This window comes from Brienomyrus brachyistius, chromosome 10 (genome assembly GCF_023856365.1).
Source record: "Brienomyrus brachyistius isolate T26 chromosome 10, BBRACH_0.4, whole genome shotgun sequence".
In the NCBI taxonomy this organism is placed as follows: domain Eukaryota; kingdom Metazoa; phylum Chordata; class Actinopteri; order Osteoglossiformes; family Mormyridae; genus Brienomyrus; species Brienomyrus brachyistius.
In genome coordinates this window covers 23,314,010-23,376,550 of record NC_064542.1, presented here as the reverse complement: position 1 = coordinate 23,376,550, position 62,541 = coordinate 23,314,010, and the positions used below count along the sequence as shown (strand labels likewise).

The 62,541-nt window shown below is 41.7% G+C and overlaps 2 protein-coding genes across 3 annotated transcripts; both read left to right on the top strand.

The window, feature by feature from the left end:
- The first annotated feature begins 1,862 nt into the window (after positions 1–1,862).
- Positions 1,863–21,976, top strand: LOC125750503 (potassium channel subfamily K member 4-like). 2 transcript variants are annotated; one of them, XM_049028383.1, is made up of 8 exons: positions 1,863–2,373; positions 9,200–9,320; positions 9,817–10,075; positions 12,424–12,541; positions 15,275–15,435; positions 16,270–16,456; positions 18,170–18,306; positions 19,016–21,976. In XM_049028383.1, the coding sequence occupies exons 1-8, from the start codon at positions 2,313–2,315 to the stop codon at positions 19,640–19,642; spliced, it is 1,671 nt and encodes a 556-aa protein (XP_048884340.1). In that variant the 5' UTR covers positions 1,863–2,312; the 3' UTR covers positions 19,643–21,976. The 2 variants fall into 2 exon arrangements, with proteins under 2 accessions (XP_048884340.1, XP_048884341.1); XM_049028384.1 differs by lacking the exon at positions 1,863–2,373 and adding an exon at positions 7,371–8,491.
- A 1,371-nt stretch (positions 21,977–23,347) lies between these two features.
- znf711 (zinc finger protein 711) lies at positions 23,348–30,332 on the top strand. Its single transcript, XM_049028382.1, has 9 exons — positions 23,348–23,732; positions 25,281–25,353; positions 25,628–25,726; positions 26,061–26,558; positions 26,739–26,894; positions 27,235–27,372; positions 27,658–27,795; positions 27,909–28,052; positions 28,167–30,332. Exons 3-9 carry the CDS (start codon positions 25,648–25,650, stop codon positions 29,342–29,344), a joined length of 2,331 nt encoding a protein of 776 aa, XP_048884339.1. The 5' UTR covers positions 23,348–23,732; positions 25,281–25,353; positions 25,628–25,647; the 3' UTR covers positions 29,345–30,332.
- The last annotated feature ends 32,209 nt before the right edge of the window (positions 30,333–62,541 follow it).

Genomic DNA, 62,541 nt, shown 5'->3' with positions numbered 1-62,541 from the left:
ACCTGAGAATTTTTTTCTTAGACTCTTAGATTTATATAATGTGGGTATTTGTAGGTTTACTGTGTTCAGCATCTGATTTAACAGATATACGATTTCAGGCTGTTCATAGAAAACCTCCATTATTTCCACAGCGGTGTGTATGTATCTACGTCTTATTACACATCCTTGCATTCTCACAGGCTTCGTTCCATCTATAGTTCCTGCTCCTCCATATTTAGCGTTTTAGTGAACGCCAATAGCACCGCCTACTTGCACACACCATTATTAAAGTTCTGTGGAAACAAACATGTGTTGACAAAAGGCTATGGTGTGAATACAGCATATGCAGGTTGTGAACGGTAATTCACTCAAGGCATAGCCTACTGTTGGAATCACATAAATACACTAAAGCATCTCTATTTTTGTTGTGTTTTGCTGATATCACATGCTTTGCAGTTTTCTTGTGTTATTTTCCTTATACTGTTCACTTGTCTTATTCTGTCTCTTAATATGTGGATATGATGAGCCTTGATTTCTCAGGCTTTGTCCTCCATCCTTTCCCTTTCAGTCCCTCTGCCTCTTTCCTCACTAATGTGTACACTTTGCACTTCTGAGCATCTCCAGGCTAATGGTGCTTGGGATGTATGTTGAAAATCCTTATTACTTTGGGCTGTAATTATTTGGGGTCAGATATCGCTTAAAAGTAGGCATGATAACTCAGCAGTAAACAGTCTATGTAACAAATCCCCTGTAAGAGAGGGAAGATATGTTATTTGGCCAAAAAATACATGGAGACTAGGTTTGCTAAGTAGTTTAATGGGCTTATAGCGGCTTTATTACTTGTCTCCATGGGGATCAGATGGCTGTCAGCTGACGTAAGCTATTGTTCCAACTGTGCAGTTGCCAACCATTCCATAAACTCTTAATTGTTTATTTGAACTTAAATCTGCACTTCTATGGTCCAGCACTGGCAGTGAAGAGCAACAATCCTTTTCAGTAGCAGACTGACACAGACATCACCACGCTAATGCTGTAGGAAATTAAAGTATAATTATATATGCTTTTTTTTTAATCTTCTCTGCATTTTCTAATGTGTTTAAACTACATATAAAGCATGACTTATTGGATGCACATGGGAAGTCCATCCATTTTAACAGCAGCTTTATCCCGTGCACGGCGTGAGCACTGGATTTTGTCCCAGAAAGCACAAGGCGTACCTGTCAGGGAACAATCCATCATGGGGCACACAGCTTGGAAATACGAATCTGCAAGGTACCCAGAGGAAACCCATGCAAACACTCCATAAACGCAATGCTGGAGGTGGAAGCAAGCACGACCCTGGATGTGTGAGGTCACAGCACTGGCACATGGGTGCTGACCCCAGCTGTGGCTGTAAACATCCAGTTATTTTGAGTCCGACTTGGATCCTTGAATAACCTGCAGTTTAATAGGTAAAGTTAACGTATGTGACTTCAATATAAGCCCAAATCCCTCTATCAAATTTATGACAATTTGGACTAATTGTTCTATATTTATCAAAAGAATAATAATAATTAAAAATGAAGGCTATGCCAGTTTTTATTTGTACAGTATTTTCTCCTTGTTAAACTGTTATTAAGCATTGGGGCAAAGATACAAAACTGGCAATATTCCAACATTCCTGTGGACTAGAACAGATGAATTAGCCCAAATAGTTTGTGATATTCAGGGTGGGATCATTAATCTCTGCACTCATCACTGTGGCATGTATTTTTCAGTTATTGCTATAATAGGAAACAAAATGGGAAACAGACATTATGGATGATGTCTCATTCAGATTTAAATGCCTTATCATCCAATTAAAAATGTAATGTTGTAATGCTCTTGTTTAAGGCTAACAGAGTTCTGCCAAACTTGTCTTTTATGGACTGTGTGTGGCAGTGTCTTTAGAGTTTTTTTTGTCCTGCATCATTGATGTGAGCTGTATTATCCTAGCTGTACTACCAGACCATCCGAAGCAGTGTACGAAGATACTTAAAAAATCAATTTCCTTCCTGAGAAATTCATGCATCATCAAAAAAGGTAGAATGGGGCCTTTCACAGGAAGGCTTTCACTGAAAAAAGTCTTGGTAAAAGATTAAATATTATCCCTTAATACGCTGACCCACCCACTCTCGCCTGTCTCTTAGACTATCCATTTCTTTCTTATTATATATCAGTCATTACTTGAAGTTCTGTCCATTCCAGGCCTCTATGTCAGTTATTCACCTCTCTTAGTTCTATGAAAAATACCTGTGCTTTGCCATTTCTCTTCACAGCGACAGTGAGCAACACTAAGAAGCAAAGGAGAAGGAATGAGGAAACCATCAAAGCATATCGTCTCACATTTAACTGATTGCTTTGAAGACAGAATAAGTGAGTACTTACTTTGTCTTATACCGTGCAAATTACATCAGTTTGTGCAGTGAGTTCTCCGAAGTCCATTTATATTTGAAGGAATATTTTTTAAATGTTTAATTTTTCCTCTTGGGGAACAAAGACATCTACTGATGGTGTTTATCATGGGCAGGTCAAAGATTTGAGTATTGTTGAGATTCACTGGGTGTGCAACTAGACTAATACTGAGTATAACCAACTTAGAATTAGGGTTAATGTTTCACTATTAACAATCCATTCATTGTAAAACTCCATATTCAGGTTGATGAAAAGTGGCTTTGATTAAAATCACAGCTCAAGAGGACATTTATATAGTTTTAATTGACCATTGTTAGCATATTAGAATGTTCTTTTTCCTATTTTTTATATTGAAACAGAATGTCTTTTAATAGTTTTAAAATGTTTCATTTTTACCATTAAATTGTGTTGATTATGCCAAGGAAATTAACACTGCTGATCTCTTTGAGGAGAATAAACAGTGGTCCTGTTAATATGTTGCATATTTATGGGGGAAAAAACCTTAAATTTAAATCCTCAGACTCTAAATACAAAAAAATTACATCCATATACCATCTTCCGTAATTTATTAGGAATGTTTAAAGATATGTATTAGCGTATTAGAAAATCACTTTCAAAACAATGCTCATTGGTCAGTTATTCATGTGAGTGAAAACTCAGTTTTGAGCGCTGAACGGCTATTCTTGAAACAGTACACATAAATGAAATATTTCCCCTCTTTTATAAATTTGCATTAAAATACATCTTCAAAATGAAGAAGGTTGGCTGCTCAGATGACTATTATTTCTAACTGACAGAATTGACTTGTACTCACCTGTGTTTTGTTGGGGCTTACAGTCTGCAAGCGGAGTGCTCTCTTCTGTCATCTCTGCTTTGGAATACTCACTCCAAGAGCACGCTTTGCAATCCACATTAGTCATTACACATTAGTCATTTTACAAGTGCAAAGGAATGTATTAATGGCACACATTATGCAATGATATGTTTCGCATCTAACAATTTAAATATACTATGGTTTTACTTTAAAACACAAGTGAGAAAAAAAGTAGTGGTTTCTCGTTTATAAGCATATCATCAGTTAGATTGAAACAGATCATTCAGACCACAGGCAACTAGACAAAGGACACGAGAAATGACAGATTATTTACATATTTAACAATGTTTGGAATGTAATAATGGATGGATGGATGGAGGGATGGATGGAATGTAATGAACCTTCATGCCTTAAAAAACTAATGTGTTAATTTTTCTAGTCCACATATTACACTCTTTCACCTTTCAGTTTCACCAAGAAATGGCCAGTAGACCAACTGGTAAAAGCTGCCTGGATACAATATGCAAATAAATATGTCACTATGAAGATGACTTTTAACTGATGGTTTGCACACAAGTGGCTATTCAGTCAGTGTCATCTTCATTGAAAACAAATAAAGAAATATATAATGAATATTGCACTAGCATTATATTTCACTGTATTTGTCTGTTGTATTACTTTTCAATTTGTCTTATCTCTCTTTCTTGGCATTGCTGAGGTACATACATCTTCTCTCGTAATTCCACCAGTCAGGCCTTTTATGTATTGATTGAGACGAGCACGAGGGCGGTAAGGAATAAAAAGCCCTGAGATGGAGAAGCGATGGGGGCAGAGGGGCTCCTATTTACAGCTGCTCATTGTCTCCAAAAACAGCAGCCGCTTCTCTTCTCCGCAGATTGTAATAGAACCAAAGGACAAACTCCTCCATTTATGGCACCATGTTTCACTGGATCTCTTTGCAGCTCAACTCCGCTCAAACATTCGCCACCTGAGTCACCTACACCGACACTTGGCACACTTCTTATTTATAATGATTTTCTTAAAATTTACTTTTATCATGCGATACCTTGCAAAAAAGTTTCCAAGTACTTAAGCTGTATACAGTAGAATTGTTCTATTGACAAGTTTGCTGTAGTTGGTTATACTCCTAAAAGTAACACTACTGCTTATACTTTAGTGAATAAAGACACTGGTATTTCCAGATAAAATATTATTTAAGAATGTCAATATTAGTATGTATAACGTATGGAAAATGTCTGTGAAATGAGCAGTTCAAATGAGCAGCTGTAAGATTAGTTTTAATGCTGGAAAATCTGTAAGCTTAAATTTGTGTTTTTAATATAAATATTGTTTTATATTATTGTCTTCATGATATATTTTGCACAAATATTAAAATGCATACAAACAGTATTATACAAACATTTTACATTAATACATATATATTGTATTTAACCTGCAGGGGGCAGTGTGTAGCTCAGCAGGTTATGGATCAGCTCCTGCGGCTGGTAATGGGTCAGAATCCTTTGGTTGACTAATCATATCCTCGTTGGGCCCTTGAGCAAAGCTCTAAACCACAACTTCCCGAGGGATGCTGGCTGACCCTGGGCTCTGACCCTAAATGCCCCCCCAGGGATGAGAAAAGTACCTCTATTCTATAAGCCACTTACATAATGTATGTAAAAATACGTAATATACCTTTTCAAGCAATGGACTCTTGCATTTGTATTAGTTGTGTGACATCCTTCCCTCATAAGCCCTTTAAAATTGAGGTTTTCTGTGTTAAAATAATGAGATTCATCTGCACCTACTTTTATTTGAGATTAACTGTACATGGTGAGAAGGGCAGTATTTGTCCCCTGAGATACGGGGCTCCTGGTTTGTGTGTTTGCAATAGTGCCTAATGGATGAAGTCAAGACAAACTCTTTTGTTCGGATCGCTCCGCCTCAGGTTATGCAAAAGGCTGAAAGCATGCGACGGTACCCATGGAACCATTATTAACGCTCGTCATTTCATTTAAAAATCAGTTGAATCAGTTTCTTCTTCTGTGGTTTGAGCTTGCAGGATTGTCAAGACATTCATAGATCCTTTTGCCTGGACCTTACACCTTCTCACCTATATTTAAAAACCGCTGCAACACAGAGTTTAACCAGTTCGCGAAGGTTGAGAAGCACACCTGAGGCCTGCAGCAAATTTTCCATTTAATATTTTCCCCTTAACCTCATTTAACTGTTTGACATCTAGTCAGAGTAAACATTACAGAATGTTCAATAATCAATAGACCAGGGGTCTCCAACTCCGATCCTGGAGAGCCACTGTCCAGTAGGTGTTCTATCCTACCCGGCTTCTGATGAGCCACACCTGCTCTCAGGTAAATACCAGGAACAGATGTGGCTCATCAGAAGCCAAAGTGGGACAGAAAACCTACTGGATAGTAGCTCTCCTAGACCGGAGTTGGAGACCCCTGCAATAGACTGTCTAATTTTAATGCACCAAAAAGTAGTTGGTTCTATGCATGTGTGGGTTTTGAAGAAGTGAATGCAGAAATTAAACTGTAAATGAGAAGTGTCATGCCCTGCTCGTCGGCTCCTCATGTGTGCCACGCCCCCCTGCTTGCCAACGTGTGTTTCCCTGATTGTTTCCACCTATGTCCGATTACTGTGATCAGTCCCGTGTATTTAAGTCTGAGTCTTGCCTCTGATCGTTGTCCGTCATTACGTGATCTGTGCACATGGTGTTGGTGGTCCCTCGCCTCCCGTGTCTCCTTGTCCCGAATAAACCCCGATTACCCCGATCCTGCTCGTCAGCCTGGTTTTCTGAACCACCGCCCGCACGATCGCCTGTCCACCCGAGCCTTCCCGTGACAAGAAGTAATAACTATATCATAGTGAGAGAACATCATTGTTGTTATTTCCGGTCTATTTACAGTGAATCATTAGTTACAGTGGGTGTAACATTAATCTACATCCAGCCCTGTAAGTAGGTCCTCCAACATACAGGGAATAACTTGAGGGTTGGTGGCAGGATTGGCTGGAAAAAACCTCCTGCTGGTCCATTTGGACTAGTGTGGTGCTGAGGTATCACCTGCCACATGGCTGCACTCAGGTACTCATCCCTGAGGTGGTTTGTTGTGTGGTGGGTGTGGCAATGCGCTGTAATCAGTGCATGCTCCATACCTCTACCTCCTCTCTTAATATTTTGTTATTAATCTCATGAACTTTGAGATACACTTCTCATAAGTATTATTTATATTAAGGAAAAAATGGAAAGTGTTGAGAGAGGAACAGGGGTCAAGAATATTGACCAGAAAAACAATTACTGTGGGAGCTGTGGAAAATGTTCATTTGAAAAGTTAATCATAAGAAAATATTAAATCAAGAGAGGGAGGGATCTGGGAAAGAAATTTGAGGTTAAAGAGAACAGACTTTCCACCCTGCTGATTGTTTTGTATAGTTGTAATTAACCACCAGTAATATAGATCTATTCTGCATGATGATGAGTCCGAGAGATGAAGAGATCAGTTGGGAGAGACGGACAGGCAGTAAGAGAGAGGTCAGATGGGAGTGAAATGTCAACATCCTGGGTTTTATCGTTTTACCTTGAGGTATAACATCATACCTCAATAAGAGGGTTAAAAGATTTTTCCTTCAACACTAAACACAATAGTCTTTTTCTCTCTGTGCATGAGGAATAATGTGAAAATTTAACAATTTTTCTACGTGTCTCTCGTGCTCATCCAGAGACTTAAGTCCTGCTTTTTCCAGAAATGGCTTCAGGTCACTGGTAGTCAAATTGGATGAGCATTTATTAAAATTGCATGGATGCATGTGTATATTACACATTCACATAAAGGCATTATTATTTGTAATGTTGTTATTTACATGCAAGCAATATAACAGCAATATGACACCTATACATTGAATATGACATTAGAAATATTTTATATGTCTACAGTGACTCAGCAGGCTTCTTGCAGATTTCATTTAAAAAGTTAGTAAACAGAAATAAGTTTTTGTTTGCTATATACCGTATAATATACTTGTGGTATATGTATATATTTGTACTTAAAAGCATAGAAACATGGATAAATGTAAACGTTATTACATGGTTTTCTAATTTTACAACAGCTTTAGTTTTAAACGCGCGTAAAGCCACAACAGTCACATAGCTGAGCTTGAGCACGTTTTTCAACTTCCATAAAAAGTGGCTTTATAAAGCAGCATTGCATTCACACCTCGGTGGAGCTGGCCCAAGCCTTCTCCAAAGCCAATTCGCACGGCAGCCGCACAGCAAACAGCCATCATACTCACCTTCCCTTTCTGATGTGGTGTTTGACTATCTGGACACAGTAGCTACTGAGTGCCCTCCAGATGGGCAGTGTTCACCTCTGACAAACTGATAAATGGCACTCATGGGGGAGGGCTGTTATTTTCCCACATATTTCCCATTTGCCCCTCTACACTTGGGCTTCTTTTTGACCTTTTTTAGACTGTGGAGTGTCACGGCCTTCTCCAAAGGCACTGACGTCATGCAGTTTGGCTTGGGGGTTATCAACTCTGAACATAATTAATCAACAATTGTAAGAGGCAATGGAATGAGTGACTGTGAGACGGCTGAAGCATGAGACGAAATGGAAGTGGCTGGCATATTGAGCCCAGCGGTGGGCATTAGCCTTGTCACAGACAGAAGCAGAACAGACACGTTGCAGACACACACAGTATAAACATCCCCGCTGATGATGACAGGCAATGGGTTGGGGCTGCACTAGCAGGCAGAGTATATTTTGGGTCATGGGATAAAATATTACGGATATGCGCCCAGAGCAACGGCTCAGACAAGGAAAACAAGGTAAAACTCCCAAGATTCCCATCTCGGCCTGAAGGGGGGAGGGATGATGTGGCCCAGGAGACAGATGTACTCTAGGAATAACAGAGGGAGCGAATAGAGAAGGCTGCGCCCTACCACAGTATTTGCATTGACCCTCCCTCTAGTTCTCTCTCTCCTGCACTTTCTCTCCGTATCTCCCCCCTCTCTTCTTTCCTCCCTTTGCTTTTTTTGCCTCCTTGTCTTGCCTCTCAGAGTCAGGTTGATGGGGGTATCTCTGTTGTCTCCTTCATGGGATAGCCTGCAAACACTGTGCTCACATACAGGGGCAAACACAGTTGTTCACTCACACACGTGCACTCTTATGAGCGGCTATCGGAGAACCAGGCGGCTCCACACCCGGATACGCTGACAGCAGGATTCTCCCCACCGTTAACGTCGAGGTAGGAGATAGCTGGGCAGCTGCTCTCCATACACTCTTTTCCAGTGTAGGACCATTATTTAAGCAGGAACATGTACTGTGCATGGTTGTCATGCATGTGTATTGTGACTTAAAAGAACCATTAGTTAAGTTGTGTGCCTGTTCTGTTTAGTTATTTTTGTATGTATTTTTACATTGACTGACACTCTGCCTATGACATAAAATATTCACTATTGATTTCCCTGACAAATTACGTAGCTAAATAAGACTATTTTATATGTAAATTTGTGTAATGTATATGTGTACTGTATGTACATATGCAGGGCCTCTGTTATAAGAGTGTAATGAGTTCTGGACGGTTAGCTATGCCACTTAACTCCAACAACAGGAGGTAGGTGGATAGTAGGGGGACCTACTAGCCAGTTTGATAGCTGAACAAACTCAGTGCCATGTTTTTGTTGAACTCTGCTGAAGGCCAGTGAATTGCCACATTCATGGATTCCCTAAGAAAACCAAAGAACCACTGGTCTGTCTCACAGTGCTGATGTCTGCTAATAATCTCTAATCTCTAATAATGCGCATCTGAACAACATCTAGAATGATGAAACCTGGCTTTTTGCACAGAAGTGCTGTTTCATTGTTGTTTGTTACAGGTTCACTCAAATGCCTTAAGTATTTGCTAGAGAAATGCTTAGAAAAAAAACAGATGGTTCATTTCCTCCTCTTCTAGTGACCATCAGCCAGAGTGGCGATGAAGAAGGTCCTGGTCCCACCTCTCCACAAAGGTACGGCTCCAGAGACTCAATCCTGAGCCACAGAGACAGAGAAAACTGGAAGAAGGAAAAAGAACGGTAGGCAACAAAGGGAGCACAGGGGCTGGAATTACAGTAACTCACTAGTGTTGCTCCAGACCATTTTCCAGACTGATTTGTCTTGACCAGTATTTTCCAACCCAGTCCTTGGTGACCCCCAGACAGTCCATGTTTTTGCTGTTTCCCAGCTCCCGGCGCAAAAATGTAGACCGTCTGGCAGAGAGTTTGAAAAGAGCAAAAATGTGGACTGTCTGGCAGGGAGCTCAGAGAGAGCAAAAACATGGACCGACTGCAGGTCCCTGAGGACTGGATTGGCAAGGACTGGTCTAGACTTATATCCACCATTTGTTCTAGTTTGCAGATTTGTGAATATTTGGGAATGTGGGAAGAATGGGGGTCTTTAAGGTGGGGAATTTGTTTTGGACTGATTTTTACGAGTCAGTGTTGGGTACTGGGGCTCGGGACTCCAAGTTTATGTCTGAGTTCCCGACACTGTGAGTTACACTATAATACGCCACTCCTGTTTCTTCTCAAGTCTTGGATCAGAGCTTGCAAGCAGCAACAACAGCAGGAGTGTGACTTTGGGCCTGAACCAGGGTGGGGCCATGCGTTGCTCCACTCTCATGGCCATCCTGGCGGGGGTGCTATTGTACTTGGGACTGGGAGCTCTGGTTTTCCGCACCCTAGAGGCACCACTCGAGAGCACACAGCACAAGAAGCTGCATGACGTCCGCAAAGCCTTTCTGCAGAACAACTCGTGCGTCAGCCCTGATGGCCTGCATGCTCTCATACAGGTAAACACCTGTGTCATCGTGCAGGACTGAACAATACGGGATGTTCAGTCCTCCTCATCCATGGATGACAGCTAATAAAACTGTAGATTATCAACATTTAGAAGTCATTTCCTAAGTTAAACCTTTGGGAAAGGATAATGTTGAATGTTGCTACTATATTACAACAGTACAGATAATTGTTTAATTTTTCACTACAAGTGCTCCTCGCCTTAAGATGGGGTTACATTCAGATGAACTCATCATAAGTGGAAAAATTTTAAGTTGAATAAGACATGGTAAATAAGTAAATAAACTTAAATAAATAAACTCCTGTCACTGAATAAATAAATTAATTAATTACTATAGCTAACTAGATACCAATAATTAAAAAGTAAATAAATGAATACAAGTTTATTTGGTTAATAACATAAAAAACATTTAAAAATGAATACATTTATTAACAAAAACAGTGTTCAACACATTGTTAAACACTGTATTAGATGTTTACATTTGTGATCTCCACAGAGACTGGATCGTAGTCATCGCCCAGCATCAGTAGAAAGTATCGGATGGCGTATATCATTAGCCCGGGAATAGATTGATGACTACTGAATGTACATCACTGTCGCACCATTGTAAAGTCTAAATTTCAAAAGTCAAATCATCGTAAAGCAAGGAGCACCTGTATTAGGGGTGAGTGATAAGGCAAAAATATATCGGCATCTTTTTCATGTTTATTTTTGCATGTTTTTACTACTAAACTAATTCCCCTATTTTAAAATGTAGCTCTGTAAGGTAACAAAACCTAAAAGAAAAACAAAGTTAAGTAAGTAAGTAAATTTTATTTATAAACCACATTTCAAGAACACTTCATGTTCACTAAAGTGCTGCACAATTTATACCATCAAAAGAAAGACATAAAATAAATAAATAAAAAAATACAACAAGTGCTAAATAAAACATTAATATGGAGCCCCAGAAGGGACCTGTGAAAAAAATCTAAATTATATTACTTTTGCATGCACAAGATAAGATAAGAGCATTTTATTCTTCCGGTCCCTTCAGGAGCTCCATAGATAAATACCCCAAAAGGAACAAGTGTAAGAATTCCAGCTGAACATACCCAGCAAAATCTTGCAGGTGTTTTCTTTTGAGGTAGTTAAAAAGGTTTGTTGTGTCGCTGTCTGACTTCCAAACCTTATCTTAGCAGATTTTGAAAATAACTGTTGTTTGTGCTATGTTTACTTTGGAAAATCTGAACAAGTTACTTATTACTGAGGTTAAATTCTTTTTAGGGACCAACTCCTGAGCCATTGAACAGCAACCGATAGAATGTGTACTGTATCATGATAATGATCTCTCCATAAAGGGAGAAAGTGGAGACATTTTAATCATTCTTGATATAATATCGTCAAATCGCACACTATCTACAATAAATCATTCAACATCAACTATGACAGTCGCTATGGCCAAATTGAAGCACACTCAGGACCTCAGTTAAAAGGGTGCTGGCAGAGAATGCTGTACTCTGAAGGGAAAATGGAGGTGACAGGTTTCACCACAGGCCTGCCTGAAAACTTTACAATGCAACAGCATCAGTGAAACATAGTGTTTCTCAACTCGGTCCTTGAATACACCCATCTGGTCCATGTTTTTGCTCTCTCCCAGCTCCCTGCCAGACAGTCCACATTTTTGCTCCGAAGAGCTGGCAGGGAGCAAAAACATGGAATGTCTGGATGCCTATAAGGACCAGTTTGAGAAACACTGATGTAATAGTAGGTGTCTGCAGAGTGTGAACTGTCAAGCAGGCCACAGGGGGTCAGCTCAATACTGCCAGTGTCCTCTGTTCAGCCTCACCAAGGTCAGCGATGAGCCACAAACGCACTAACCAAAACACCTGCAACCACGGGTGATGTCATGTAGTAGAAGTGTCCTAAGTTGCGTCCATGGAAACGAGAGAAGTCCACACCCTCCCTCATGCAACAAATGATAAAGAGGCCAAATTTTTAATTTTTACACTTGTAAGAAATGCAAGAAGTTTGAGAACTGAAAGAATTCTAATAAGTACCAGCCATCACTGAGCAGATGCCTTTTAGCAAATCACAAATAATGTTAATGTTACTATGCAGCCATGGCCATAGCCAGGATTTTTATAATGCCGAGATCAAAAGTGTCAGCCCTTCCTATGTGTGTCCAGCAATGGATTGTGATTATTACAGAAAAAAATACTGAGGACTTGCCCTCTGTTTCCTCAACGATAGGTACGGGCAGCTATGAAGCAGTGTTATCATCCAGAGTGTTTTGCTGAGGGATTATGCTGAAGTATGCGTGATGAGCCCCTGTCTTTCTTAAATGTCTGTCTCTCCCAGCATGTGGTAATTGCTTTAGGAGCAGGGGTAGATGCCACCAGCAACTCATCTGACTTCACCAGTCGATGGGACCTGGCCAGCGCCTTTTTCTTTTGTGGAACCATCATCACGACTATTGGTATGATGCCATAATGTAATAATAACCAATAATAAAAGAATTATGCATCAAAATATGTCAGAAACTGCCATGGCAATTGAGTGATTTATTAACTTAAAATTACTCTAATGAGGGTTAGAACACCCACAGATATTTTTATTCTACCAGAACTTAAGATGGGAAACATTTACATAACAGTATTTACATTATTTTATAGAAGCCTTACTACCTTAAGCATAGCCCTTCACAAAGCTCTAAAATGGAGCAAAGCTATCAATGTCTTTCTCTGGCTACAGCAGCTGTCTGATATATGCTTAATAATTCCCGACTAAACCAGTCTGTACCTTGTTTATGCATGTAAAATCTTTGACAAATACATTAATGTTAATCTATCCAACTTCCAACCAATTAACCTGGTCAGGGTTGTTTGGGTCCTGGAATATTATACCTGGACAAGACGCCAGTCCATTGCAGAGTACTGAAAAACAAAAACTCAATATATAATTGTATTTTCCGAGCCGAGAATACATACAGTACTGTGCAAAAGTCTTAGGCAGCCAAAAAAAAATTATGTTTAAATAACTGTCATGTTGGTGTAAAACTATGCTGTTACGCCTGGCAAAGTCTGTCAGCTTCGCCATTTCAAAACTAAATATAAAATAACCTAAAATAACCCTGTTATTTCCAGCAACCATACAACACACCCGTGTATTTTTTGACCTGACCACTAGCCCACCTCATATATCTATTCAATATCTCGTTTACTTTTTAAACTAATTAAGTTAATTAATTAAGCGAGTGGGGCGGCATGGTGGTGCAGTGGTTAGCACTGTTGCCTCACACCTCTGGGACCCGGGTTTGAGTCTCCGCCTGGGTCACATGTGTGTGGAGTTTGCATGTTCTCCCCATGTCGTGGGGTTTCCTCCTGGTACTCCGGTTTCCCCCCACAGTCCAAAAACATGCTGAGGCTAATTGGAGTTACTAAATTGCCCATAGGTGTGCATGTGTGAGTGAATGGTGTGTGAGTGAATGGTGTGTGAGTGTGCCCTGCAGTGGGCTGGCCCTCCATCCTGGGTTGTTCCCTGCCTCGTGCCCATTGCATCCGAGATAGGCTCCGAACCCCCCGCGACCCAGAAGGATAAGCGGGTTTGGAAAATGGATGGATGGATGGAATTAAGCGAGCTGGTAGTGAAATTTAATAAATACATGGAATGGTTCGAGTTCCACTGAGGAGAAGTTTGGGAACTGAAGTGGTGTTCATCTAGCTATCCAAGTAGATATCAGTAACTTTTTGGAGAACAGAAGACATTTTTACTAGTTTTTATTGTGTTACTTGTAATTTTCATATGTTTTTATGTTAAATTATATTTTTTTGTTCTAAGAAAATGTGCACTTACTACCCAGATAAATAGCTTTAAACATTTATTTTGAGTGCCTAAGACTTTTGCACAGTACTGTATAATTTTGGATCTTCCATTTTGTTAGCATAATAACTCCAAAAGTATTTGAGGGATCTTAAAACTTAGTAGACACGCTGTATGGGTGAAGATCTGGAAATGCTCATATTTTGGGACAAATTGCACCAAAATTGATGCAACGCTGCCACATGACAATAAATGGAAGGGTTTCTGCAGTAGACTCATGACCATGTGAACGAGTAACTCAAAAAGTATTTGGTTTTTATTACTTCACAAACATATGGATGGTAATCTACACCTGATCCCTATAGACACAGCTCTGGTATACCTTATTTCATAAGTCACACCAAGTTGGGCTTTAAATAAAGATATTTTTTATAGAGGTGGAGAGAGTGTGTAGGGGGCTAGTAACCTTGCGTGGGAGGTGTACGGATTAGAAGGGATGGGGGGGCAGGTGTGGCAGGGCCATCCAGGGAATATTTTGATATCTTAAATGGTGTTTTTGTTCTGAGCAGCAGAACTGCAGGCCTATACATTCACTTTTGAACAGCATTCCAAACTGTGTGTAGGGTATGATCATGTGTATTTGCTGTGTTATGGACAGGCATCTCCTTTAGTGTTTTCCCCAGCATTGTGCTCCCTGGAGACCCTGAACAGAATAAGCTGGTTGACAATGGAAGGATGTATGGATTTCTGCTATACTAAATAATCTACTTAGAGATGAATGTTATTTCAGGTATGGTGAGTTGGTCAGTTTAGGGTGAGCTCCTTCTTGGCTAAATAAATATTACAATGATGTATGGTTCTTACAGCACTTTACTGTATTGAACTCACCACATCCCTTCCAGTGTGCTCAAAAGGCATGAGCACCATTGTCAGCGATATCTGATTAGCCCTCATTGTTGATATTAACTGACACTTTGTCTCATCATTCTTGAAAGATACATTTCTGGGTGTACAAATTTACTTATGATTTCAACAGAGTGTGTTATTCCCCAAATAATCTGGCCAAAACGCAGAGCCCTTTAATGTCATCACCACGACTTCCAGTTTCACCATCTAGACAACCTGTCGAGACTATTGTACTATAACTGCAAAGCTAGGTCCTCACTGTCTAAATCATTTCATTTCTGCCTTTTCCTTTTTGCCACTTTTTCTTTTTCTAAAATTATCAGTAAGTATAACACTTTGCTCTATACCCTGTAATCAAGTTGTTAAGCTTTACTTTAGGAATAGGTCCATCAGTTTAGGGGAAATGCTTCTGAGTTTGCAACATTGTCCCCGTTAATAAAGTTCACCTAACACTAGTAGTATTCTTCCCTTATCCCTACATCAGGCTTTGGACATATCTCTCCAAAAACTGAATGGGGGCAGCTGTTCTGCATCTTCTACGCCCTAGTGGGGATCCCTATGTTTGGCATACTTTTAGCTGGAGTTGGGGACCACCTCGGGACCTTGCTAAGGAGGGCCATCGGCAAGATAGAGACCTTATTCCTGGTGAGTTTTTTTTATTAACACTGCCATTGATAAACACACACAGCAATTACAGATTTACAAGCAATTTACTATACAGTTGCAAGAAAAAGTATGTGAACCCTTTGGAATTATATAGATTTCTGCACAGATACGTCATAAAATGTGATCTGATCTTCATCTAAGTCACAACAATAGACAATCACAGTCTACTTAAACTAACACCACACAAATAATGATATGTTTTCATGTTTTTATTGAACACACCATGTAAACATTCACAGTGCAGGTGGAAAAAGTATGTGAACCTCTAGACTATTGACATCTCCAAGAGCTAATTGGAGTCAGGAGTGAGCCAACTGGAGTCCAATCAATGAGATGAGATTGGAGGTGTTGGTTAAGGCTGCCCTGCCCTTCCCCCACATTTTCACATTTTATGACCTATCTGTGCAGAAATCTGTATAATTCCAAAGGGTTCACATACTTTTTCTTGCAACTGTATATTAGGGCACCTGTGAGGCAGCAAGATTGTATAGTAATAGATCGTTTCAATAATTTTGATTATTGATTGATTGATCATAGCAAACAACAGAACAATCAGTCGTAGAGGTGGGAGGAAGGAATTGGAGGAAGCTGTTTCATCACCAGAGTCCTTTGACACCTTCCACTCCCCCACCCACAAAAAAGTCACCAAACACTGAAATCTAATTTGGAATATTTAAAAAAATAAATAAAATTCTTAAAAATGTAAGAAATTTGGGGTAATGATGTGACACAACTGTGAAATGATTATTTGGTGTAATACTTGGCACGCTGTATAATTCACATCCCTTGCCCCTTATGTTCTCCAACTTTTAGAAATGGCGGGTCAGCCCCACAATCGTTCGCATCATTTCAGCAGTCCTGTCCATCCTGCTGGGCTGCGTGGTCTTCTTGTTTGTTCCGACTATGGTGTTTCAGCGGATAGAGGAGTGGAACCTTCTGGAGGCAGCCTACTTTGTGGTCATCACCCTCACTACTGTGGGCTTTGGGGACTATGTAGCAGGTAGTGGGATCAAAGCTGCTTATGAACTTGGTCTTGCTGTTACTGACAGACAGAAAGCTAGTAACAGTAAATAATAGACAATGAACAGTGACAGTGCACAGTGAACAAAAGAATGCTCTGTGAATGTGTCTAAGTGGTTCTGGTCCATTCTTCCTCTACTTTATAAGACAAGTCGTTGTAGGGTCTGATGGCTGTAGGTAGGAACAATACATTCTAGGAATGAATTATTGAGGAATCACATACAAATGCTATAGAGATGAAAAATGAAACTAAGCTAATATCTCTCTTAACTAGGACAGATATTGAGTACAAGCAGTCCCTGGGTTAAGAATGTCTAACTCACAGACAATGCATACTTATAAATGGACCATAAAGTTTATTATATGTAAAATCTGGGGTAAATACAGTTGCTCATAATAATGAACGTACATACTACTTAGTGATGTTCGTGAAAACATTACGCGGTTTCAGAGGTTTGTTGCTTCCAGGTACAGTTCAGTACCGTTTGCAGTTGCTTTTATTATTACTGCATAATTATCATTGTTACTATGAACTGTATCATTATTTCTGACTTACCTAAAAAATCAACTTAAAGACAGATTTAGGGAACAGATCGCGTTTGTAAGCTATGGACTGCCTGTATTGTAGATTTCGGTTTAGCACCCTTTAAACAAAATCCTGATACGATATCAGCCAGAGATACTAAACAACCATGGCTCTACTGAGATGAATGCTGATGCTGTTTATATTCTTTACATTTTGAATAGAAGCATGTTGCTGGGACCCATTCACTAAGACATATGTTCTGTGGAGAGCCTTCGTAAACATTCCTGTATCACAGCTGTTGTCATTTCCAATGTAGGACTTGTGAACTTTCTTTAAAGCTTATCACCACTGATGTCTATAGAAACATCAAACACCTTCTGGTTTGGTTTCTATGCTTTATCACGTGAAAAGTATACACTGTCCTTGTATTATGAACTTCAATGTGAACAAATATCGTGGTTGGCTGATCACTTTGATGTTAGGTAATAACAGGATACTATGAGATTCCAATAGTGATTAAATATCTGTCAAAATAATTATGGTAACGTAATATAAAGTACAAGTCCCATTAGTCATCTGCTATACCATGGTGTAAATTACTTAACCCTAGTTGCATGTGGCCTCCCTCCCTTCAGCAGGATTTTTGCTTTGTGACAAAGTTTACCTGAAACAGTTCATCATAATTATCCCTTTATCTTTGAGTGCAAGATCTCATTGCTTAAAGTACAATACTATTTTCTTTATTTGCTTTCATAGAGCTGATAACAGTGATATAGGAACATTTGTTTTTGCTTAATATTCCCGCTGTCTATGACCTCAGATTGGAACCTAATTCCATCCCGTGTAGGGGACAAGGCTTGCTTAATTTATGTGAATTTATCTCAGACCATGGGAATTTTTTGAGAGCTTTTAGGAGTTTTACAAAAGCTGCAGATGACATATAGTACAAAAAGTTAAGTAAGTCATAGATGCACAAAATATATGTCCGGTGCTACTGTGGAGGGTGCCAAGCGTGTTTTCGCTTTTTTTCTTTCTCGTGCTTGCTTTGCTTGCCAAGCAGGGTGAAATTTTTTATGTACTTTTCCAGATCTCAGAATGCCTGCACCTCTAACCCCCGTGATGTGGACGGGTTGATTGAACATTGTGGTAAAACTCTTTCTGTCCCAGGTGCTGGTGGAAATAGTCACCCTGTGTACAAGCCTATGGTGTGGTTTTGGATAGTGGTGGGCTTAGCTTACTTCGCCTCTATCCTCACCATGATTGGGAACTGGCTGAGAGTGCTGTCCAAGAAGACCCGAGCAGAGGTGAGTGTCATGGAACAAGGCCTGTGATTAGTGGAAATTTGGCTTTAACAGCACAGAAAACAAGAGCTTGATAAAAGCAGGATAGAGATACACCACTGTTAAGAAAATTTTAAAAACACCAGTACATTACAGGAAGCTACTAGGTTAAGAACGTCCAACTTACGGATAACTCATACTCAGGAACAGACTGCTATAAAGCCTATCATATTAGAAGTTCGGGCTAAATACAGTGATTCGTAAAAATGAATGCACTACGTCATACCTGACGTAGAACTTCTATATTTTTTCTCGACTCTTATTCTGGTGTGTGTTTAAAAAAAATAAAAAAATAAAAAAAATAAAAAAATCTGCACTACTCAATGGAGTTCTCAGAGATAGTATTCATAGCTTGGGTCCTTATTGAGCTAGCATTGGAAATTCATTGCAGAGTCTCAAAGCACTTATGTAAGTCGCTCTGGCTAAGGGCGTCTGCCAAATCCTGTAAATGTAAATGTAAATGTTATATTGTGAAAAAACATTGCACAGTTTTAGCGGTTCATTGGCTCAAAGTACAGCATGGTACTGTATATAGTTACTTTTATCAGTACTGTATAATTACTATTATTATTAATTACTATTATTATTATTATGTACTATATTATTATTTTCCCAACACCCTTTCCTCTGTTCACTTCTCACCCTCCCTCCTTGTCGGTCTCATCCCCTCAAGATGGAAGAGCTCAGGGCTCATGCCACCGACTGGACTCAGAACATCCAGAACATGTCAGTTGATTTCCGCATTCCCAACCGCCTTGACCTCAATGACCCCTTCCAGCGACGCCGCCGAAAACGCCGCAGAGGGCCTCGACCCCGTGGGGCATGGCAGAATACGGTGGGCTCTGAAGATGGCGGAATGGCTGGTGAGAATGGCAACCTTCCCAACAGTCAGTCAGAATCTGGGTCTTCATCTTACGAATCAGGATCTGATGAATCAGGGTCCTACTCTGAGGGTTCTGAGAAGCTGGACCCAAGAGAGACCCAGATGGATTCTCATGGCAGTATGGCGCCCCCCCATTTCTTTTCCGGTCCCCTCAGTTGCCAGGCTCTGGACTACTTTGGGGAAAATCTTGCCTACATTGACGAATCTTCAGACGCGCTAAGTGAAACAGTAAAGATGGACCCCCTCCTTGATCCTGACTGTACCAACCCTGTACCTCCACGCAAGCCAAAGCGCAGACGCCTCAGACGCCTCAGAACTTCAATAAATGAGGACCCGGAGAGGAAGGAGCCGAATGGTGACATCCAGCCTCCATCCATCCCGCCATCGCCACCTCCCCAGACACAGCCAAGAAACTGATGGGTGGATGTACAGCTTTCAGTTAGAGAGGGTAACTCACCCGGTACTTTACCATAATCACTACTCTAACACTGACAAACACATGGGAAACAAAGGAACTACTATCCGTCTTTTTCAGTGTGCCTCTCCCACCACTATGAGCCAGACATGGATACTGGTTTTCAATGTGCTAGCAGTGTGGATTTAAAATGAAACTTCCTTCTGTGTGTACATATTCCTGTGTGTGGATGTGCAAACCTGTATGGTAGGTATGATTGTGAATCAGCATAGGAAAGTAAAGAGAAATGAAAGGGATCTTTTAGCCTTTCACACCAAATTGCTTATACAATCTACACCAGGTACAAATCCAACAAGCTATGTGGTGGGGTGTCTGATCTCATCTTGTTTCATTTAATTCAGTCTAATTTTCTTCTGTATAATGTTGAGCGGCAGAATTCCCCTAAATCCTGATGCCTGTAGGTGTTCGGACCTGTCCTAACATGAAGGAAGATTGAAACAACAATGTGGAAGGTTAGCAAGCAAACCAAAATTCATGTAATGCTTCTGAGCACCTTTAACCCAGAACTGCTGTGCCACTTCACTAGCCTGTATTCATAATGCTGTGTAGCACCCCCCCTGCTGGAGGTCAATGTGTAAATGCAGCTGTTTTCTTGGTTTGAATAGCAGATATTTTAATTCAAACTCCATCCCTTACCTCCTGTAAACGTCTGCCGTATTTAGGTTTATACATTTTATACTTCATGATTTAAAATTAAAGCTTAAATTGAGTCTATAAATTCAAAGACAGACTAAATAAATTTTAGGAGTTCCAGGTTTAAGGTCAGAACTTCAAATTGCAATTCAGTGTTCTAGTACTGTTACATTTTTTTACACTGGAGATGACATTAAGCCATATATAATCCAATGATACAACTTTTACTACTGTTTTTAGAATGCTCATAAAATATGTGTATGCACCTATGCATTTATTCACTATATAAGTGCATCAAGACTTTTGGAAAAATAATTTCTTTGTAGTGGCAGTGGTGGCCTAATGGTTAGGGATGTGTACTTGTAATTGGAAGATTGCTGGTTCAAATCCTCACCCAGCAAAGCACGACAGAAGTACATTGAGCAAAGTACTGCCTCCAAGCCCTGCTCCCCAGGTGCTGAATTAGGTACCCCCAGTTATGTCATGATATGGGTTAAATGCAGCGGACATTTTGTCATTGTGCACTGTGTGCTATGGTGTGTTAACAATGACAACTAATCACTTTCCCTTCTCATAAAACTTTGTCTTTTCATTCTTTAGCGTTTGACTCTATAAAGTAGTATTAGGGTGTCTGCATAAGTTCTTATTAATTAATATGATCATTGACAAACAATTTTTATGTCTTTTTAAACTTCCTGAACCCAGGAAGTTTAAATGTCAGTTTACCAATCATAATTCACCATTAAACAATATGGTCTTTGCAGTATTTGTACTAAATGTTTCAGGTTAATAAAAACGACAGTACACATTGAAGAAATTCTCCTACATAAATGACACCCAGAATGTCCAAGAAAAACAATGGGCAGACTGAGTGTGTCTGCCTAAATTCACACATTCTATTAGCCATATTCTACACATAGATGTGCCACATGAACCTAACCCAAATCATGAATGACAGACTAGAGCCAGTAGCACCACCTTGCATCAGATGTTTTCACTGACGCAGGGGGTTTGCTTCCTGGAAAGACCTCATGGGGGAGACAAAGTGAACTGCACAGTTTCTGTTCTGTTGGCATTTGACTTCCTCGTTTGGCCACCCCTGTCTTTGCCATCCATGACATATGTACGAATAATGTTTTTTCAGGACCCTGAAATATCATTATCATTTTAAGTGCTGAGATACAAGTACATAGACATCTTGCATTACAACATCTTTTTTGTGAAAACACACTTTAATATTAAAAAAATCCAATGGCCTGTTCTATGAAGCGTGGTTACTGGCTTATCGGTGTAACTTGTCGGATTTAAGGCAATCTGGGCAAAATGTAAGTGAACAAATAGAGAAGTCCATCTAAACCGTGGTACCTTAAATCCGACAAGTTGCCCCAATAAGCCAGTAACCCCACTTCGTAGTACAGGCCACAGGTTTCGCAACATTCAAATAAACATCCTGAAATGAAAATGCATCATATTTTATATCTATTATTCATCTAATTATACATAACTAACTATAACTATATGCTATGACATGTCACTTACTGGTGAAGTTCTGAATTGTATGGCACTCTTTATTGTATGTTGGATTTTCAAGTTCCTCTTGAAAAATAAATCTATGATATTGTTTTAATTCATTTAATGGAAAAGGGAAGCTAACATTGTCTCCTTTGCTTTTGGATAACAAAATTCTCATAAAGCTGCTTATATAACCAAGTACAATATTCAGGTCAGCTTCATGGTGAACAAATTTGCTTGTTTGCTGTAATATTTATTGCTTTGCAATATTAAGTATTCATTTTTTATTTAAAATTCTTTAAAACAATATTATCCAGAGTGTAGAGAGGATGCCTATTGCTTAAAAATGTATTCTACGCGTCCTCCGACCACTTATTGAATATAGCCATGGAGGTCTATCCCAGGCAGCACAGGGCAGAGGAACACCCTGGATGGGATGCCAGTCCATTGTAGGACACACACACACACACACACACACTATGGGCAGTTATGAAATACCAATTCAACTAACTGCATATCTGTGGACTGCATGAAGCAAATTTAGCAAAATACCTGTGCAACACAGGACGAACATGCAAACTGCATGCATGCTGGGCAGTAGGACTACCGAGGCAGCCTATCCAAGGGCAGAGAAAAACGCTGGATATCAACTATTTAATTCACCCACTTTTTGGAAAATCCATCCTGGTGTTTATAGGTTTCAGGTCGAATTAATTTAAGGTTGATATTGCATCCAGGGTGTACCCATGTGTCATACCCTGTGACGTTCCAGGCACTCGCATGACCCAGTCCAGGATAAGTTTTTGGATAAAAGCTAAGTGCCTGCATATAACCCAGCAAATAACCCAGGTGACAAAATCTCTGCTATGAAGCATGGTGCTGATTGACAGCATAAGTGGCTAAAGGTAGTGAACAGTCAGGGCCTAAAGTTGAAGCCAGAACCAGTATTCTCCACAAAGATGCTGCACAGGTGTATGCATTTTAATTCATTTATATATGTTACAGAGACACACACAAAAGTCATAAAATACACATCTACACGGTGAAAAGAAGTCAGCACAAGGTTATATTAGTTAACACCAATCATTTTATTACAGGACTAATTGCTTCATTGTTCATTTATCAGTGTATATATACACATATCTGAAGATTTTTGACCATTAAAGACAATCGCTCATTTGTATTTACATATCTTACAAAAGAATACCATCTTGATGTTAAACGTTTTCAGTTGTTTACAAACGTACACATTCTTCTTTATTTAAATAAAAACTGGTAAGGCCTCAAAATTACGCGTTTGTGTACCAATGAAGCGCCAGATCTTTAATGGCTAGGCGCAAAAATTCGTAAATGCCATCATGGGAAAATATAATATTACCAGCTGTAAACTGCAAACCTCGTATAACCTGCGTCCAAACAAATATTTAGCGAACGGCAAAAAATAGATAACGCTGGTTGTGGGCAAACAGCTACTTGTCCTTGGGATGACTGTTTTGTCATTTTTTGCTTAAAATAACCTACGACACGGGATGAATTATACAGTGCGCATATAATCCAAGTGGAAAAAAGAGGCGCCCCGGTCCGCGCCCTCTGGTAGCTTCTAGGTAGCCAGCTGGCTAACGAGCTACTAAAAAACCGCCGAGCCTCTGGGCCGTATGACGTAAACAAACACCGATCGGAGGCGAAGGAGGCCGCGCGCGCGCTCCCCCCCCCCTCCCCCGCTGTCAGCTCGCAGCCTGATTGGTCCAGGCCTGGGAAAGAGAATTCGAGAATCCACAATGTGCAGGCCTCAGGGTCCGTACTGTGGAAATTTTTAATAAAACCGCTTGCGACAGGAAAAAGGACAAAATAAACCCAGGAAGAACCGAAAAAGAGATACTAAAACAGGTAATCAGTTTTGCATCTACTTTGATGTCTGAGCGAGAATGCAATAAGGGCCCAGTCGGAGGGGCTTGGGCCTCAGCGAGGCCGAGTCTGAAACAACAAGAAGTGACGGATACTGGCTAGCTCGCGCACTGTCGACATAGGTTTTGTATAAGGGTAAATCTAAATAACTAGCTATATACCTATGCTTAGTCCTCACGAGTGAATTTGAAGGTGGCCTTCAGTCTAAATGAAATGTATTAGTGTGGTATTTTCAGCAGGTAAAATTCGTTTAAAAATGCGTTGCTAACTAGCTAGCTAAAATGGCGGAATGCAAGATGTCGGCCGCTTGTGCCGAAGCGTCTAGTTTAAGCTTGCCGAGGAACTTACCGAAATGCACCATTTGGCGTAAACGCATTATTTTGCAAAGCGCAGATTTTAAAACAGCTTTGCAGCCCCTATAAACTAGTCCGATAATTTTGTACCACTACTGTGATACGGCCATGCCTGTTTTTTAATTGCCAAAGGGCGTCCCGCTCTAAAATGCCCGTGCGTGCATCTGTCTCCCGTAGCCTTCGCTTATGTCATGGAGGCGTCCATTTTCCCGGCTGAGCAGCGATTTGAGTGTGTGTGAGATTGACAGGGTCTGAGTTTGCGTAGCTACACTTCGCACCGAAAACTAACCGCTGCTGTCAGTATAGGGCAAGCAGCGTCAGGCATTTACTCACTTGTTACGCGTTTGTGCACATTTGACGTTTAGACTTAAGTGACCCAGTGGCAGAACAGTGCCGTGCTAAAAAAAACGTTAATTAATTCATTGTTAATTGGGTAACAGTAGATGCTACAGATGTTGCTAGCTGGCTAAGTAAAATATTTTGCTGTCACGTAATATTTAGATTTTTTAAGCATTTTGCGGCTAGCTTTTAAAACACCCAGGTGTTAACTTATACATTGTATATCTTGTATTGGTACTGGTAAGGTGCACAATACAACATTTGAAGTGATGCACAAATAAGATGGGCGTGTAATCTGCCGTTGTACAAAACATACTCTTTGCATAAATGCGCTATAATTTAATTAAATTGTGAGACCTGTTTGTAGGGGTGAAGAAGGAGATTCTGTACAATACATCTTTGCATTAAAATACTTCAAAAAGGTTTTTTTGCCTGTAAAAATAAAGCTATAATGGTATCAATGTTTCCTGCCACGTTGCTCAGCCAGGGCGGTCTTAAATTGTATTTTAAAATTGACAAGTGTTATACTTTGATTTTCTCATATTTTTCACGATATATAATATAAAAATATATAATTTCTCATGAGATTATATATATTCACACACACAAGCACACACTAAAATCTGTATTAAGAGTTTTCCTCACTGAATATATTGATGATACTACTTATGAGTGTAACTTTACTGTGCTTTTTGACCTAAGTTGTGTCTGATTTTTAAAATGATTCATGCTTGCCCTTAACTCGAACAATGTGAAAATAGATTATTAACTATATTCTGATACAGCCTATCAGTCCTAGTAATTAGATACCATTATAAATGTACTTTTCTCTCTCTAGGTTATGCTTTTTCCAAATACAGGAGTAATTCAAAGTTTGATGTGTGTTTAGAACTTTGACATCAAATGTGAAGGTAAGCTTGTTTTTGACTGGTATTTCTTTTTCAGTATTTAAAGAGAATACACCCACATATTTTATGCTGTGCAACTACATATATGGCTTTCTGCATTTTGTCAGTACTGCTTACATGAATATCTATCAATATACCTTAATTTTCAGTCAGTGTTTTTGTAAAATTGTCATGTGTGAACAATATTTACTAAACTATAACCATTAAGGCCTCATATTTTACTTATTTGGTTTATTTCTTTACATTTAAGCCTTTGACGATGCCGTCTTTTATGCAGGGTCTGAAATTATAAAGATAATGGACCAGGGTGGAGGGGTGTTGGAGCTACACACACAAGATCAGAAAATGCCCCATACGATGATCATGCAAGATTTTGGTAGGTATATGTGAGTATGGCAAGGTAAAACATGTATGATAGAGAACAATGAATAAAGAAAATCAAAGAATCAAAGAGGTCGTCATTTTATTTAAATAATGCCGTTAAAAACAATCAGTGATTGACCAAAATGCTTTACAATAATAAAACAATTTGCGTCAAAGTACAGTTATAATTGCACTATAAAGGCACTTGTGTATGGACCAATAATAAAACTGTTGTTTGTGATTTTGACGTGTGACTTAATTTCTTCCTTTTTTAATGTGCTTTGTTTTTAATGTTCCATTTTGTATTGGGCGCAGAGTAAGCGTCTTTGATGCCCTTGTCTCCATAGTGGCAGGCATGGGTGGCATGGCCCACATCGATGGTGACCATATAGTGGTGTCTGTACCAGAAGCTGTGCTAGTATCAGATGTGGTGACAGATGAAGGCATCACTTTGGAGCATGGCCTAGAAGCGGAGGTTGTGGAGGGACCAGATATTGGCCACGAGGACGTGGTGACCTCTGAGGATGTGATTGTTCCGGAAGTGATGCTTGGGGCAGAGGTGGCCATCGAGGAAGCACTTGACACAGATCACCATGTGCTGACCACCGACCTGATCGAGGAGTCGACGCATGTACCTGACCAGGTTTTTGTGGCTGACCTGATATCCCATCACCAGGATGGCCACCTGGACCATGAAATGGTGTCTGAGGAAGTAATGGTCACCAACTCGGACTCTGAGACTGTTATCCAAGCTCATGATGGGCTGCCGGCTTCGACAGTCACCATTGATACAGGCAACGATGAGGATGACAAGAGCACTTCTGAGGACTATTTAATGATCTCCCGTGAGTGACACTACATGGGAAATCTAAACGATACGATTTGTGCTCCGTTGGCTTCCTGGTATTTGCCATTAAATGGCGTGAAACCTTGGGCCTGTTTGAAATATATGTCCTCCAAGCAGCTGTTATTTACTGTCATCTGTCTTGGTAATACTGGAAATAATTTGTATTGCCTTTACACAGTGGATGACGTAGGGGGGAAGCTTGATATTGGAAATGCTCCCCTGAAGATCAGCACTGAGATGACGCAGGGCGATGATCCCAAAGAGGGTGACTATGGCTCTGAAGTCATTAAGGTGTACATCTTTAAGGCTGAGGCAGATGAAGATGTGGAAATCGGTAAGACTCAAGACAGAAAATTTTAAGGTCATTAACCTTTGTGCTGTATTTTATGTCACTGAATACTCTTTTGTTGATCAGGGGCCCTGTTTCATGAAGAAGAATTTCATGCTCAGCCAGATAAGTTGTCAGATTTAAGGTATTCTGGGCTAAATTGACTTTTTTTTTATTCATTCGCAGTTAGCCCAGACTGTGTGAAGTCCTGGAAATTATCTGGCTAAGTAAGAAATCCTGCCTCATAAAGCAGGCCCCTGAATCTAGCCAGGTTTTTTTTAGTAGCTACAAGGATATGGATTGAGCATTGGGTTTGACTTACAGTTTAACTATATGTGTTTCTCAGGTGGAACAGAAGTCATTGCTGATAGTGACTTCCATAACAGCAGTGCAGTTTTGGAGTCAGGGAGTGTGGGTCGACTGTCTCGAGAAAAGATGGTCTATATGGCTGTGAAGGGCACGGGCCAGGAGGATGAAGATATGAGTAAGTTATGCAAGCGGAACTGTAGGCTACCGATTTTAAAGAGAGCATAATTTGGTCACTCTTGAATAAGCTTGCAAATAATGTGAGGTAATTAAGTTAATAATGTCTTCTTGATCCTTATGGTAATTTGAAGGATGCTATTTGTACATTTTCCCCAAAGATATAAAAATGTAATTAGGCAAATCCAATAGTCTGCCTACCTGCTTTTGTTACATTTTGATACAGGTATGTTTCTGTGCCTCTTACAAATGTTTGCCTAAACTTCACTTTGGCATGTGTTCAAAGACTGTGCAGAGATGGCGGATGAGGTGTATATGGAGGTGATCGTGGGGGAGGAGGAGGCACCTGCAGTTCAGGAGTCTCAGTTAGATGACCCCGCCGTCAATAAGACGTTCGTTCCTGTTGCTTGGGCAGCAGCTTACGGTAAGATCCCACTGCGGGTGCCATGGAGCTACATGCATTTTAAAACCAAATTCAATTGAAACAGCCTTATTGTATTCATGTGGTGAGGCTGATGCATTCTCAATCATCACCAGGTAACAACCTAGAAGCTAGGTTGGAAAATAAAAATGGGACAGCCCCCCAGTACCTACAGATCAGTGATAGCATCAGCAGTAGCAGAGCACTCAAACAAAAGATGAAGAAGAAGAGGAGAGGCGAGACGCGGCAGTGCCAAACTGGTATGGTATCTGTTCCAGTTTGGACTAAAATTCATTTGTCCATGTTAGATCTGTTATGTTTATTTTGAAGCGCTGTCCTTTTTAATGGTGATGATATTGCAATATTCCCCTTAGCTGTGATTATTGGCCCTGACGGACAACCCCTCACAGTCTATCCGTGTCACATCTGTGGAAAGAAGTTTAAATCGAGAGGCTTTCTGAAGCGTCACATGAAGAACCACCCCGACCACATGTTCAAGAAGAAATACCAGTGTACAGACTGCGACTTTACTACAAACAAGAAGGTCAGCTTCCATAACCACATGGAGAGCCACAAACTGATCATCAAGAGCGAGAAGATACCTGAGTTTACGGAGTACACGCGGCGTTATTGTGAGGCCAGCCCTCTCAGCTCCAACAAGCTAATTCTGCGAGACAAGGAGCCCAAACTGCACAAATGCAAGTATTGTGACTATGAGACGGCCGAGCAGGGCCTGCTGAACCGTCATTTGCTGGCTGTGCACAGCAAGAACTTCGCCCACGTATGCGTGGAGTGTGCCAAAGGCTTTCGGCATCCGTCTGAGCTGAAGAAACATATGAGGACTCATACGGGTGAGAAGCCCTACCAGTGCCAGCACTGTGAGTTCCGCTGTGCTGACCAGTCCAACCTAAAGACTCACATTAAGAGCAAGCATGGCAATGACCTCCCGTACAAGTGTGGACAGTGCCCCCAAGCCTTCGCCAATGACAAGGACCTGCAGAGGCACAATGAGATCTTTCAGGGCCACAAATCCCATCAATGTCCGCACTGCGATCACAAGAGCACCAATTCCAGCGACCTGAAACGGCACATCATCTCTGTGCACACAAAGGACTTTCCGCACAAATGTGATGTCTGTGACAAGGGCTTTCACCGGCCCTCCGAGCTCAAGAAGCACGCAGAGACTCACAAGGGCAGCAAAGTGCACCAGTGCCGGCACTGCGACTTCAAGATCTCCGACCCCTTCACGCTCAGTCGGCACATCCTCTCAGTGCATACCAAGGACCTGCCCTTTAAGTGCAAGCGCTGTAAGCGTGGTTTCCGCCACCAGAATGAACTCAAGAAGCACATGAAGACACACAGTGGCCGGAAGGTCTACCAGTGCCAGTATTGCGAGTATAACACTACGGACGCATCAGGCTTTAAACGCCACGTTATATCAATTCACACCAAGGACTACCCACACCGATGTGACTACTGCAAGAAGGGTTTCCGTAGGCCCTCAGAAAAGAATCAGCACATAATGAGGCACCACAAAGACATGTTACTGTGATGATGTGTTGTACAGCTTTTCCTTGTTTCTCAAGAATCCTCTTTACGTTATATATGAACAGGTATAAAGTTTAGGGAGTCTGCAGAGGAAAGGTATTTTCTTGGTATGTTCAGCTGAATAAACACTTGTCCGTTTCAGTGCTGGTCTTCTCTGTTTTGAGAATGGTGGCATAGGGTCTTTTTAATCAATCAAGAGGGTTCAGCATTAGCAAAGTAGGTGGCATTTTTGAAAGAGGCAGGTATTGTCCCCAGCTTTCCACGCTGTTGTTTTCCTTGATTTGCTGCATAAGAAATGTTAAACGTTTCAGGGGTTTGAAAGTCTTTTTATACCCACTTTTTATACCCACTTTGGTGAAATGCTGCAAGAAAATAATGTTTTCCTTATCGGAAGTGGTGCTTAGAAAGTCTCACTGTATCCTGTGTGAGTTGTCATTTAAATTGTATTTGAGTGTGCTGCTTTGTTATCCTCAGTAAATATATATTTTTTTACAAACCAGTAAGTCTGTGTTCACCAGCTTCTGCTTAATTCCCCCCAGTCAGTGATGTTAATATGTTGTTAATATTTGGCAGCCCATTTGTGTTTGTGGAGAAAAAAATTGCTTCAAAAATGTTTACATACATATGCACCTTGACGTAATTTAGATTATAAAACAAATTGCCAGATTTTAGCAAGCTTTTGTTATGTATATCTCTGAACTTTAGATTGTGTCAAATTGTATTCTCTGATTTGTTAAAGTTTCCCAACATACTGAATTAGTCTTGTGTTTGTTAACATTCATAAAGTTTACTAGTGTTTTTTTTAACCTTGTAAATGCCACGATAATGCTGTAAATATTATTAAATGTAACTGACCTGAATAAGCAAGCACACATAGCCAACCATTTTAAGATTCAGTTTAAAAAAAGCAAAACCATGCCTTACATCATTGCCTGTTGTAATTTTCATGCACTGTATTTAGTAAACTATAATCAACAATTTAATTTCAAAAAGTCTCAACTGTGTAAATATTTCTGTGAAGGATTTTAATTTGTATTTTAATGACCTGGATTTTTGTTTTGTGAAACTGCACTGGAACCATTTACAGTTGAGTAACCCATTGACTGGCCAGAAGAAATGGTAAGTCTAAGCTGTTTGCTTACCCCGTCTCCCATGTCATGGCAGTTCTATCATGACTGGTTAAGTGTTCTAAACAATTGAAGTGCTAATAGCGGACTTGCTATATTTTTTGGCTTTGAGTGGTTTTGATATTCAGTTCTGTGCCCTTTCAGCTGAAAGAGACCTGCCTTTCCCCGTCTTACCAAAGCTTTTTTCATGTGACAGAATTATGTTCATTTAGATAAGGCACATTTAATCTACAATGAGCATTTTTTTATTGTTTATAAAATTTGATATTCCATAGCAATTGGTCTTCACTTTACACAAGAATTAAATATTGACTGCAAATTTGAAAGCATCATGTTTAAGTCTGGTTGTCCGACTTTGCTATTGACAAAATGATTAAGGAGATGCCTGTCTTTATCCAGCCCTGGTAGAGTGAAGTGCACAGAATATTCAGGGTGCTAAGATAAAATTTCCATAATAATGTTGAACTGCCTAATATATTCATTTTACGAAAACTGTAAAATATAATAAACTTTATCATATCAATTAAATATATGTAGTACCAGGAATATATCTACTACACTTTTTTTTTTTTTTTTTTTAGCAGAAGCCTTTATCCAAAGATTTTTTTGTTCTTGAGAAAGCTGAGTTACTGGAGCAGTCGGGGTTACGGGCCTTGCTCAGTGCCCAGTGGTGATACAGTTATAATGTGTTTGTTCAAAATAGATCTGTTTATGGTGTAATCGATGCTAACTGAAATTATAAATATTACGATAAAAGGTTTCTACCGCATTTCCTACAAGAAACAAATGTATAAAGTCAGTCTTCCAAAAGTGACATTTGGAATTTGATGTTCAAAACCGATTTAAAAGTTTTAAGATGTATTTGAATTATTCATATTTCTTATTTGTATCTTACCCTTCAAACCTCACAACTACTTGGGAGGCTCTTGTAAGGGAGGTAGTTATCATGCTTGCTCTTGGGCAGTTCAGGGGTAACACCTTGAAATGGTTATGGATATTTGTGGTGAGACCAAAATAAAAGCATTGATATTTCTGTTTAAATATGTAGTTTTCTTATTGTGAAGGGTTTAAGTGACTTTGCACTTTTGGTGCAAATTTAGGCTAATTTGGTACCACCAGGTTGGTTCACAACTATCTTCTTACTAAGGCTTTTCTGTTTTGTTCACAAGAAAAATGGCCATTTATTGGTAAACTGGAGGAACCGACTGTTTCACAGCAGAAAAGTAAAAACTGGAAATGTTTTCTGAGAATTTAAATGGAACCTCAATGGGAAAAGTACGCAAATGTATTGAATACAGAATTTGAACATGGAGGTGATTACAGTGGTAAGAGGATGGAAAGAGTAACAAGAATCTTGGGAGATTTTTTGATGACAGAGTGCACCTTACAAATCTCCTGAGTATTCTTGTATCCTTATCCTTGTATTCTTAGTTTTTCTGCATCTCTGACTATACAAATGCCCATTGCCTAAATGCACAAAGCATCTCTGTGGGGATGTCGGCATACAGCTCTTGCAGGAAGCGTTGTGGACATAGCTTGCATAAATATTTTTGGATTTTATGTCTTTCTAAATATTTAAGTCCTTCAATGAAGAAGAAAATTATGATACACCACACCTAAAAGATTCTTGATAAAAGGCGATGTCATGTTTCCTGCAGATCTCATCGGGCAGGTGCCAGATTCATATATGTTTTTATCAGTTCGCCTCCAACAAAACCTTTTAAGTATAGCGCAATTCCTCATGGGCCAAGAAATTACTATGATTCCTGCATACATACTCTCTTCAAATTCTTCCATAAGCTATGTCTTCCAATAACACAAGAGCTGCCATGGTAGTTATAGTTTGGTCATTTTCTGCACTGTATTATTGTTAGAAATTGATTAAAATGAGGTGCCATGCATTTGTAAACAACATATACTTAATGTCAGTGCATTGTATAAAAGTCAGTATCATGATTGTGGGTTTAAAAAGGGAAACCACAGTAGCAAAGACTTGTCACTGGGTGCGTACGCTGTGTCTGGAGCTGCCAAGTTTTGTTTTTATTTATCTCAACATGAGTGTGGAAATGGATATAAGCAACATTTTCGTGCGTACACACTGTTTATACATGAGGCCACAGGGCCCCCGAATAGACCTTACCAAGGAGGCTGAGGAGTGTGATTTCCCTATAATTGGAACACACCCTCCAATCCCCCATGAAGAAGTGGACCTCTACCCCAGTCTGCCAATCTAGAGGCACTGTCCCTGATGTCCATGTGATGCTGCAGATGCCTGTCAACCAGGATAGCCCCGCAACATCCAGAGCCTTGAGGAACTCTGGGCGGATTTCATTCACCGAGGAGCTTTTTAACCTCTGGAGCAGAGATAGAGGAGTCCACCCCAAAGTCCCCAGACTGCTTCCTCATTGGAGGTCATGTCGGTGGGATTGAGGTCCTTGAAGTATTCCTTTCACCAATCCACAACATCCCAAGCTGAGGTCAGCAGTACCCCATCCTCACCATAAACAGTGTTGATGCTGCACCACTTTCCTGCCCTGAGCCGCCAGATGGTGGACCATAATCTCCTTGAAGCCATCTGGAAGTCGTCCTCCATAGCCTCACCAAACTCCTCCCACACCCGAGTTTTTGCCTTAGCGATCACTGAAGCTGTGTTCCACTTGGCCCACTGGTACTCATCAGCTGCCTTTGGAGTCCCACAGGCCAAAAAGGCCCAATAGGACTCCTTCAGCTTGACGACATCTCTCCACCAACGGGTTTGAGGATTGCCATCACGACAGGCACTGGTCACCTTACGGACACAGCTCCAGTCAGCTGCATCTACAATGGAGGCGTGGAACATGGCCCATTTGTGCCTAATGTCTGTCACCTCCCTCGGAGGTAGGAGTTGAAGCTCATTCTGAGGGGATTCTGCTAGATGTTCCCAGTAGACCCTCACTATACTCTTGGACCTGCCAGGCCTGACCAGCTTCCTCCCCCACCAGCAAAGCCAACCCACCACCAGGTGATTGGTTGACAGCTCTGCTCCTCTCACCCGAGTGTCCAATACATGTGGCCACAAGACTGATGATATGACCACAAGTCGATCATTGAACTACAGCCTTGGGTGTCCTGGTGCCAAGTGCACATGTGGACATCCTTATGTTTGAACATCAAGATCAGGGGGACGGCATTCCTCCCAATCATGCCTCTCCAGGTCCCACTGTCATTGTCCATGTGAGCATTGAAGTCCCCCAGCAGAACAAGAGTCTCCAACACCCCTTCAAAGGATTCCAAAAAGGGTGGGTATTCTGAACTGCTGTTTGGTGCACAAACGCAAACAGTCAAGACCTGTCCCTCCACCTGAAAGTGAAGCCAGGTGTCTTCTTTGGCCTGTGCCTGACCAGGCCCCATGGACGCAGGCTTGGCCACCAGGTCCTTGCCATCGAGTCCCACCCCCTCGCCTGGCTCCATGAGGGGGTCCTGGTAACCTACGTCCTAGTGAGGGAAAATGTGTATCCATATCTGACCCATCACCACGAAATGAGTCTTATGGGTGAAATTTACAAATATGAATTATATACACCATTGGAAAGAGCACAGTCTCTGCTTTATTTTGATACCAAATTTATTTATTTCACCCATAGGACTCATTTCGTGGTGATGGGTCACATATCTCATCATAAAGGGTCTATTGAACCATACTTTGTCTGGTTCCTCACCCAGAACCTGTTTGTCTTGGGAGATCCTACCAGGGGCATAAAGTTCCAGGCAACTTAGCTCCTGGGACCATTGGAACATGCAAACCCCTCCATCACGATTAGGTGCTGGTTCAAGGAGAGGACCCCAAAATAGGGTTAGCAAACTGAGGCTAGGTTAGAAAAGGTATGGCATTTTCAGGCATCAACATGTGTTTTTATGACAGGTCTGCTTCGCCGTACAATAGGAATTATTTTAAAAGTTTGTTTTTAATTTGGATGTTTATCTTTTTGCTTTCCAGATGGCAATGAAGACATGAAGGTCCCAGAAGAGCTCTAGATGCCAGGCAGCCAACCTTGAGAACACAAGGAGCAGCCACGACGCCGACAGGTAGGCATTTGCCCCTTATAAACCTTTATGTATGTTCAATAGCTATTGCGCTTTGCGTTTCCCCCTTTTTTTCTTTTATAGGTTTTTTTATGGCAACTCACCGCAGTATCGTCACACCAGGTGCCCCCTGAGGCACCTCCCAGTGCCAAAGTTTTTTAGGTTTATGGCCTGGATGAGGTTTTGCCATAGTAGGTGTTAATTTAGCTTTGAAGACCATATTCTGGTTCTATAATTTTAGGGTTATAGTTAGGGGTTATGGTTAAAACTTATTACAAAAATTCACCATACAAATCCTGATTTGCCCCTTCAAAATATATTTAGTCATTGTATTTATTGGATTCCCCAAAATAATATGGCTTTACAAATAGCATTTCCATCCTGACAATGAAAAAATGTGATGTAGTCCAAAAGTGCTAATATGACAAATTTGTAATTTACACAATGTAGTACTACTTTTTGACACCAGGTGGCAGAGTGGATTCCAATGCCAGATATTAATCATTTACATTCCAAAATCTTAGGAAGTTTAGATTTTGTTGATTTTTACTATATTCTTTTGATAACTTTGTTCAATACAAGACTTTACACATAAGCTTTACACTTTGTAGCCATGTTCAAATAAACATTTTGGTGGGTGTTCCTGGGAGGGAGGTACTGGTGGTTCCTGGATGGGAGGCAGTGGGATTGGGTGCACATTCACAGGGGTAGAGATCCATGGAGGTCCTGGTGGGAGTACCTGGGTGGGAGGTATTGGTGTTTCCTGATAGGGAGGTACCAGTGGTTTCTGGTAGGGTGGTAGTAGTGGATCTTGATAGGGAGGTACTGGTGGTTCCTGGTAGTGGTGGATCCTTATAGGGAGTGACCAGTGGTTCCTGTTAGGGAGGGACTGGTGGGTCCTGGTAGCCATGATTCCTGGTAGGGATCTACTGGTGGTTCCTGATGAGGAGGTACCATTTGATCCTGGTAAGCAGGTAGTGGTGGCTCCTGGTATGTAGGCACCAGGATTGGGTGCACCTTCCCACGGGTGGAGATCCAGTGATGTCTTGGTGGGAGTTCCTGGGAGGGAGGTACCAGTGGATCCTTTTAGGGCGGTACTGGTGAATCCTGGTAGTGGTTGTTCCTTGTAGGGAGATAGTAGGGAGGTAGGGAAGAACCAGAATTGGCTGCACCTTATCTGGTGTAGAGATCAGTGGAAAGTGGGAGTTTCTGGTAGTGAGGTAATGGTGGATTGTGTTAGGAGGTACTGGTAGTTAATGGTAGTGGTGGTTTCTGTTAGGGAGGAACCAGTGGGCTTTATTAAGAAAGGACTGGGATTGGGTGCACCATCCCTGGGGTTGAGATCCATGCAAGTTGCAGTGGGAGTTCTTGGTAGGGAGGTAGTGGTCATTACTGGTGGGTTATGGTTAGGGTTAGGGTTGGGTTAAGGTTAGAGTTAGTTATCCGTACAGGGATGCAATTCATTATTATGAAACTGCACTACACATTGACGTAATGTAAATCCTGTACAAACAGTAATTATATGGCTTTAATTATATCAAAATGGAACTGACAATGAGAAATCCTAATAATGTACAGATTATACATTTTAAATGCTGAAATTGTATTGTGTAACATTTATTTTCTGGATTTATTTAAATATACTGTTTGGCCACCAGGTGGCAGACCACTTCCAGTTCAGGATTTTACATGTTTAAATTTGGTAACGATGATAGTTAACTTAGATATTACAGAAATTAAATATGTAAATTGTGGCATTGCATTTAAGGCATTTTTCATTTAAATTACAGCTTTTAAACTAACCTAGCCCACATACATAGATATTGCAAATATTACACATTTATTTTTTGGCTAAGTGAAATTCTGAATAAGCTAGGCCAAACTTGCTGAGTGAAATTATGAATTAGCTACGCCCGATCGTCCAGATACTTATACATTATAAACTTTACACATGTATATTACAACTAAATGAAATTGTGAATAAGCTAGGCCAGAATTGCAGATTATGCTAACCCTACCCAAATTTGCACTGTGAAATTGTGAATACAAACAAAGAAACATATATTTTTGTATAGCGCAGTATCATGACATTACATCGTCTCAAAGCACTTTACAGCATCCTCACCCAAAGCCCCCAGTGAATAAGCCAAAGGCGACAGTGGCAAGGAAAAACTCCCCTGAAGGAAGAAACCTTGGGAAGGACCAGACTCAAAGGGGGAGCCCGTCCTCCAGGGGCCGGCAGGGATAGTCAAATAGGAGAGATGGTTAAGTGCCAAGTCACACTGTCCAAATCATAAGATTTGAGAAATAACCGGGGAGCAGGGAGGTGATGATAGCCGGTGCCGTCTCTCCTTCCAATCGCCAGGCAACCAGAGGTAAGGCAGCGGGTCATACATGGAAGATGACACAGGCTGAACGGCGAGCTGGATGCAGGGACGTCACTGGCAGTGGCGATGTGATGGCTCCAGCCACACAGTAAGACCTTGGTTCAATATTTGTATGTGTTTTCTAATTAAATTGCCTTACAATAATTCATAGGTTTTAGTTGTATTTTGTCTTTGGGGTTAGGTGTAGTGTATGTGTGTGTATATTTTGATATTGTAGGGTTGTGTGTAGTGGTTGTTTAATCTTTTGGTTTGTAATTACTTTGGTTGTGGGGGATGGTCTTATTCAGTATAAAGGTGTGGCTGAAGGCGGAGGTGTCTCAAAGAACAACCCCTGGAGTAGGTGTGAACCATGTATGGCCATGACAAGTGGGGGGAATTGGGGTTTAGCTCTGTTTTGCTTTGTTTAGTTGTAGTGCTTTTAGTGCTTAGTTGGTTTGTCCCTTTTATGTGTGAATTGGTTTGGCCAAACCGCTATATATGTTCCCTCATGTTTCCTTATTAAAAAGGTCAGTTTGCTCTGGTTCTGTTTTGCTTTGTAATGTTACGTTTTTGTTGACCTCTTTTATGGGCCCAATTATTAAGGTTTTGAGTTTGTTATTGTTTGCATTTTGGGGGTCAATAAAGCCCTATTTCTTTAATTAAGTTCCTGTGTTTGTCGCCTTACTGCTTGGTCCCTCACAGTTGGTGGCAGTGGTGGATCATTCAGTGGCAGACACAGCTTTTTTTTTTGTTTTGGATTTTTTTTTTTTTTTGTCCCGTGTTCCCCTCCAATGATGAAGAATGGTTCGTGGAGGAAGACATGGGAAAGACCAAGGAGCACTGGTGAGCTTACAGACTCCACAGGAGAAGCTAGCTGGGAGTGAAGAGGTTGAACAGGGAACTTCCGGTGGGGTAGATGGTACAGAAGGTGAAGGAAAGGATCCAACCATGTCTGATCTGATGGATATTTTTCAAGCCCATATGGGGCAGCAGGAGGCCCGAGAAGAGAGGCAGATCACTGCAAGACAGGAACAACGGTTTAAATCACTGCAACATCAGTTTCAGCTATTGCAGATGGAAGTGCAGGCCCGAACCTCCCTGTCTCCAGATCCTTTACCAGTAGATGAGTCCCCGGATTTGGAGGAACCTTATCTCCCGCAGGCCCAAGTTGGGGCTACGGCTGGGACCATCAATCCAGCCATGAGTGTGGCAAGTCAATATCATCCACATTGCAAGCCCAGGTTAGAAAAATTAACTGATGCTGATGATGTTGAGCATTTTCTTACTGCCTTTGAACGCATTGCAGAAGCATGCAGGTAGCCAAAAGTGGATTGAATTTTTCATTTAATGCCATTGCTGACTGGAAAAGCCAGAGGGGCTTATGTGCATATGGAGGTTGATGACGCCCTTGACTATGACAAGGTAAAGAGTGCCATTTTTTTCTAAGTACGAAATCAATTCTGAAACCTATAGGCAGAGGTTCTGCTTCCTGGAGGTTTACCCTGATGAACGCCCCAAGGAATTGTATGCAAGACTTAAGGAGCTTTATGGGAAGTGGATACAGCCAAAAGGTAAAACCATTCCTGAGATTGGTGAAATTAACATATTGGAGCATTTCTTGAGAATGTTGTCCCCTGAGCTCCAGATTTGGATCTGAGAGCATGACCCCAGTTCGGCAATGGAGGCTGCAAAGTTGGCTGATGTGTTTGTGGCTGCCTGGAGGAAGGGACAGCCATGGAGCTACACCTCAGGGAAGATTGTAAAAGACGGCCACAAACCTACCCACCAGCAGAGTCAGAAGCCGGTGGCTGGGGGAGGTAAGCCACCTATGTGGGAGAATCAAGCAGCTACTAGGCCATTAAGGCCTTTGGGTCACAAGCTGATTTGTTACCTTTGTGGAAGAAAAGGACACACAAAACCTATGTGTCCTAAAAATTCAGTAAAGTCAACACAAATGTGTTTGGTGCCGCACCGTCTTGCTGAGTCTGAGTTCCAGAAGAGCATGTCTGTTAAAATGGTACATATTGAAATAAATGGAAGAGCTTTAAAGGCCTTGATTGATACAGGAAGTGATCAGACCCTCATCAACAGGAAGTTGGTTCCGCCTAATGTTGTTAACACTGGAGACACCATTCCAATCTGTTGTGTACACAGGGATGAGAAAAGGTATCCAACAGCAGAAGTGTACATAAACGTAGAAGCTGTAATTTATCTTGTGAACATTGGGGCTGTTGATAACCTACTTTATCCAGCAGTGTTAGGTCGAGACATTCCTGTGCTTTTTGAATTGTTGGAGCCAGAGGGAAGCCGAAAATATAATGTTGCTGTTACCAGAGCACAGGCTAAAAGGTCCTTTGAGTGCCTAGAGGGACTCAGTTCTCTACCCTTCTACAATAGTGAGTTGGAGATCTTGCCTGGGAAGTCACGGAAAACTCGTCGTCAGAGAAGAGTGGAGAAATGCCAACATACAGTGGTGAAACCTCTAACCCACACTGATCCAGAGCTGTTTTCAGGGTTTCAGGTGCCGGCCAATGTCATTGATATGCAGAGAACTGATCCATCTTTGATGCCTCTGGTTAAGGAAGCAAAGGAGAGAAGGAGCCAGGAGTGGAACTGGATTGCAATGAGGGCTTTATTTTACAAAATGGCATTCTCTATCGGCAGCGGGGGTCAGGGCGGCAGCTGGTGGTTCCCCAAGAGACACAATACTTGCGTTGGGGCATTCTGTTCCCTGGGCTGGCCACCTAGGTAAACACAAGACCACAGCTCGTATTCAACAACATTATCATTGGCCCGGCTTGCGTAGAGATGTTGCTCAGTTTTGCAGAAGTTGCCCTCAGTGCCAAAGGACATCTTCCAGTATTCCATCCAAAGCTCCACTCCAGCCATTACCTATCATTGGTACTCCTTTTGAACGTCTGGGGATGGACATTGTTGGTCCAGTTTAAAGGAGTAAGGTAGGAAACCGTTATATGCTGGTTATAACAGATTATGTGACTAGATACCCAGAGGTTTTTCTATTGAAGCCCATAAAAGCAAAATCGGTGGATTTTGTTTAGTGCATTTCTTTTCCAGGATGGGCTTCCCTCGGGAAATTTTAACTGATCAGGGTACTAATTTTATGTCTACCCTGTTGAAGCAGGTCTATCAGTTACTTGGTATCAGGAGTTTGAGGACTACACCGTACCATCCCCAAACTGATGGCCTGACTGAGCGCTTCAACAAGACTCTGAAGCAGATGCTCCGGAAGTATGTGAACAGTAGCGGTACGTCCTGGGATCAATGGCTTATCTCCTTTTGACTTGAATATTGAGAGTGAGCCTGAAACCCACACATTGTTGGAGTACGCCAATTCCACTGGGTCTGTAGATGAGAAGAGATCACCCGGAGGCATGGATGAGTTGTCCAATAACCTTTTATTCCAACAGATCGATCTGGGAACTCTGCGACACACCGTAACCTCCACAGAGTTTAACTTCCTTGTTGTTCATGTTTGTTTTATACCCCTTCTACAAGCAGCCCCCGCCCCTGTCCGTACTTTTCCACTTTCTGGCAATTTCACCTTATCTGGTACACCATGTTGTTCTGTATGTTATCCTTTGCCTAGCAACTGTCACCACAGCCTGCGTCAATAGATTAACTTTGGTACGCACAGAGCCTCCTTATATGTCCTTTGGTCCCCTGCAGATATCACTCTCCACAACATCCAGTGGAAGACCATTCCATAGCTGAGGAGCTCTATACGAGAAAGCTCTGCAGCCTGCCGTAGGTCTTTCTACCCCAGGTACTGACAGATATCCCATGGCTTGAGAACAAAGCAAGCGTGGAGGGTTGTATGTGGTCAGCAGATCACTAAGGTATTCTGGTGCAAGGCCATTTAGTGCTTTATAGGTTAATGGCAGTATTTTATAGTCAATTCGAGACTTAACTGGTAGCCAATGAAGGGAGAATAAGACCGGTGTAATATGATCAAATTTTTTGTTGTTTCTTAGAACAGATAGGAGGGCATTATGGTATTCCAGTCTGGAACTTAAAAAGGCATGTATAAATTTTTCTGCATCACGAAGTGAGAGCATCTTACGAAGCTTGGCTATGTTCTGTAGATGATGAAACACAGTTCTAGTAATACTTCTTATGTGAGCATTAAAACTGAATCAACAAGAACGCCAAGATTTCTAACCACTGGGTTATGTAGGAAGGCTACCAACGTTGAGGTGGTGAAACTTATTTCTTGCAGCCTTTGGGACCAATTTCCAGAACTTCTATTTTTTCTGTGTTCTGTAGTGATGTATCATCTGGGTTAACAGATATGTACAACTGTGTATCATCTACATAACAATGAAACCCAACACCATGATTTCTAATAATGTTACAAAGAGGTAGCATGTATAGGGTAAACAGTAGCGGGCCCAGGACTGATCCCTGTGGGACACCATATTTAACTTTGGTGGCCTTGAATGATTCATTGTTCACATGGGCATACTGATAGCGATCAGTTAAATATGAGCGGAACCAAGAAAGTGCTGTCCCCGTAATGCCAACTACACCTTCTAACCAGTCCAAGAGTATATTATGGTCCACAGTATCGAATGCTGCAGTTAAATCTAGCAATGCCAACAGAGATATACAGCCACAGTCAGAAGCCACAAGTAAATCATTGATTACTTTGACTAGAGTAGTTTCTGTGCTATGGTTTGGTCTAAAGCCAGACTGATATAATTCATTAGTATTATTTTTTTGTAGGAAAGACTAGCAGGAGGCTGGCAGCCGTAAGTATGTAAGGGTGTGCACTGGATAGTCTGTCTAATCTTAGATATTTTACCATTAAAAAATGTAATAAAGTCATCACTCTTAAGAGCTTGTGGGACTTGTGATTTTAATGAGGAATTCTGTGTTATCCTAGTCACGGATTCAAATAGGAAATTAAGATTGGTTTTGTTCACATCTATTAATCTGGAGAGATAGACAGACCTGGCAGTCACTAGTGCTTGTCTGTATTTAGAGAGGCTCTCTTTCCACGCAGATCTGAAAACTTCTACTTTAGTTGAGCGCTATTTGCGCTCTAGCTTGCATGATGCCTGTTTGAGTTCACGTGTATTATCAAATTACCAGGAGGCAGGTTTGTTATCACTATGCTTTATCCTCTTAAGTGGAGCTACAAGATCTAGAGTGCTGCGAAGGGATTTTTCCACGTTTGATGTTGCCTGTTCAAGTTCATTTACACACGATGCTTCAGATGTAAGGCTGAAGGACTGCGGAAGTTGTTTCATAAATGTTGTTGTAGTTAGTGAGGCGATGGAACGTCTGATTCTGTACTTTGGAGCTGTGGTCAACGGGAGGCTATACTGGATTTCAAATGTTAACAAGTAATGATCTGAGAGCAGAGTACTCTGTGGCATAATAGATACATGTTCCACCAGGATGCCATGACTAATAATCAAATCAAGGGTATGGTTACAGGCATGAGTAGACCCAGCTCCATTCTGACATACACCTACAGAGTCAAGAATAGCTGCAAACGCTATTTTTAAAGGATCACTCTCTTTCTCCATATGAATGTTAAAATCACCCACAATAATGGCTTTGTCAGTACTGACCATCAGGTTTGTTAAAAAAATCAGCAAACTCCTTAAGAAAATCACTGTACAGCCCAGGCGGTCTATACACAATAACAATGGTGATTTGGGGTGAAGAACTAGAAATAGATGAGCCAGCAAGGCTAAGAATAAGAGTTTCAAATGTACTGAAACTCAAACCACATTTCTCAGACACTCCTAAGTTGGATTGAGAAATTGCAGCAACACCACCACCTTTGCGATTTGGTCGAGGTTATGCTTATAACTGTATTCCACTGGAGTAGATTCATTTCGTGCCATGAATTCATCCGGTTTAAGCCAGGTCTCAGTAAAGCATAGGGCACCAAGACTAAAATCTTTATTTCATTTATTAATAGTGCTTTAGGAGCCAGTGATCTTATATTCAGAAATCCATGTGTAAGTTTAAATATTGCATCCCAACTGTTTTCTAGTAACGGATTCATTGTGATTTTAAGTTATTATGGGACACTCTATGGTGGAATAGTCTTCCATGATTAAAGACACAGGGAACAGACACAACCTCAATAAAATGAACCCTAGGTGACGACTCTAAGCGACTAGCAGGCGGTCGGTTATGCCGGTTTGCCTGCCCCCTGGACTTGGCTATAGTTAGTCAGCGATTTGCTTGGAAACTTTGAGCTATGCTTTTAGACAGGAGGTCGGCACCAGCCCGCGAGGGGTGAATACCGTCCCTCTTCAAAAGCCCAGGCCTACCCCAGAATATCTGCCAGTTGTCTATATAACCCACACCATTTATCGGGCACCATTCTGACAGCCAGTGATGTAGCGACGATAATCTGCTGTATATTTCATCACCATACCTAGCAGGGATGGGGCCAGAGCACATTACTGACACACACATCTTCTTCGCAAGGTTGCACACCTCTTTGAAATTTGCTTTAGTGATCTCTGATTGCCTCAATTGGACATCGTTAGTGCCTGTGTGGATAATAATCTGAGTATTTACTTTTACTTTTAGCCAGCACTTTTAAATTTGCCGAGATGGCACCAGGGAGACAATTTACTATGGTTGCTGGAGTCGCTACTCTCACGTTTCTTAGAATAGAATCACGCATTACTAGAGCACTTTCAACAGGCGTCTCAGCGGGAGTTTCCCTGAGTGGGGAGAACCTGTTGGAAACGCGAATAGGCGAATGGTGCCGGGGTAAGTTTGGTTTGGATTTACGGCTATGCCGCCGGGTCGTCACGCACTCGCCTTGCTGCGAATGCTCTGCTACTGGAGCGGGGGAAGACTGACTGGCTATCGCGAACATATCCGGAGCCGCTAACACTGAGTCGATAAAACTCTCATTCTCCTGAATGTTCCGGATACGTCCCTCTAACACTACAATCTTCTCCTAGCGACTAACTGACACTTCTTACATGTAAAAGTACCACTAATTACTGGAGAACAATAACTAAACATATTGCACTCGGAACACGGAACAGGAGACATGGCATTGTACTTATGGGAAAACTGAGGCTCTAAGGCTAGAAGCACCTTCTTGATTGAACAGAGGTCGTGGGTTGATGCTTGCGTAGGTGATTAATCCATCAGGGTTTGGAAATTATCGGAGGATTATTAAGCTTATTAACCGTACGAAGCTTTTTTCCGATGACTTAATTCAAATTATTATTTAGGTAATGTCTATAGTTTTCAAAGTTCACGTGCTAGCAACCAGTATTCCTCTCGCAGGAAGGATAATGGTAATGTGAGTAAGATGCTAGAATTGTTCATTATGCTAACCCTACCCAGATTTGCACTGTGAAATTACACATTTTAATCTTAACCCTAACCCAAACCATGTAGATTTTCACAGTGAAATTATGGATTTCATATGAATATCTGGATTTCAGCACCTACAAAAAAATATATATTTTTTTCATTTACCTTTATTTAACCAGGCAAGACAGATTAAGAACATGTTTCTTATTTACAACTGTGGCCTGGAAATAAAGTATGGACATTGTAAAGGGGTCTTACTTCTGTATATAAAAAAAACCAAAAACATTGGAAAAGGACAATGGAAACAAATAAGGCTTGGAATACATAACTGTAAATAGTTGGATTTGAAAAACATTTTTGGGAGGGTATTATAAAAAGGACAGCTTTTATTTAAAGAAAACTGTTAAACAGAATGTATTTAAATTTTACTACTGTTTCTTCTAAAATACAAAAAAAATACAAGAAAGCATAAACTTAACTATAATAAAAGCTTTTCTTAACTGTAAATATGTATTAATAGTTGTACAAAAAATATAATTTAGTTTAACTTTAGTTTAGTTTAACAGTAAAAAGATTTGTATTTTTCAAAAAAATTAAGCTGGAAAAAAGGGGGTGGGGCTTCGCTCATATAAAAGCAGCAGCTCAGAGCCCACTCACTCTCTAACAGACCTCTCTGAGCAGCTTAGTGGAGTTTACTGCTACTGATAGCTTGCTTATTCTAGCATTTATTTTGATTCTACAGCCCATTTTTCTTTTCTTCCCCCTTATTTTAATTCCTTACTTAGTATATTGAATATTTTACTTTCTTTGGGCAAGTAAATTCCTGATGAAGGTTTTTTTTTATAAAACTGAAATGTTGCACAACTGACTTGCCTAAAATTGTATATATTTAAAAGTATGTATTTAATTTCTTAATGTTTTTTTTGGTTATGACCCGCACTCGGGCTATTATGATCCCTTTTCTCGGACTGACAGGCTGTCTAATTTTCATTCTAGACCCAAAAGGTGTCCATGGGGCACATAGTGTGGCGTGTAGGGAGGTTGTTGCCAAGAGGTATAGACCCCGGAATAACACTGCAAACTACAATCAACCTAAACCATTAGGTAATTTTTGGAACAACAGGTTCAACAGTTAAATTGAAAGCCTCAGCATTACCTTACTACTTGGCATGGACTTTGGAAGAGGACTAGGCATCTGTGACAAAAGAAAATGTGTTTTGAGTTTGACATGTATATGCATTTCTGTGCGCACAAATATTAGCATAATGCTTCAATTCTTGAAATAATTAACTGATGAAACTTACTCCATAATCTTCTTCCTCTTCCTCCAAGTTTTTGCTTGGTGTTAATTGTTGCCAGTTTTCACTTACCTGGGCATTCAGGAATCCTCGTCATGAGCTCTGTGGACAGCTCTGCGAGGTCTGCCTGGCTGAGAATATTTTTCCGTTTTTGATCTTTCACATATTGCCTATAGCCAATAATTTTTCTTGAAACTGTCTGAGCTTGGCTTTTTAAATGCCGCATTATGCTGCTCAACTCGCGTCTACATATGTGGACACAGGGCAGCTGTGCTTCCAGCAAAAAATTGATAAATTTAATAATAGCCAAAAGGTAGTTTTTTTATTGTTGTTACTTAAAATTTTTCATTTAGTTCAGCAGGCCACCCATTTATCCTCACTGCATCAGCAAGATACTTAAGGTGAGCTGGTGCTTGCTGCTGTGGGTTGTTCCACATATACAAAACAAATTTTTCAACATATGCCAGTTCTTGTCCTTGGTTCATGATGCACTTTAAGGACACGCCAATTTTGTACACGCTCTCCTTATATTTCTCAGATACCTTCTTCCGAAAGGAAAGAACAAAAGCAGAAAATTAAAGTTAACCCATGTAACCTCACCAGCAACACTTTAGTTTCCTGTTGCCGTTTCCCCGTGTGCTCCTGTCCCGTGTCTCCGTGTTGGACGGATTCCCCGGCCTCTGAGCCCAGCTTTTGGACCACGACCATTCTCTCTGCCCATTCCCTTTAGAGCTAGCGTTTCAGTGCTTACATTAAATCTGGCTGCAGCTCGCATTTCTGGATCCCTGTCCTTCTTCCTCGGCCGGTGTTACAGGATGTGAGACATAATGCTGGGTGCATTTGCTTTATTGGAAGGGTGCTTGGTACTGGATAGCCTAAAATTAAAATTGGGGAGGGTTAAAGAACCCCCCAAATATAATATTGTGGAGGGTTTAAATAATTCCCACACATCATTTTATGGAGGATTAAAATAACCCCATTTATAAAATTATTCCTCACTGTGTTACCCTCGTTTCCCATAAACCTTTACAGAGAAAGGATGTGGGACACATTGTGAGATGAATTGGCTCTATTGGGATTATTCTTGGTACTGGATGGCAATGGATTGATTCTGGGGGGTGACTCGGCCGCTGGGAGGTGCCTGCAGGAGGCCCTGGGAGCTACTGTCAATGCGTTTACATTTACAGCATTTGGCAGATGTCCTTAGCCAGAGTGACTTACATTAGTGCTTTATGACTCTGCAATGAATTTTTCCAATATTTGCTCAATAAAGACCCAGGCTATGAATACACAGGAAGCTGCCAGTCTATAGCGAGCGGATGGCCAGATCTGTTGAAAGTCAGGTCCAGCATAGGTTATGCGGGGCCATGCTGTTGAACCACAATGCAGAAAGTCAGATCTGGGGCGTGCCAATTTAGTAAAGACCCTGACAGACAGAGCACATTAGTACCATGGAAGAGCATATACTTCCCTGTTGGCTTCGTTGCTGATGCTGGAGCTCTCCTGGATCATCCATGTCATCGCCGCTGTCACCTGGAGTCCATAAGGTAAAAATTGATATATTTATTTTTATTATGGGGTAATTATAAATGTTTAAGCCCTGGCTAAAGGGATGATGGTTGGTGCATAAGCGGGTTGATGCACTGATGAACCCATGATTTGCCCGTGAATTACTGTTGCCCTGGGATGCTGGGGCGCAGGTGAGGGTCTTTACCCTAATCATAAACCTATCCTTACCTGTCGGCATTGTTGCTCCTCATATGGTTCCTCTGGGTTTGGTCTGGGGTCTGGAATTCTCCTCAGTCCTTCATCTTCTCATCATCCCTTAAAACAAAAAGGATTAATTTTAAAATAAGTCCCAACAAAGGGATGATGTGTGGTATATCAGCAGGTGGACGCACGTATAGGCCCATGATTGACCTGTGCACAACTGTGATGCTGGGGCGTGAGGGTCACTAATCCTAGGGGAAATTAAATTATAAATTTTTTAAAAATATTTTAAGATTCCCCACTGTGTTACCCTCATGGATACAGGATCTGTGAAATTGAGATCATTGGGAGTGTGCTTGGTGTCGGATGGCACTGGATTGACTCTGGGGGGGGGGGGGGGGGGGGGGGGGGTTTAGGCACTGGGAGTTAGTGCTTATGCCACAGTAAGTTGCCAGCCAGATAGACGACGGATGCCAGATCTGTTGGGGGTGCCCATTATTATTAAGTCCATCATAGGTTAGCGTGGCCACGCTAGGAACCACAAGAAAGTCAGATCTGAGGGAGTGCCATTTTAGTGAAGACTCTGAAAAGAAAAGGCTGCCCGGTGCTACAACTCACCTGGATCTTCCTGGTCATCCTTGCTGCCGCTCCCTGAAAAAGAAAAGGGAAAAAAAAAATTAAGGGGATTTGGGAACACCTAAGTCCTAATAGGGATGACATGCATATAAGTCTGTCACATATATGGTATTCATAGCTTGGGTCCTTATTGAGCTAGCATCGGAAATTCATCGCAGAGTCTCAAGCACTTATGTAAGTCGCTCTGGCTAAGGGCGTCTGCCAAATCCTGTAAATGTCTAGAACCCAAAAAGAGGTCAATTTAAGGGCACATACCTGCTGGGATCATCGCTGCTCCTCGTGTGGTTCCCCCAGGTTGGCTGCCTGGTACTGGAACTCTCCTGGATCTTCCTTGTTGTCCTTGCCGCCATCCCCTGCAAAAGGGGTGAAAATTTGAATGGGATTTGGGAACATCAAAGGCCTAACCATAGGGATGACATGCAGTGTGTAGATGGGTGGATACGAGGACTCCAGATAGGACCATGCACAACTGCGACCCTGACATGCGCAGGATCTTCCTCCAAACCTAAACCTAAGCAGCCCTAACCACCCCCTACCCTTAAGGCTAATCTCAGCTGGGGTCCCTAACCCTAAGCACCCCTGACTGTAACTCTAAAGGCTCTAACCCTAGGTATTTCTTAACACCAAAAAATTTTTTTATTAATCGTGGAGGATGAATTTATCCTCTTTATATATTTGAATTTCTCACTGTGCAACCCATATTTCCATTCAGCCTCCATAGGAGAGAGAAGCGGGACACAGTGCTGGAGATATAAATTTTCTTTATTATAAATTCGGTCAGGGTGGGAATGGATGGACTCTGGGGAGGGTCTTTGGCATTACGAGTAGCTTACCTACCTGTCGGGGTCGTCGCTCCTACTACACTCCTCTGGAGGCCTGGTGTCTGGAATTCTCCTCAGTCCTTCATCTTCTCATTGCCCCTGAAAAACAAAAGGAGTAACTGAAAAATGTAAAAATAAACAAGCCCTAAACAAAGGGATGACGTGTGGTACGTAAGCAGGTGGAAGCATGGATAGGCCCGTGATTGGCCCGTGCACAACTGTGACCATGTGACCACAGGATCTGGCGTTCTAACCCCATCTCATAACCCCTAATCCTCTGGCCGTGGAGCCGTTCTCAGGAGCCTGTGAACCTGTAATGAGAACTGTGATTATGTATGTTTGCATTTTCACATGTGTGAATGCCAAAGGAAGTACGTCGGTGAGACTTCATCCTTTTTGTGCTTGGGGGACGTGCTTTTGCTCTCTGGTGACACGCCTTTTGCACACTGTACCTTCTGCCACTGCACCTTCACCTGGAATGTCAAGATGGACACCCATGTCTTGAGCATCACTGTGGCAAATCGATTAACTTGACTATACTTTGTCATTTGCATCTCTTGCCTATGGCAGGAGCTTTGTTCCCCTGGGAAGTACGTACTGCTGAGGCACTCTTCATCAATCTCGGCCATGATGTATGAGACTACCAAAGATGACAAAATTTATTTAATCTCCTTATACTTTCCATAATTCTATCTTCTATTCTCAAGTATTGTACCAATTCCAGAATCATGTCAAGAACCTTCTAGAAGTCTCTTAACACTATGTTGGGGAATAAACTCAATTGTACCGTTATACACGACCTACCTCCCGGCACATTTTCATGTTCACAAACCGACTGCACATTTCTCAATGGCTGTTTTAATCAAGTGTGGCATGTTACTCACATTTAAAGATTTGAGTCTAACCATCTTGCTTTGAAATAAACAGTGAGGAAACTGAAAATCTAGAATATTAAATGTGACAAAGTTTTGCAGTTTTGTGTTACTAAGGGCTGATTTGAGCCGTGCAATCTTCAGCCAGTCATACATGCACACGGCTGTTTCGCAGAGGGTTCTGAGTGTGCCATGAAGCACATTCTGTACTGTCCCCCCACCTCTCCAGTCTGACACTTTCGCCAAATGAATGTGGCTTATGTATATATAATCTGTAATCCCTCAGAGTCTTGTTTTGCTGAACGTGTCATTAGAAACGAGACTGAGAAAAAGCATTTACTTCTGATAGGCTAATGACATGCAGCGTCAGTTGACATTTCTACCATGAGCCATGCACAGTGACAACAAGAAGAATTGAGGGACACTCATTGCAATGATCAGGTATTTATTCACCCATAATTACAAACACAAAGATCTCCATCACACCTGATTGCCTCCATCACATAGCATCTATTTAGTAGCAGATCTATTTAGTAGCAGACAGAACAGATACAGGTCATCAGAAATAACAGCCACGATAGTGAAATTACAATGACTGCAAAGCAATTTTACCTATGTCTAGTTCATGTGACTTACCTTTGAGTTTGTTTCAGGAGCCCCCTGATGTTGTCAATCGTCAGCTCCGTTGCTTTGCATTCCCCAGGAGCTCTAGATGGGCATATAGTATGTTATTGAACTGAAAAGTGAATATTCCATCGTACTTGTGTTTATAATTTTTCAACAACCAATGACATTGACTGAAAGGTTACTTACAGTGCTAGTATTTAAGGAGGAGTTAAGATGGGTGGAGAAAGCTGCCTTTATGTTCTTGAAACGATCAGGGTACAAATGCTTCTGCCAGTATCAGGCTGTCAGGCTCCGTGACATAAAAGCGATCAGCAGTCAGGCGGGCCACCAGCTGACGCTGCCGTTCCGGGAGATTGCGCTGGATCTGTAAATGGGGACAGAGAAATTGATTACCAGCGATAAATCATCAGGTGCTACGGACTTTGGCATCATCCTGAATCTCAGCTTACGCAGGTTGACACGCCTGTGCGGATCTCCGGCACAGTCAATCCCTGCGGCGTGCCGGATGCCAGGCAGATCTGTGTCACCAGCTCATTGATTTTTCTAAATGGCTGGCCAGATGCCGAAAAAAAGAAAGTTGCCGGTTGATGGAAGAAGCCGGGAAGGCATGTCCTGACTCTGGCAAAGCTCTGCAACCAGGAATGCTCCCTTTGAGTCAGGGCGATTTTTGTCCTCCCAAAGGAGCCAGATGTTTTGTGATTGGCGACCTGTGAAGATAAGACCACGGCTTACTGGACACGGTGGGGAACATCGGACTACGTGTGACACAAACATGAGTTCTGTCGCAGGTTTTACTGAATTCAAAGATATCACGTCAGCACAGTTTCCATGATGCTCACACTGATGACTGTGTAATCCGCTTCCGGCTGGGCCGCATTGAACTCCTCCATTGTCATATTTACAATGACACTGCTGTGGTGCCCAGTCACGGCAAACAGGAATGTCACCAGACATCCCATGAAAGTGTTTCTTAAAGTGATGTCCTGCGGCGATTGGGCCAGGTCATCTTCAAGGAAAAAGCAAAACATGACCTGTGCACTTTCCCTATTCTGTATTACTCTCTCTAATGATGTTGTGACGGGGCGGCATGGTGGTGCAGTGGTTAGCACTGTCGCCTCACACCTCTGGGACCCGGGTTCGAGTCTCCGCCTGGGTCACATGTGTGCGGAGTTTGCATGTTCTCCCCGTGTCGTCGTGGGGTTTCCTCCGGGTACTCCGGTTTCCCCCCACAATCCAAAAACATGCTGAGGCTAATTGGAGTTGCTGAATTGCCCATAGGTGTGCATGTGTGAGTGAATGGTGTGTGAGTGTGCCCTGCGATGGGCTGGCCCCCCATCCTGGGTTGTTCCCTGCCTCGTGCCCATTGATTCCGGGATAGGCTCCGGACCCCCCGCGACCCAATAGGATAAGCGGTTTGGAAAATGGATGGATGGATGGATGATGTTGTGACATATCACAGCACATCCATGGAAAGCGTCTTGGGATGACTATGTTGTGAAATTTCACCGTGACCTCCTTGACTTTGTAGTGGTCCCATCCGGCTCCCTCTCACACCACTGACCAGTCAAGGTCTGGGGACCCTTGCTCATCCCTAATGCCACGTCGACAAAACTTTGGCTGTGGTGTATTTCATCGAAGTGTAGCTCTGCAACATAAAACCGTTCTGCCGTGTCAACGGTGTGGCACATTACGCAGGCCACCAAGTTTCGGGAATCAGGTGGCAGGTTCCTCTCGATCTATGAACATGGACGAAAAACCGATTCGTGTACAGACAATGTGCGTGTGGCTCAGTTGGCGAAACCTGTGTGTCTGTAATCAGAAGATTGCTGGTTCAAGCCCAGCCTCAGCACATCTACAGGTCCTTGAGCAAGGCCCCCAGCTCCCTGGGCACCACTACAGGTAGCTGCCCTTTGCAGAAAACTTGCTCTACAAACAGGAGCAAGTTGAGGGAGGCATAAAGACTATTTCCCCAAGATGATCAATAAAGTTTCAACTATTATTAAAGTCTTCAAATTATCCATTCTTGTTTAGCATTTTCAGATGCTCTTTTGCTTGAGGTTACCCTAAAGAGGGTGGTCTTATATTGTGCCAGTACCTCTTCTAAAGGATAAAAGACAAATGAGAGCAATTGAATAGAAGCCATTCTAAGTTTGTCATGATATACATCCATCCATTTTCTACTTATCCTATTCAGGGACACTGGGACTCTGGAGCCAATTTTAGAGACTAAGGGTACAAGGCAGAGAACAGCCCAGGACAGGGAAACAAGGTATCACAGGACACACACCAATCACTCACACATGCACGTTATGACATTGCAATTATAATCCTATTCTTACCGTAAAAAAAAAAAAAGCTATGTACCAAAGGCTGTGTTCTGCTCCCTCGGGTCAGTGACGCAAGTTCATTCTGGAGTCCAATAACTTCTCTTTTGAGATTGGTCATCTCATCTTGCTTTGCATGTTTTTTTTCTTTATTAAATTCTTGCAGAGCAACTTTAGCTAAATTTTTTTTGTGTACTTTACCTGATTTTTTATGAAGAAGAACCTCGCAGTTATAGGAGAAGTGGGTTTAAGTTGTGCTCTTACTAGACAATCCTGTAAACTTTTATTTTTTCTATGAGCTGCTATAAGTGTGTTCTGAGCGTTTCTGTTTGTTCCAGCGTTTGTAGGAGGTTGGATCTGACCATCCTTGTTAATCTGGTGGTGGCCGAGGAATACGTGGTAATTAAGGGAATAGTGGGTCCAACTAGTTGAGGTTTGGGTGACTGGTACGTTTTTAACATCTTTCTCAAAAAAGACCTGTTGTACCCTCTAGGTCTTAAGGCTTTAAAAAGTACCTGCGTTGCCTCAAAGAAATCCTGTTCCCGGGTACATATCCGTCGGAATCGCAGGAGTTGGGATTTCACCAGACTAGCATAGGTGTGTCTGGGGTGAAAGCTCCTTTTGTGTAGGAGGGCATGTGTATCTGTGTCCTTAAAGAAGACCTTTATGTCCAGTTTCTGGGATAAGGCGAAAGTTGGGCCTTTATAGGTGGTGGTGTCTAGAAAATCAATAGACTGCAGGTTGATAGTGGATTTTATTTTAATAGATGGGTTATGGTTATCTAATATATTGACAAAGTCTTTAAAGTCCTCATCAAAATTGGTCCAAACACCCCAGATGTCATCCAAATAACGGAAATCATGTAGAGGCCGTTTGTGGCAGCGAGACAGAGCCGAGGCCTCCCATTCTGCCATGAAAATGTTGGCATAGGCCGGGGCAAACTTTCCCATGGCTGTACCCTTAATTTGTAGGAAAAAGTCCCCATTAAATTCAAAATCATTTTTAGTAAAATTTATTTCTAATAATTGAATAAGTTTCCTATCTGGTCTATTTCTATCTGGGTATTTTAAAAATATGTTGGTAATGGCTTGTATGCCTTCCGAAATGTCAATGTTAGTATATAAGCTGTCAATATCCATGGTAAAAAGGTAGGCCTGCGGGGGGATTTTTAAATTTTTAATTATTTGGACAAAGTTATGTGTCCTTTATATAACTGGGGTGACGGGTAAGTCTCGTATGGCAAGTCTCGCTGCTACAGTCCGAGACTATAGGCCTGCCTGGGGGAATTTCGTAGGGTTTACTCCATTTTGTAGGGTCCTTGTGGATCGTTGGGAGCATATAAAATACTCTGGCCCTTGGTTGTGAATTTCCTATTAGATAGGCCTTCTGTTTTGAATTAATAAACTTACAATTATATAGGGACTGTATTATATTTTTCACCAAAGGAATTATTTCAGAATAAATAGGGTTTTGTAGTTTTTTATAAGTGGTGTCATGTAATTGTCTATATCTCTCCCATAGATATTGTTCCCTGTCCAAAATTACAATTGCACTACCCTTATCTGCTGGCTTAATTACAATGTCCTTGTTGACCTTTAATTGTTTTAGGGCCTCAAGCTCTTCCGGAGTGAGGTTGGGTTTTTCCCGAGAAGGTCGGAATAGTCCGTGGAAATCCGCCAAGTCTTTTTCCACCAAGGTAAGTATTTCTATAGGTAATTTATCTGGAGGGGGAACCCAATCTGATTCTGGGGTGAAAAGGGGAGGGGTTGAATCTACGCTATTCTGGAAATAAGCTGCTAGCTTTTATCTCCTGTGATATTTTTGCAGATCCAACCTTGTCTGTAGTAATTGCCTTTTTCTACCAGTAGATGGTGCTGGAACAAAGGTCAAGCCTTTCTGGAGCAAGGGAAGTTGTGGAGTGATTTGAAATTTCTTTGCTACAATTATAACACTTTTAGTCCCCTCCCGCATTGGCAGGCTTATAGGGGAAGTTAATTTAAATGATTAAGCCAATGTTTGAGCATGTTTTCTGCTGTTTCCTTTTGTCCAATGTATTTTGTCTACATTCGTTTGGAATTGACTCCCAGGGAGAGCTGGTATGTTTTAAGATGCTTTTTATGTAGTTGTTTAGGATGCCCAGTTGTGTTTGTTCCACTTGTGGGAGCAGATTTGAAAAATTTAATTCTGGAACCCAAATTTCTGCCAGAGGAAATGTTTGTTTAGCTATCCTAAGGGCTGCCTGCAGTTGTTTTATGGCTGTGTCCTTGGCATTCTGTGCCCGATTATTAATGCCAAAGGATATGATCTGTGTCACTTCAGAGGTGGGAGTGGTTTTTGCCAATATGCCCTCTATGTGTTGGAATGTAGCCCCTGGATAGCTCTCAATTTGGAGGTCATCCTTAAACGGGGGCATTTTAGACAAGTTAGTCACCTAGGAACAGACACTTTTTTTGGACATCTAATTTCCAGACTGACGTCTTCCTAGTAGTGCTGGGCAATATGGAAAAATCATATATCGCGATATGGATTATTTTATATCATGATAACAATATATATCACGATATACCACAATAAAGTACGTTTTCAGTTATTCTCTGAAAAGTTTGACAAAAATATCATTGCATACTTTTTTTTGCAACTTTATTTTGAAGTGACATTTAACTGAACTGTCACAAATGAGAAAAATACATTTTAGTTTAGCAATATAAATGTATCAAATGACAACAGATGTGGTGGCGGTAGAGCTACAGTAGCCTTCACATTTTTTTTATCCACATCATAGTTATTTAAATAGTATCAAAATAAACTCTATTTTTTTTTTTTTAAGTGCACAACCATTTCAAGTTTCTGAGCAGAAAAGCACTCAATTATGAAAAATAAACAAAACATTTTCAACCTTGTAGTGCAAAGTTTGCAAACCAAAATAAAGTATCAAAAGTAAATATCAGAGTTGAACATAACACTGTTTAAGGCATTAGCCATGAATAAAAGTGCAAACATAAAATGCTACTTTGTAATAGTAGAAAAAATGTCTGTCAAATTTAGAGGTTGAGTGCATGGAAGACAAGTTGGTCAACTGTGTTTGGCTTAAGACATGACCTCTTACATGTGATGATGTTCCCACTCGCACTGAAGGCCCTTTCAGATGAAGAACTAGTAGCGAGAACGCATAAGTACTTCTTGGCGAGCCTGGCCACCGATGGGAAACTCAACTCATGCTGCCTCCACCATTCCAGAGGGTCGGTCTCCGAGTCAGGCCCAGGTGCCTGAAGATACATGGAGAGCTCCAGTTCAATGGATGCTCTGCTTGGCTGGGAGTGGGTGGTACCTTGACCTGCCTTTTTGAAGTAGCTACCCAAACTCTTCTTTGTTTTCTTTGTGGGATGGGGACAGGGAAGCTCTGGATTATCTTCAGCAGCTGGGGGTGAAATGGAGGCTGCTTCTGTTTGTGCACTTTCAGGTGCCGCCATGTCCACCAGCTCTGCTGCAGCTCTCATTTTTATGAACTCCACCCTCTCTTCCTTCATTTAAGCTGTCTTAAAACGTGGGTCAACAAGTGTCGCCATGTCCAGAAGGTTGTTGGTGGTATGGTCATCATACTTTTCATTAAGGTACTTGAGAATGCCTTCTTTTATTGCTTTTGTGAGCTCTGCATCCCCATCCTTCTGGCTGAGGATTTCGTTGTTAAAGAGGTGCAGTACCAGCTTCAGAAAAGATACGCTGACATACTTCTCCCCCGACAAAGCATCAATAAACTCGAACAGTGGACCCAGTGCTGTGTTTAAGGACTCTAGTACCACCATGTCTTGCCAGCTTGGCACCAGGTGTCTTGTCTAAGTCAGATAGCAAGCAAAGAAAATGGGTTACAATCTAGGCTACAAACAAATCAGAATCCACAATGAAAAGAATCAGTGTGTAATGTCCAATGTCCATGTCTCACCTTGTCTGCAAGGAGGATCTGTGAAAGAGCTTTCTCCTGTTCAAGGAACCTCTCTATCATCTGCTGCTGAGAGCCCCATCTTGTAGGGGTTTCAGTGATGAGCTGATGGGGAGGCAAGCCCAGCACTGCTTGTGCCTTGGCCAAGTCACGTTTTCTCTTCCATGAGAAAACATTTTTACAGACTCCAACTGCACGTTCCACAGCCTGCTTTGTAGATGCTGGTGTGAGAGCTTTCAGAGCGTTCTCTGTTTGGATCAAATGGAAAAGTATGTAATTTTATAATATATTTTGACATTTTAACTTGATCATGTATTCCTTAACCAATTTATGGATTTATTTAACATTTAAAGTATGGTAATATAGATCTGTGGGCAGCTAGTATCAGAATTCAGTTTTTGCCATAACAGGTAAAATAATAAATAATGAATAAAATGTAGGCAAGTATAACTTGTTCAATAATAATGTCTTGTACATCAAACATAACACAGGATAACCAAACTAATCTCAATTCACTAATATTTTTGCTGTTAGTATAGTATTCCCATTGCAATATTACACTAGGCAATTTTAGATTGTTTTACACTTACCAATAGCTAGCTGTAGACGATGACCAAAGCACTGTAGCCGTTCCCACTCCTTCAGTTCCATTGCAGAGATGTTGTTAGTGGCATTATCCGTGGTGACAGACATTCTTGCAATCCCCATGTCTCCAGTGCATCTCTCAGACCTAGATAGATAAATACTTTATTAGGGGGTCTCACTCGGAATTACTACAGTAAAAATGACAGAACAGTAAACTAAAAGTACATCGTACAAATTACTGCACGAGTAACGCACCTTGGGCTATCATGGCTCCCGTGTGGTCATCTGGAAAGTACGCAGTCTGTAAACAGCGAGCACAGAGGATCCAGTCTTTGCTGATGTAATGGATGGTTACGCTCATGTAGGGCTGCGTAGCTCTGCTCGTCCACAGGTCAGTTGTCAAGGCATAATGGACCACACTGCGAACATCCTTCTCTACTTCGGCACGGCATGCGTTATACAAGCGAGGCAACTCGACTTTAATGAAGTGCTTACGACTGGGCATAACGTACCTCGGGTCAAGGACTTTGACGAGGTCTCGGAAGCTACCCTTCTCAACTGCATACACGGGGGTCATGCCTTTACAAATGTAATGCAAGATGGCACATGTGATTTCTTTATGGCGCTGGGACGTTTTTTCATACGGTGTGCTTTTTATGAGACTCTTTAATTTTAGTCTGGCTGTGTTTTTTCTCGCCACTTGCCCGGGCTGTTTCACTACTTTCTTTACATCGCATTTCTTAGATTCTCCCGTATTCTTTTTCGTAGACCTTCTTCAATTGGTAAAAGAGGTTTGTTGTGTTAGCATCGGGCACGGAAACAGTCTTTTGACAGAGTTTGCACATGACTGTCTTCTGCTCCGTGTCAGAGCTCTTGAAGCCAAAATGCAACCAAATCACTGACGTACCCCCACGTTTCGGTAAAAGTACTTCTTGGCATGCTGCCTGCATAGCAGTTTGTTTGTTGCGACTCCAGGCATTCATCTTCAACCTCTTGCTTCTCCATCACTCACTTACTAGCATAAAGCATGTCGCAACAACGTAAAGCGTCATGTCGCAAAACCACAAGACGGAGTTTCTTTGCGAAAAAGTTCATTTTTATTCATGATTATTACTTATATAAAGGGTAGAGTATGCATTGCATAGCAACAAGACATTATCATACATTTGTTATAGCCTATTTAATGCAATATTTTCTTTAGTAATTGATTAAATTAGGTTAGAAATGATAGAAACGATAGAAGAGAAATAGGACGATAGACACTTTTCTATCGTCTCCACGATATATATCGTCATATCACCCAGCACTACTTCCTAGCTGTGGTAATATGTCTATTAGGTCTGTACAGTTGAATATCACCTTCCTGACTGGAGGAAGTTTTAATCAAGCGGACTTGTGTTGCTCCCCTCAGGCTAGTGACAGTGCGAGGGCTCAATCCAACCTTTGGACTTTCCGGACTAGCCTGAACACTTCCCTCCTGTTCCTCCAATAGGATCAGATCATCTTCCTGTACCTTGCGGGGGTTTGACTATCGCGGGATGGGTTCCGTGGAAGCCATTGTGGCTTTACAGGGTCAGTTTGTTCTGGGGAGGGTGAGGCAGGGGGGATTTTTTCATGTGTTTGGATATGGGACCTGTCGTCTGGAACAGGGGACCAATCACTATGGCGTTCAGTCATAGTGGTGGTCATTCTAGTAGATCTGTCCAACTCCAGATAGGGTGTTACAGGCTGCGACAACTGGGTAGTCACAGCATGAACTTGGGCCTGGACCACTATCCTTTTCCTAACCGTGTTCTGTGGAGAAGTGAGCAGGAGCTGTGGGCTTTCCTGGGGCCCTGTCATAAAATTAGTCTCCTCAGAGTTAGGGGGAGGAGTGGATGTAAGAGACCCTGTCGACACTAATTTGTGTGCCTCATGTATAGTCTTGTCCTTAAGTCTCTTTCCAATCCCCCTCCTAGCCCATGTAATGGCCCTCTCACCACTTTCCTACCTCCCTCACTTCCCCCCCTTCTGGACACTATGACACCCTCCTCCTACAACCCCTCTCTCAACAGCAGGACATCTTCCCCCCCCCCCTTCCAATCATCTCCCAGTGTTACAGTGGATCAGGTCAGGAAACAATTGAGGAAGCTTTGCCCCAGAAAGGCAGCAGGCCCAGACAAGGTGTGTCCTAGGATGCTAAAGGCGTGTGCTGCTGAACTTGGGGAGCCGCTACAACGAGTATTCAATCTCAGTTTGCAACTGGGGAGAGTGCCCGCCCTATGGAAGACATCCTGCATTGTCCCAGTCCCCAAAAGGAACCGGCCCAATGAGTTGAATGACTTCCGACCGGTGGCACTGACGTCACATCTTATGAAGACTCTAGAGCGGCTCTTCCTTAACCTCCTACGACCACAGGTACAACATGCCCAGGACCCACTACAGTTCGCATACAAGGCGGATGTCGGCGTGGAGGATGCCATCCTGTACCTCCTACATAGAGCACACTCACACCTGGACGGGGGGAAAGGCACGGTCAGGATCCTGTTTCTTGACTTCTCTAGTGCCTTTAATACCATCCGGCCCTGTATGCTCCAGGAAAAACTGAACAGGATGCAGGTGGACCCCTGCTTGATAGCTTGGATCTCCAACTATCTCACTGACAGACCACAGTACGTCAGGCTGAAGGACATCATGTCTGACACTGTGGTCAGCAGCACAGGAGCACCACAGGGAACTGTGCTGTCCCCTCTTCTTTTCACCCTGTACACCTCTGACTTCTGCTATAATTCTGAATTATGCCATATTCAGAAGTTTGCAGATGACACAGCCATCATGGGGTGTATCTGGGAGGATCAGGAAGAGGAGTACAGAAGTCTGGTGAGGAATTTCGTTACATGGAGTCACACAAACCACCTGCAACTCAACACCTCAAAGACCAAGGAACTGGTTGTGGACTTCGGGAGGTCCAGAGAAGGTCCACTGCTGGTTCAGATAGAGGGGGAGGAGGTAGAGGTGGTCAACAAATACAAGTATCTCGGGCTGTGGGTGGACAACAAACTGGACTGGTCATGCAACACAGAGCACCTGTATAAAAAAGCCCAAAGCCGACTGTACTTCCTCAGGAGACTGAGGTCTTTTAACATCTGCAGGAAGCTCCTGAGGATGTTTTACCAGTCAGTGGTTGCTGGAGTACTTTTCTATGCTGTGGTGTGTTGGGGGAGCAGCACAGCAAAGAAGGACTCATCCAGGCTGGAAAAACTGATCAGGAAGGCTAGCTCTGTGGTCGGCATGAAGCTGGACGCTATGGCGATAGTGGCAGAGAAAAGGACACAAAAAAAATTGCTGGACATTATGGACAATGCTGGGCATCCTCTGCACACGGCCATAAACAACCAGAGGAGTCTGTTCAGTGACAGGTTGCTTCTCCCAAAGACAAGGACCAACAGACTTAAAAACTCCTTTGTCCCATACGCCATCAAGCTGTTTAACTCCTCTCTGGAGGGGAGAGGGAGGGGAAACAGGTGGACAAAGGAGGGGGGGACAACTAAGCTGTAGTGCCTCTTCACTTCACTGTGCAATACTCTTGTGCAATACCTTTGGTTTTTGGTTCAATACTGGAAATGTGCAATACTTTTGGTTTTTTGGTTCAATACTGGGAATGTGCAATTCCCTTGTATTCTCTTATTCCTATTTATTCTATTTATCCCTTTTGTATTTTATTTTTCTTTGCATCTATATATGTATATATATAACATTTGCTCACGTTGTTATTTTTTTTGTAACTTCTGTCGGTGCTGTGCTCTTGGAATCCGAATTTCCCAGAGGAATCTACCCGAGGGATTAATAAAGTTTCTATCTATCTATCTATCTATCTATCTATCTATCTATCTATCTATCTATCTATCTATCTATATCTATCTATATCTATCTATATCTATCTATCTATCTAAATCAAAACAAGTTTCCCACTCCTGGGAAGCAAAGAGCTGGAGTTTTGCCAGCTCCACTGCCAGGGCATCCTCATAATGTTGTCGGAGGACCAGCATTGTGGTTTGGGCCCAATATTTGGCATTACCTTCCACCAAGGTTAATGTTGTGGGATTAGGTAGTGCCGGTTTTATGGTTTCAGCCAGAAACCCTTCTAATTTCATAATCATAGGCGGCTGCCCCTGTGCCACATTACCTTTGTGATGTAGCAGTTTAATTATACGAAGAATGGCCCGAGCTTTTAACACAAACTCTGGGTCTGTGGAACGCTGAGGCCTAGTCTCTGGTTTATACCTCGTGTTATTGTTATGGTTTGTGTTTTGCAGGGACCGGGGGGCCCTTTGTGTCCTGGTGCCCACTCTGTCCTGTCTCTCCGCGGTATACCCACGTTTGGAATTAAATGTCTGTGCGGGTCCAAATCGGATCCGCGGTTCAAAAAATTGTGGTCCACTGGACCTTCGCTGAAAATCTCCATGGTAAGTGGGAGCTGTCCTCCCGTATCTGCCATATTTCACAATTTGTGCATAGGAAGGTTTAGTCTCCCTTTGCGTAGGGCGCTGTGAGTGGTGGTATGGACGGGGTGCTGGCCAGTCCGAGCCCCGATCCACACGTCTGGGTCTGCGGGTCACCACCGTCCATGCGTCCCTATCTGAAAATGCCATTTATATCCTGAACAGGTATATGAATTTTATCAAAACCTGAAGAAGTAATTGGATGTCAGGCTGACTTCACAACAGTAAGTATTAAGGTAAGTATACATTTGTGTAGATATTATTTTTGTTTTTTTTAATAAATAAAAAAAAATTTTAAGAAAGGAATAGAAAAAAAATATAAGTAAAAAATATAAAAGTGATTAAAGGATCCAAGGTAAACAAGCCGTTGTTGCAACGTTTCGGCTCACCTGGCATACGATGGGGCAAACCTCTTCCCCATCGCAGTTCCCTTAATTTGTAAGAAATATTGGGAATCAAATTCAAAATCATTTTTGGTGAGATTAATCTCCAATAGATCTATCAGGTGTTTATCTGGCCTCTTTGGGTCTGGGTGTCTAGCAAACCATTCCTTAACCGCTGCTAGGCCTGCTGGCGTGTCAGTATTGGTATATAAGCTGTCTATATCGATGGTGAATAGCAGGCAGTCGGTAGGTAGCTGGAGATTCCTGATTTTCTCAAGGAAATCATATGTGTCCTTGATATAGCTGGGGTGTTTGGTGCTGATTGGGTTCAAAAAGTATTCAATGTATTCTGCTGTGGCATAAGTGTCGCTACCACAGTCAGATACAATAGGGCGGCCTGGAGGCATTAAAAAAGGGAGACTCCATGATTTTGGATCTTTATGGATCTTCGGCAGGAGGTAAAACAATCGGGAACGTGGCTCATCGGGTGGTGACAGGTAAGTAATTTGCTTTCTATTTAAAAAACCTTCATCCTGTAATTTCTGGAGAATTCTTTTAACCTCTAGAATAGTATTTTGTCCAAGAGGTTCCTCCAGTCTCTTATAATATTGTCTGATTTAATTGGCGGTAGGCCTCATTAATATATGTT

Excerpts from the sequence above, each read along its gene's own strand:
- znf711 (XM_049028382.1), top strand. The coding sequence starts at position 25,648 with ATGGACCAGGGTGGAGGGGTGTTGGAGCTACACACACAAGATCAGAAA. Across the intron at positions 27,796-27,908 it reads TGCTTGGGCAGCAGCTTACG|GTAACAACCTAGAAGCTAGG; the intron begins GTAAGATCCCAC and ends AATCATCACCAG. Across the intron at positions 28,053-28,166 it reads GACGCGGCAGTGCCAAACTG|CTGTGATTATTGGCCCTGAC; the intron begins GTATGGTATCTG and ends TATTCCCCTTAG.
- LOC125750503 (XM_049028383.1), top strand. The coding sequence starts at position 2,313 with ATGAGGAAACCATCAAAGCATATCGTCTCACATTTAACTGATTGCTTT. Across the intron at positions 15,436-16,269 it reads AGATAGAGACCTTATTCCTG|AAATGGCGGGTCAGCCCCAC; the intron begins GTGAGTTTTTTT and ends TCCAACTTTTAG. Across the intron at positions 18,307-19,015 it reads CCAAGAAGACCCGAGCAGAG|ATGGAAGAGCTCAGGGCTCA; the intron begins GTGAGTGTCATG and ends CATCCCCTCAAG.